Raw genomic sequence first — 72,089 nt, 5'->3', positions numbered from 1 at the left:
GAGTGTCTACCAGCACCCAACGACACCGCCCAGACCACGGCATACCCCCTGATGAATCACATCTTTTTCTGTCAAGATTACCACTGAGAATCAACTCAGACAGAGGCATCCACTTCACTACCGAGGCCATGCAACAGATCTGGAAATGCCTAAGAAACGCGGCCGTGATCATGCTCCTGTGCCTCCAGACAATCAGAGGCCAGCCACCACCAGACATTATCACACTGGGTCCAGCCTCGGGCATCGCACTGAGAGAGCAACCTGGACTGCTGATCACCAACTGCAAATGAATCCTCAAAAGAAAGACGTACTCTCCTGAACTTCACATCAGCAGCGCAAGCTCCTCCAGCCCTGCACACAAACGCAAAGGGGGGGGGGGGAGCCCAAGCCCTCTGCCTAACCTTACACCAGCTTCAAGAACCTTCTCCTCCAACACCAGTTAGTCACCTTGTAGGCAATACTGCCAAGCCCCACACTATGTCATGCATGTGATTTGAGAAAGAAGGCCTTAAACGAACACAAGGCCGCCTCTGAAGGGATTCTCAAAACCCCAATGACTTTGAACTTTGAAACAGAGAAACCAAAGTGGATCACCAGAAGGCACCCAGCCTGGCCACAATGCGAGGCACCCTCTGGAAAAGTTCCTAGTCAGCATAGGACATAAAAGTGTCAAGATGCACAGTCCATCTTCCTAGGCAGGAGACCTAAAGGACTGACTGGCCATTGCGAGGAACATGGTTCCACCCAGGGCTGCAGAAAGCCCATAGCACACCTGCACCACACAAACGGACTTCTGGATGACAGGTGACGCACCGTCAGGGCACCTGCTGCCTCGGCACCTGCTGCACAAGCACAGAGACCTGAACTTGGCTACTGTCTGCCTTATCTGCCGTGGAACGACCATCACTCCAGGAGACACAAACAACTGGAGCCTAACATGGCTATGGTGTGTCTGATCTTCCTGAATCTTTGATATCGCTCGTTGTTGTCCATAGGAGGGACAACAACTAGCGAAAGGGGGGATTATGTAGCGACTCAGGCAAATCAAACACACAATCGCCAGTTACATTCAACAAATATGTTTTGAATGCGTTGTGCTGAGGAACAGACCTTCCCCCAACACAACAGAGAAAGATTCTTCGTTACCCTGGAAACCATCTGATAAGATGTTTTATGGCCCAAAAGAATTTGGCCACATGAAGTTTCAGACACAAAGAGTTTAAGACACAGAGCTTTTACCTCAAATTATAGACAAACCATCTATAAATGAAATTGCACCCCCAGGACATTATATGTAAACACATAACTGTCTTGTAAAATGTTTATTCTGTATGGTATTTTGCATCTTTTTGTCTTTGTCTTAACAAAGTACTAGTTCAGATAACCTCATATATGTCATGTCTCCTATCAAATTAATGCTCACTTCACGACTTACACTTCCATGTATATCACTTATTCAGAAAATGCAGTGTGTGTTTGTTGCATTAATTAGAAGATGAATGCCCAGAGACCCACTGAGTCGAGCTTTGAAACAAAGAGCCATAAAATCTGCTGAGGAATTTCCCGCCTGGAAATCCCAACAATCTCATTGGTTAAGTCTAACCCTGGAGGGTGGGACTACTTCCAGACCTTAAAAGACCAGTGGAGACAATCTTCTCTCTCTTCTCTGAAAATCTCTTGCTCTTACTTCTCCAACTCTCTCCCTGTGGGAGCCAACACCCCCGGTGGCTGGCACTTAAGCCATGCCACCAATGCAGGCCCTCCAAGCAGGCCCCAGCTCTTCCTCTCTTCCCCTCTTCCCTGGTTCTCCTCGCTTCCCTACTGAGTCATCAACTTACTAGCCCCAAGGGCATTCTTCAGAAGGAGAACACGGAGCGTCTCCAGAAAGCAACCAGCCGCTCCCTCTCGACCTCGGAAAGAACCACCGGATACGCAGGAACAAACGCACACACGCGAGAAGCCACAACTAGAGCAAGTATTATCTTCCAAATTCAAACTGCTGTAAAGAGGGTGTGTTAGTTTCCCGTTGGGACAAGTTAACTCCGTGAAGGTCGCATTTGATGAACTGAAGGAAAGCTGCTTCTTACCCCCCCCCACTCTCTTTCTCTCTCTCTCTCTCTCTCTCTCTCTCTCTCTCTCTCTCTCTCTCTCTCTTTTATCTCTCTCTAATTTCAGTCTATTCATTATTCTCTTTTATGTATTCTTTCGTTAATATCTATACTTCTACTCTCTTGATGCATATTTAGTATGTACTTTCTGTGTGAATTGTAGTGTTATTTTTAGTCTGTGTTTATTAAACCTCCAAAAGACATTTAATGAGTTGAATCTGTTATTCTGCCACATACACAAAGTCAATGAAACTTGCGATCTAACGTTACCTAACTGCTTATGCTACTATGTTAGTAAAGTAAACTGTATGACCATTTGAAATATTGAACTTGTCCTGATCAGTAAAGTTCATGTTTCTTATGCGCTCGTAAAGCAGTAATCCCTTATTGAGAATTGATTTGGAAAGTCTATAACTAATTTGCAGGACAAACTTAGTAGGATAATTTCAAGCAATTCCGTAAAGGGTTACTTGTATTTAATTAAACAATTTTCCCTATCGGAAAATTTTAATACGTAATGAACAACTGGCAAATTATATTCATAAATTCATGAATATTGAATATTAAATCCCTTTTGAGTTAATTATTCCCCGAGATATTAAACTCATAGTCATTGTTGTTACATATTTATGTTTTATTTTATAATAAATTACCACTTCTTTGCACATGAGTCCTCGCACCATTTTCCATTGTGTTTGTGACGTGACACTAACCACATATAGACATGTAAAATCATCAAACATTTATCTACAGCATCTTCATATATCATCAGTAATCATAAATTAATAACATTTTTATTAAATCATAATAAAAAGTAACATTAGCTATTTAAATCATGAAATTAGCAAATAATTTCATTAACCAGCATGCAACAGCCAATGTCAGTAGACTATTTTCATAGTACAACTCGCTAGTATCTGGTTATACGCTGGCCCACTGTAACACTTTAATAATGGTCCGTCATTAATAAGTGTAACGGTTGTCTACTGAAGAGGCGAGGTTGAGAACCCAAGTGCAGTTTATTGACACTTAACATGAATCAAAAAACAGAACAAAGACTTGACTTGAATAAACTTGCCTTGACAAAACTTGACTTAAACGAACACTCACCAACAGCGGGTTACAACATACAATAACTGACCAAGACTATAGCAAACATGAGGGCTTGAATACACAAGGGCTAATGACAAGACAGGGGACACCTGTGAACAATTATCAACCCATAAACCAATAACAACATGACACAGGAACACGAGGCAGGAACACATGAGGGCATAGAGTCACATGACAAGGGAACGCATGACAAAACCAGGAAGTGCATGACAAAACATGACAGTGAACATGAAAACCTTAAAACATGAAACCTACACCAAAACACCCTGTGACAGATCCCCTCCTCTATGTTCAAAACATCAATAACAGTCATGGGGGGCGGACTTGGGGGAGGGATGGTGGACCAGGCCCGTGCCAAGGCACCAGACATGGACGTAGCTGAGATGGGTCTGGGAGCTTGGGGGGACGTGGACCCTGTGGCGTAGGCGGACCTGGACCCTGTTGCGTGGGCGGGCCTGGACCCTGTGGCGTGGGCGGGCCTGGACCCTGTGGCGTGGGCGGACCTGGACCTTCGGGCGTGGGCGGACCTGTACCTGAGGCGTAGACAGACTTGAACCCTCAGGCGTAGGTGGACCTGGACCCTGAGGCGTAGACAGACTTGGACCCTCAGGCGTAGGTGGACATGAACCCTGAGGCGTAGGCGGACCTGGACCCTCAGGTGTGGGCGGACCTGGACCCTGAGGCGTAGGCAGACATGAACCCTGATGCGTGGGCAGACCCTCAGGCATAGGCGGACCTGGACCCTCAGGCGTGGGCGGATCTGGACCCTGAGGCGTAGGCATACATGAACCCTGAGGCGTGGGCAAATCCTCAGGCATAGGTGGACATGGACCCTCAGGCGTAGGCAAAATTTGAACCTCTGGCGTGGGAGGACCTGAACCTTGAGGCGTAGATGGTCCCTCAGGCATGGACATGGGCAGCCATGGCGGGAATGGGAGTTCAAGTGGGCATGGTGGTAGAGGCAGTTCGGGGGGCCATGGCGGTAATGGTAGTTCATGGGGCCATGGTGGTAATGGTAGTTCAGGGGGCCATGGCGGTAGGGGCTGTTCAAGGGGCCCTGGCAGCGTAGCCTCGATGTGCCCCTTGCCCCCAAAAAAAATGTTATTGGGGGAAGCTACGAGCTCGTGGCCTGGAGCGTGGACGTGGCCTGGAGCTGGAGTGGGCTCATGGGCTGGAGCCAGGACTTGGGCTGGAGCCGGAGCGGGCTCATGGGCTGGAGCCTGGACTGGGGCTGAAGCTGGAGCAGGCTCATGGGCTGGAGCCTGGACTGGGGCTGGAGCCGGAGCCGGAGCAGGCTCATGGGCTGGAGCCTGGACATGGCCTGGAGCTGGAACCGGCTCATGGGCTGGAGCCTTGACTTGGGCTGGAGCCAGAGCAGGCTCATGGGCTGGAGCCTGGACATGGCCTGGAGCTGGAGTGGGCTCATGGGCTGGAGCCGGGACTTGGGCTGGAGCCGGAGCGGGCTCATGGGCTGGAGCCTGGACTCGGGCTGTAGCCGGAGAAGGCTCATGAGCTGGAGCATGGACATGGCCTGGAGCATGGACGTGGCCTGGAACATGGACGTGGCCTTGAGTAGGCTCGTGGGTCTGAGCAGTTCACAAGCCCAATATGACCAACTTAAAACCAAGGGCCGAGATGTCACTCGGCATGGCGCAGCCGGGGCCCCACCTGGAGCCAGGCCTGGGGTTGGGGCTCGTATGCAAGTGCCTGGTGGCAGGGCCTCCCCCATGGGGCCGCCCTCCCGTGGGCTCACCACCTGCAGGAGGGATCATAAGGGGCCGGTGTAAAGTGGATTGGGCGACAGTCGAAAGCAAGGCCCCCCGACGACCCGATCTCTGGACACGGAAACTGGCTGTAGGGACGTGGAATGTCACCTCGTTGGAGGGGAAGGAGCCTTAGCTTGGACGGGAGGTAGAGAAAAAACGACTAGAAATAGTCGGGCTCACCTCCACGCACAGCTTGGGCTCTGGAACCACACTCCTCGGGAGAGGCTGGACTCTCTACCACTCTGGAGTTGCCCATGGTGAGAGGCGGTGGGCTGGAGTGGGTTTGCTTATAGCCCCCCAGCTCAGCCGTCATGTGTTGGAGTTCACCCCGGTGAACGAGAGGGTCGCTTCCCTGCGTCTTCGAGTCGGGGATAGGTCTCTCACTGTCATTTGTGCTTACGGGGCCGAATGGCAGTGCAGAGTACCCGGCCCTCTTGGGGTCTCTGGGAGGGGTGCTGGAAAGTGCTCTGACTGGATTAGTTAGTGTGTAATGTTGCTGTTAGAGCATAAATAATACCTGTAAAATTATAAAGCTCAAAGTTCAATGCCAAGCGAGATATTTTATTTAACAGCAGTTCCCTTTCAAAGCCTACAGCTAACGGCCAGTTTGGACTACAGCAGGAAGTGCAGGGATGTAATGACGTCACTAGAACCGTTTGTTTGAGACTCCATCATTCTACTGGGGGACTTCAATGCCCATGTGGGCAGTGACAGAGACACCTGAAGGGGCATGATTGGGAGGAACGGACCCCCCTAATCTGAACCTGAGCGGTGTTCTGTTATTGGACTTCTGTGCTATCCATGGCTTGTCCATAACGAACACCGTATTCAAGCATAAGGTTGTCCATCAGTGCACATGGCACTAGGACACCCTGGGCCGAAGGTCGATGATCGACTTTGTAGTTGTCTCATCTGACCTCTGGCCATATGTCTTGGACACTCGGGTGAAGAGAGGGGCGGAGCTGTCAACCGATCACTACCTGGTGGTGAGTTGGATCCGATGGCGGGGGAGGAAGCTGGACAGACTCCCGAGGGAGTCTGGAGATATTGAATCCGAATGGACCCTGTTCCCCACCTCCATTGTCGACGCGGCCGCTCTTGTGGGGGGGGGACTCGTCCATTACCCGGGCTGAAGTCATCGAGGTAGTTAATAAGCTCCTCTGTGGCAAGGCGCCAGGGGTGGATGAGATTTGCCCTGAGTACCTTAAGTCTCTGGATGTTGTGGGGCTGTCTTGGCTGACACGCCTCTGCAACATCGCGTGGCAGTTGGGGACAGTACCTATGGACTGGCAGACCGGGGTGGTGGTCCCTCTTTTCAATAAGGGGGACTGGAGAGTGTGTTCCAACTATAGGGGGATCACTCTTCTCAGCCTCCCTGGGAAAGTATATGCCAGGGTACTGGAGAGGAGAATTTGGCCGATAGTGGAACCTCGGATTCAGGAGGAGCAGCGTGGTTTTCTTCCAGGTTGTGGAACACTGGACCAGCTCTATATCCTTCACAGGGTGCTGGAGGGTTCATGGGAGTTTGCCCAACCAGTCCATGTGTACTTTGTGGATTTGGAGAAGGCATTCGACTGTGTTCCTCGTGGCACCCTGTGGAGGGTGCTCTGGGAGTATGGGGTCCGGGGCCCCTTGCTTAGGGCTGTATGGTTCCTTTACGACCAGAGCAGGAGCTTGGTTCGCATTGCCGGCAGTAAGTCAAATTTGTTCCCGGTGCATGTTGGTCTCCGACAGGTCTACCCTTTGTCACCGGTTCTGTTCATAATTTTTATGGACAGAATTTCTAGACGCAGCCAAGGGTCGGAAAGTGTCTGGTTTGGGGACCACGCGATTTCGTCACTGCTCTTTGCAGATGATGTTGTCGTGCAGCACTTCAGGTTGGTGGAGAGTTCTTGCATCAAGTGGAGCTATTGAATTACGAGCGTGCAGCTATTGCACGAGAGCTTCTAAAAGCTGACATCGTCATGCGTGGAAAAGAAAACGTTACCCTAAATAAACCATGGCTATCAATCAGATTCAACTAATACATATATGATCCAGAATCAGATCCGAAGGATGAAATAAATTGAACAGGAGAAACAGCAGCAGCAGGACATCCGTCTCTGTGGTGTGTACTGTAGTGGCCTGTCAACATTTGCGTTTGTTTACTCATGGTATATGAGGACATGATTTGGTTTATGGACTATTGTATGCGACTAAACCTTAGCAGTAGCAAGCAAAATGGTTTTGCACGTCAGATAGTGTAGAAAAAAAACAATGGTGTAATGTTAGCGCATTTGAATGACGAAGCACGCTTTGTGAGAACATCCTCTAGCCTAGGTTTATGTTTGGGTGGTTTTACAATAAACTGACATATTGGTCAGCTAAAACTTTTTATTTAAACACACACCCTACATCGCATGCTTCATTAATAAATTTACTATACACAATCGTGTTGTTTACTGGTGTTTACTTACGCGACGATAGCCAACAAAGACATTTGAAGCAGTTTTACTCACCGCCTGCTTCCAAAGCACGACCTTGAACCTTTAACACTGGGACCGCTCCATCAAAAACACACTTCTTGTTGATTTCGTGAAGTCCTGTGACAGCAGTGACCGTGGAGATCCACTATGGCGACACGACCGAAGCATGATGTTGTGACGCTTCTCGTCATTTCTGCGTTCAAATCGGTTCAAATGCAGCACTGCCTTCCCGGAATGCTGTGCAGGCGCATTTAAGTCGTTTGATGTTACCCATAGGAATAAAGTGGAGAGCGGCGCAACAGAAGTGTTGCATGGATGAGTGGATCTGCACCTTGAGAGCAGTATTTATGGGCGTGCATTTGCTCTTTCACTCTAGTCACGTACGGCCATACGGCCCATACAAGGACCTTCCGCTCTGTCGTCGTCAAGCGGACCCATACTCGAAAAAAAACTCCCCAAAACTTGTGAGTAACCAGAAAGAGTATTTTTGACACAGAAATACTCCATCAAACATCCAACTTAGTGTTTGAAACTTTGTCCATGTTTAGGATAGGAATCCAAGTCTTTAACAGTGTAAAAAGCTCAGTATGCATGAAACAGCATTTCACCCCCCTTATATGCTTGGGTTTTATTTTAGGAACAAGTTTTGTTTTGCTTTCAATGTATGAAATAAATTGGTTACTGCAACTTTTCTACCCATGCTTGACTATGGTGACTATAGTGTATCAGATCACCCTGTCATATCTTCTCTCCTCTTTAGATGCCGTTTATCATGGTGTCTTGAGATTTATATCTGATTGTAGATCCTCAACTCACTACTGTATAACAGAGTAGGTTGGTCTTCATTGCTTAACAGAAGAAAAATGCACTTGTATCTGCTAATTTATAAGGCCATTTTGGGGATGTTGTCACATTATCTTTGCTGTCTCATAAAACAGAAAATTGTTGAGAAATACTTTCTTCGCTCACAAAATTGTTTTATTCTCTCTGTTCCTTTTGTTCGATCAGAATTAGGCAAAAAGGCTTTTATGTATGCAGTTCCTACTGACTGAAATCTTCTGCAATCGAAATTAAAATTCCAGAATTTAATTTTAAATTACAGAATTACAAAATTACAAAACAAAATGTAAATTACAAAATTACAGAATTTAATTTTAAACAGTTATTTGACGACATGTAACTGTTTTTAATGTTTTTTAGTCTGTTTGTTGTAATATTTTGTGATGAAACTGTGATGTACATTTTGGCCAGGACAGTCCTGTGAAAGAGAGTATTAATCTCAGAGAGTCTTTTCTGGTTAAATAAAGGTTAAATGGACCCACTTTCAGGGTTGCCAACTCTCACGCATCTGGCGTGAGACTCACGCTTTCAGGCTCTGTCTCACGCTCTCACTCCGCCCAACTCAATCTCACGCCAAATTGCCAAACCTGCTTTTGATATTAAACAAAGCTATAAGCTTTATTTTTTTTAAATTTGTTTTAATGAAATTCAAACAATAAATAGCGTTTTGTCGCTAATGTGGCATAATGTTAAAGCCAGAGTCCTTGAAAAGCGGAGTTGCATGCTCTCGTCTCCCTGCGGTGCGCGCTGGTCACGTGGCCCATGAGCGCTCAATACTTCTAGCGCTCTGCCAATTAATTTAAATGGCTTAAGAGGATACACAACAGTTTCACCATATAGATGTTTGCTGCAAGTTTTGGTAAACAGTACAGCATAGTGTTAGTGTGTATTGATTATTAAGTCAGCCATATTTACAGGATCGTTTTATTATGGAGAGTGATAGAGATGCAACATTGCTAACATTAATGCTATTCTTGTATTTAGCCCTCATGTATTCCTTACTAATTGGTCACACTCATACTCATTAAATTATATTTATTGAATATTTTGAGGAGATCATTTGGAACTAAATACTATTTGTGCAACAATTAGGCTATTGTAAATAAATGACCACTTAAAATATTTTTCTTTTAATATTTGTATATATTTCTTCTAATATTTATATTACAATATGTTTAGTAATTAATGTTAAAATAGAGAATTCCAAATCAAAGAGGACAAATACAGTCATTTTGTGGCAAAGAAAAAAGAAAAAAAAGTAGATTTGCAATGCCATTAACCAGTAGGTGCCTTATGGCTCTTTAATAAATATCCATGTATCTAATCTAGTTGCTCAAAAAAGTATTGCAGTCTTTGCATTCTAATAAATATTTAGATATGATGATCAAACACTAGATTTCTTTAAATGTGAAATTTCAAAACTTGAATAACTTGCATCCTAATATTTTTAATGAATAATGATACTTATATAATCACTCACAAGTGAATATTAAGGAATGGCACATATAATTTGACCCAAGAAATGTTTAAACTAGTGCTAAAACAAAAATATTTTTTCTTATTATGTATAGTATATATACTATACTGCATCAAGATCAAGAGCATTACGCAAATCTCACTCCAACCTGAACTTAAAAGTTGGCAACCCTGCACTTTATATTAGGTGGCTTTAACTACTATGTACTAACATTCTAATTAATCATTTGATACAATGCGCTTATTGTGTACATACATGTTTCTACGTTGTACTTACATTTTAAAAATACCTGCATGAAATTATGTCTGTAACTAATTTATGTAGTTACATTTGTAATTACATTTTTGACATTTCCCTTACACCTGACCCAACCCTTAAAAGCAACCGAAAACTTTCAGACATCATTTTAATTTTTCTAACTCAGCTGTCACAGAATGAAATGCACAGGATTGTGGGATATCAAAGGTGGTGAAGGATACATCTGCCTTCAAATCTCAATCAGATGAAGGTCTCTCAGCAAGTGGGGTGAAGCTAACATTGGTTCCCTTTCAGTCGGTCACGTTCGACATATGTGTTACGTGCAGTTGACAGCTATGCTTTCCCGGGCCGCCGAAAAGGTCGGGCTTGAGTGGAACCCTCCACCACGTCCCGAACCTTCTAGGTTGGATAATTGGTTTCTCTGGGTGGCTCGCGCTGGTTCCCAGGTGCATGAGGAGCCAACTAGGTTGTGGATGGCACCTTTCAGTGCCAGAAACAGACCTAGTGGCTCCTACCTCCTCACTACCCTCGTCGGCAGGCAGGCCAAGGGTTACGTGGGGATCCCGCCGGTTGAGCAGGCCGTTGCAATGCAGCTGTGTCCGGCGACCGCTTCCAATTGGCGCTGTAAGTTCTCTTCCAACCTCCTTGCGAAGGCTTACAGGTCTTGTGGACAGGCCACGTCCGCTCTGCATGCCATGAGTTTGCTCCAGGTGCATCAGGCCCAGGCACTCATGGACATGCACAAGGGTAGGCCTGACCGAGAGCTCCTCCAGGAGCTGCAGACGGCAACGGACCTCGCCCTCCGGGCGATGAAAGTCACCGCCCGTTCCATCAGTCAGGCGATGTCCACCTTAATGGTCCAGGAACGGCATCTCTGGCTCAACCTGGCCGACATGAGGGAGACCGACAAGGATCGGTTTCTGGACTCCCCCATCTCGCTGGCCGGGTTGTTCAGCGACGCGGTCTAGAGCTTCACCCAGCAGTTCTCGGTCGCCTAGAAGCAGACGGAGGCCATCAAACACATTCTGCCCCGGTGGCCAGCAGCCACGCATGCTCCGCCTCCGGCTACAGCACCTCTGCCTGCCCATCACCGAGGACGCCCACCTGCCGCCGCCCCCGCTCCCACCCCAGCCCAGCAGCAGCCTATATCTCACCGTGGGTGTGGAGCAGGCTGCGGGAAGGACGTCCCGCTCGCTCAGGCCGCTGCCAAGCCAGGTGGCAAGCGCTGTCGTAAGAGACCCTGAGACGGGCTGCCCAGAGATGGAGGAAACTGCTCTTCAGGAGATGGCTGCAGAACCACTCCTTCCCCCGGAGGAGGGCCGGGGGAGAATCCTTTGTTCTGGTTTTTCTATTTTTCTGGATTTTCTGGTTTTTCTGTTGATTGTCAATAAAAAAATTGTCAGTTTCCAATATCTCTGGGTCCCAAGATAGCATGTTAGCATGTCTGTCACTGGTCGACGCTCCCATGCCTCGTCATCCTCAGACGCCTCTCTGTTTGCCAGCAGGGGGTGCCGGCTATCGGGACGCATTCAAGCAGCCTTCCCTCTCTCGCACACCCCCTCAGCGGAAGCAGGTAAGTGTTGCGCAGCACACGCAGACCCCACTTCGGGCCCCTGCATGCCGCCTCGCTGCCCCACTGCGGGTATGTCTGTGGTACCGATGGTCCCGCTTGCACGGTCTCTGGGATCCTGGCTAGCGCTTCCCAGGCCGTCTCGCTAGCTCATCCGTACCATCAGACTTGGCTACACGGTTCAGTTTGCCCGGCGTTCCCCAAGTTCAGGGGCATTCACATCACCTCCGTGTCGAAGGAGAATGCTCCTGTGCTCCAGGCGGAGATTGCGGGCCTACTGGCAAAGGACGCGATAGAGGCGGTCCCTCCGATATGAAGACCAGCTTCTATAGCCCATACTTCATTGTACCCAAGAAAGGTGGCAGGTTACAGCCGATCTTGGATCTGCTGTTCTTGAACCGGTCCCTTCATAGGGTGCTGTTCAAGATGCTCAAGCAGAAACGCAGGTGTGTCCGTCCCCGGGATTGGTTTGCAGCGATCGACCTGAAGGACGCGTACTTTGATGTCTCGATTCTCCCTTGACACCATTTCTTCGCTTTGCGTTCGCTGGGCGAGCATATCAGTACAAAGTCTTAACCTTCTGGCTAGCCCTGTCGCCCCGCGTCTTTACGAAGGTTGCGGAGGCGGCCATTGCTCCCATGAGGGAGCGTGGCATTAGCATTCTCAACTACCTCGACGACTGGCTGATCCTGGCCCAGTCGCGAGGGCAGTTGTGCGAACACAGGGATACGGTGCTCAGGCACCTCAGCCAGTTGGGACTTCGGGTCAACTGGGAGAAGAGCAAACTCTGCCCTATGCAGAGAATCTCTTTTCTCGGGATGGAGCTGGGCTCGGTCGACCAGACAGCACACCTCACCAAGGAGCGCGTCCAGTCGGTGTTGAACTGCTTGAATTCATTCAAACACAGAACAGCGATACCACTAGGGATGTCCCGATCCGATCACGTGATCGGAAATCGGGCCCGATCACGTGATTTCAGACTCGATCGGAATCGGACGTTACATCCCGATCAGGACTCGGATATATATGTATATTCTGGGGTGAGAGACAAAGTGAGCACTTGCACCGCGGTTCATCTCACATCTAATGACGCAATAATATAGGTTGTAACTTGAAAATAATGCTTTATGTAGGCGGCTATGTTTCTGTAGATGGATACACGTGCTGGCACCTAAGTGATATTACAACAGCGCTAATAAAAGAAAACCGTGGGCAAAACGGTCTATCTGTGTAAACTTTGTTCAATTCATGCGAGTGCTGCCGTATTGTCATTGAATATGAGCAGTCATTTTCACTGTCATGTGTAGAGAAGACGCGAATGAGCTCGCGCGCGCTGATCTGTCTCTGTGCATCATCCGAAAGCGCGCACTCGTCTCACAGCGCGCAAATATTGAGTTATCTTTCAAGTCTTGTGGTTAAACAGACCAACTCACACAAGAAGTATGTCAACATGTCCATCTTGATGAGTATCCAAGCAGACATATAGTCTGAATATGCTTTAAGAGGACTTTATGCAGCCGAGAAAAACGACGCAGAGCCTTCCATTAGGTCTTAAAGGGGCAGTAGCCGTGCTGTCTGTTTAATGCCAAACTAAAGATAAGGAATCAAATCACTCACTGCTCTTGATTGAATAGCTTTTGTAAGGATTAGTCTTTAATTTAAACAGTTAAATATGCATTTTACATTTGATTAGCCTACTTTATTCAATTTCTCTACCTAAAAAACTAATGTTACACCTATAAAAACCTGAAAAGCATTGTTAATTACACTGCAGTCAAATTACACTTCAAATATTTTTTACCCAAAGTTAATTTATGTCATTGTAGGCAATTATCATCACGATGATTTCATTTCAAGTGTTCGTTTTTTAAATAAGTTTAGTTTTAGTTAGTTATTTGATGCTATAAAAACGGCTGTGTGATGTCATGATTGACAGCTGAGATCGACATCATCTCTGAGTGAAGAAATTGTCACTAAGGCACTAACAGACTTTTTTTCGGGATTATTGGGAGCAGATTATTTAATTTAATTTCCATAACTGTTTATTTCACACCAACATAATTAATTGTTCTGCATCTGCAACTCCGGTCCAGGAATTTTTTAATTTTAATGTTGCACTAAAATCCAAAAGTGAAGAATTTATGTTATTTATTACTTGATTGTTCAAGCTACCTCACAGAAGTGCTCTGTTTGTTAGAGTTGTTGAGTGTTAAAATAAGGTGAATAAAATAAAAAATAAGGAACATCCTAGTTTGTTTTTTTTCGCTCTTCTTTATTATTTTTGTATGTATTATAGAAGTATCGCATCGGGACTCGGTATCGGCAGATACTCAAAATCAAATGACTCGGACTCGGACTCGAAGGCAAAAAAACCTGATCGGGACATCCCTAGATACCACTGAAACGTTTTCAGAGGCTCCTGGGGCATATGGCATCTGCAGCCACGGTAACAGTGCTCAGATTGCTTCATATGAGACCGCTTCAACGCTGGCTACACGACCGAGTTCCGAGATTGGCGTGGCACAGTGGTTCCCTCCGTGTCCAATGTCCAAGTGACGCAGAGTTGCCTGCTAACCTTCAGCCTGTGGTCAGGCCCTTCATTTCTACGGGCAAGAGTGCCCCTAGAACAAGTGTCCAGGCATGCTGTTGTCTCCACGGATGCCTCATCCACTGGCTGGGGTGCCGCGTACAATGGGCTTACAGTTTCGGGTCTGTGGGCTATAGCAATGTGACTCTCCCTGCGTGAGGTTTCTCGCCCGGTACAGACGGGGTCTGAGGGGCTCTTCGCTGGACACTGGAAGTGGTAGTAACTGTGGCGTTTTCCATCGGGATCCCAATTCGTACAGTTGCTGTACCATCACTGCAGACTGAGGCTCTAGTTAGGCTCCTCAGTGAAAAACAATGGTGCGTGGCGATCGCTTCCGCTTTATACTCGCGCCGCGGGGCTGGGTGTGATATGCAAAGAACACATGCCAGTAGCCATTGACCAGGTCTCTTTATCTCGAAGCTGAAAAAAGCTCCCTAAAGTGATCCCAATTCGTCGGTTACGTCCGACGTACGTCTTCATTCCCTCCTTCAGGGAACGATGGTTACATGCGCCTTATGAAGGCAGCATTTTTAAGCTTTTGGAACATGATCAAAAGAACCATTACAGGGGGTCTTATAATATTGTTAATCATTACGATGAATAATGACATAAATTGAAAGTCCTGATTAATATTAAAACTATAATCTGTGTTCTCATGAGTAACTGTGCTGAACGCTGTTACTAGAAATGCCTGAGCCATACAAGTAGAACGCAGAACTGGTAGTGCAAATATTTACATAACACTCATTGAGCTTAAAAACTTGTGCAACAAGAAATAGGAAAGCAATTTGCTTATTTATAAATAAATAAAAAGTTATTCTAGAGAATAAACGAGGAAGTGAAATTGCTGAGTTTTTTGTAAAATGTGCAGATGCGTGTTTTTATATGGATATGTGTTGTAAATAATATGGCAGTACAGATATAGAATTTACAAATCCAGCAGAGCTGATGCCCTGTGTCCTGAAATATTTTTATCCAAATCATCACTTTGGTTAAGATTGAAATTTTAATGTTTAAAGTGTGTTAGGTCAGTATTGAAATTGTGATGAAACATGGGAAGAGACAGTGACATTAAACTAACCGTGGTTTGTAGTTTATAAGCACAAGATTAGTCAGGTGTGTATCTCTGCAGAACACTAGTGTGTGTTTCCCAATCAGCGGGTGTTTTCAAACACGCTACCCGATTTGCTCTAATCCACTGGGGGCTTGGTTTAGGGGTGGGCCTTCATGGATTTAACAAGTCTGTTGAGAAATGGTTGAAAAACATCATTGTAGTTTGAAATTGGCCGCTGATTGGTAACTTGATTAGTCATCCTGTTTTCTGTTGATAAAAAGAAAGCACTCCTCCCATTCAATAAATCACAATAATCTTAGTGCTTTATTACTCTTGATATGAAGCAAAGTCTCAGATTTCAAATCAGGTCATTTTACGAAATTTAAAAGATAAATACTATTTTGGTGCTGTTTAATGTGTCATGACTGATCGACAAATATTCAACAAATATCGCATTTATTTCACTTCAGCAGTGACGAATGCAAATTACTGTGCGAATGTCACTTCGGGAGGCAGGAAGTGTCGGACTTCACGTCTCCATTTGCAGCTTGAGGTAAGTTTAGCACCATGTCGTGTTGATCAATATGCCATTTCATGTTGCATTTCTATTGGCTAGTTAGTAGACGTAGGTTGTAGCAGTAAACACACTGTGAGATGATCGTGCTAAATTTCTCACACTGCCAGAAAATGATCACGGATTATCTTTTGTCGCAAGACCATGACAATGGCCATCTTTGAACCTTTCTCCCTGTACAATTCAACCATCGTTTAAGAGCCACGACCATATAAATCATTTGGATTGGTAATTTTTTGTCTGGGATAGCCCAAAATTGTACAATGTGTACCGGGCATAAGTGTGAGCTGTCAGGAGACGGTATATTAAATTAACAATGCCTTGCTTGCAATCACCGTCTATAAATATAGGTGTTAACCAGGTGGGCCTTTCTCTTTTGCTGACTGGCGCCAAGCAATCGCATCATGGCGTGTTGACGTTATTTGAAGAACATGGGTTACCTGTTTAACAAGCTATCCAAATTCATCTCAGTCAGCACGCCACAGTGTTGGTCAAAAGTGTACCAGATAAGGTTCTGAGGGGTAAACCTAGCTGGGTAAGAAATCCAGGAAATTATGAAATCCAGGAAATTATGGGGCTTAACATAATGACGGCCAAGTTGCACTTGCATGCTACTAGTAAACAGAGAAGCTGGCGAACAGCGGTGTTTCGAATCAGCTTTGACCGCAACTCTGGAAGACTTGGAGTTAAGATTTTCTTTGAGAAAAGAACAAAGAATGGCATTTAAGTCATTCTTAAGAAGGGAAGATGTGTTCGGAGTTTTGCCGACCGGATATGGTGAAATTTTAATTCACCATTTTAAAAAACTGCTTCACGTTGCTCTGGTTTGTTGTAGCGCTATCCAATTGCGTGCAGAGGGAGTTTGAAAGACAACCGTTTATCCCACCTCTCGGATTGAGCCCTGTCAATGGTGAGTTCCCAGACCAAACATCTTGATGTGGGTCTGGCTTGTCAGGCTAGGGTTTGGAAGGAGTGAAATAGGAGACTCCCTGGATATTAGTGGCAGAGTTGGCCCTAGGCCTGATAAAGCATATTCTCCCTGACCGGTAGACACAATGGCGACCCCCCTCAACAACACAACCAAATCCATCCTCCATGACTGCTGGGGCCAATCTGGTGCAACCAGCAGGACTTTGGATTTACTCTTTGGGACTGATAATTTGTGTGTGACCCTGCTTGTGTTATGGTGCTGTTTACCATTGTCTAAACACCGCACCCCATATATAATCAGTTCAGCATATAACATTATCATATAACACCAGGTCATACAAAAGTAATTGCACCACCATTAACACGTCAGCCGAAGATGTCAAAAGGCTACATCGTGAAGAACATAGTAGGCTTATTATTTTACCAGCTTTATCAAACAGACGTGAGACGCGGGTACATAACTATCTCTGCAGCCACACATTTTCTCTACTCTAGCTTAGAATACATCTGATAATTTCGGGTTCAAACACACCCTGTACACCACACATACTTAACAGTGTTAAATTAAACAATTAACAACAGTGTAGGTGATACGTTAAATTACAGAAAAGTCCAGTTATGCTATTCGCATTGCGAATCATAACAAATTAGGCTAGACTGGACTGTGCATATTTCTCCCACACACTGGACTTGATTTTTGATGACCTATTGACTTTACAATCTCCACTAGCTATTCTTTTCTTCAACTCCTCCGGATCCATCTCGACTACTGCAGTGCAGGCAGATCGCACGATGAGGGCACGGTTGTGATTTTTTTGAAAGTGAGAGAATCCTGGGAGGGCGTGCACGGCGGCGCGGGCACAAATAACTTGATATTGTTTTGAAATTATTTTATTAACTTGAAATACAGGCAAGACATATTTTTGTAGATGCGTTCCTAAATATATGCAAATATTTTTATGTTCGCACGTGACTGTTTTAAACCTGTGTTAGACCCGTGTTTCCCCCTTGTCTGACCCAACCTGCACCCCTATCCGACACAGTTTGATGTTTTTCAACCGTTTCGGCAAAATGTACAGGTACCCGAACCCATGCAGGACTCTACTGCAAATGAAGCCGAATATGAAATTGCCTGTCGTTTCATCACACTTATGTGGTCTAAAGGGGTCAGAAGTAGAAGTTGATGATCAGATGTGGTGTCTTGGGGTCATGTGATATGGTCTGTCTGAACTTGTAATGTTGGTTTGATTTTCTATCAGTCTAACAGTAAAAACATAAAGCTATTTGATTCTTTCAAACAAGGATTTGTCAAGCAAACATTAAAAATTGTCTGTATTACAGAGCCTCTAAAGGCTACGGTGGAAAAAAATACAGGATGTGAGGCAAAATCTCCATGTCCCTTTTGGGGCTACAAGTTTGTATTATTTACAACAACAACAAATAACGGCTTCATACCACATGAAACTACATTAACAACAGTTTCATCCTTTACTGAACATCACAGGATAGAGCAAACTACAGTCGTCCAAAGTCCTTAGAGAAGCAGTTGACTTATTGAGCTATAACTATATAGATATTAAACACGCTGCAAATGTGACTATAGGCAACTTCATCTGGAGTATCACGGACGTCAGCAAAAAATGCTCAGAAAGAGTAACCTCTGTCCTTTAGCAGTCGCATCCCATTGAAATCTCCTTTCTCCTGAGCTAAATGTATGATAATATGATGCTTCATGTCCTTGATGTGACACAACCCGAATGTGTTTCTAAGGGTGCTGTGCAGTGATATATGATCACAGTAGGTACAGTATGTGATCTGCTGTTTTGTGTCAGCTTTTACTAAACTGTGTATTTTGAAACAACTAATGTTGTATTGACGAATCAAAATCCAGGATCGGAACAATCCCTTCTATGCTACAGTATTATTTCACCATTTGTCAGTGCTCTTGTCCCAATTCTATTCTGTGGCGGGTTTTTTTTTATTAACCTTGTGACTAAATTGTATTAAGGCTTTAGATATGATCCTCTTTTCTAAAATGTAACCTGTGAACTTGGAGAAGGAGCTATATATATATATTTAATTGTGCACGACTGAAAGTAATCTTTTTCTTACAGAGGTTTGCATGACTCTTCACTGTAATTTTTGTCAATGCTTGTTTTGTTTTAAGATAATAGTACTTTTTACCTCTGTATTAATCCAAGGGTGAAAACATTACAAGCAGTAAAGCCATACAACATTATCGAAAGTGTAAATGCAGAACATTTTAAGGGCAATTAAATGAGTTGCTCAAATTCACAATCACCCCAGGGTGAGTGGAAGTTATTATAACATCAGTATGCACTAAGGAGAATTAAATATACTCTTCATCTGTGCTAAAGATGTGCCGATGACAGATTCTGAGATATGATCCACCTTCGTGTACATGTAGGATAACGGGTCCAACTACCGTATTCAATCAACGGGTGTAAGAAAATGAGTTCTTGTTTTAGGGAATGTTTTAGCCATGCTAATTTAGATGACATTGTATGATGAAAGCTTTAAACAGACATCTGCAGATGAATGTTATCCTGTCTTTCACTGCCCCCTTTTGGTGTATATGAAAAGCATATAGTCCATGATGAGCCATCTATAGCCTGTTCATTACGGTCTAACAAATGTTAATGAGTTTAACATGCATGTCATAGACTGAGGTCTGTTCTCTGGTCTTCTGATAGGTTTTGCATTAATTGATTATGACTAAAAACACTCAATCCTAAAGGAAATGGCACAAAACACACTGGTAACCAGCCCAAAGGTCAATCAAAAATAGCCCAAAACCAGTCCATTCACCTTATCCAAATATCAAGAATTGTATTATTTACTTTTCATGCTCATTTCTAGACACTATTAAGTATCTTTGCATCTGCCTGAAAACTAATTCTGACCGGTAAGAGGTAAAAATAACCGCAGGGCAATCACGGATTATCAGGGCAAAATAACCCTTTATAAAACACAAAAAAAGGATTCAATAGAGCTGAATACATAAATAAAACAAAAACAAGACAACAACAACCAAATGAAAAGTATGTTGGAAATCATCTTAGCTTCATTAACACTCAAACTGAAGATCCCACTGGTTACAATTGCATCAATATGGCATACTTTGTACACCGCCTCGTAAGTTAAACCCTATTTCTTTATTACCTTGTAGGTAATCAACCTGAACAACCCCCCTCCCCCCCACCAGCTCAAAAATGCTATCTTCGATTTAAGCATTTAACTGCTTGTGGTAGGAAGAATTTTTTCCCCTATTTAAAAAAAACCCCAAAACAATGGCATTCTAAATCTCCGACCTGATGGTAATCTCCCAAACTCATTAAACAGAGGAGGCCTATTATTTAATATAATATAATTTCCATGGCTTTGCTTAGGCTTCTGTTTGGTATATTTGCTCTAATCCTGTTAGAGAGATACCAGTTAGCTTCCTTGCAGTACCAAACTTTTCTAAATTAACTCTTTTCTTCCACTGTGACATTTCCAAACCAGAAGGTGACACAAAAAGTCAAAAAACTTCAATAAGAGAATTATAAAACAGTCTTAGGCCTAGACCACACAGACATGGGTATTTTTATAACCAGAGTTTTTCCTCCCTCGTTTAAAAAAAAATATTGTCCACACATGCTCTGTTTCAAAGAAATCTCCGTCTACATGAACATGCAAAAACCCGCTATCAAGCGCTGTCAAGAGCGTGCCACACCAGCAGGCAGCGATATCACCCTAATCATAAAGGCATGTTGGCCAATCAGAAGCCTAGAATTTCATTCTGACGCCTCTGTTCCGTAATGTAATAATATACCTGAGCATGTATCTATGTACATGATACAAGCAGCCCTGTTAGCACAGTTACTATCAGCAATATGTGGGCTATGTCCGCCATTGCACAGAATCGTCAACCATAAGGTCGTCAACAAAGCAGTCAGCGGCAAACAATCTGACGTCAAACACAGCGGATAACGGCGCACACTCTGACATCGCAAGGCATAAACGCCAGTTTTACTGTCCACACGACAATGCTGCAACAGGCGTTTCTGAAAATCCTCACCCTGACAGTGGTTTTCAAAAATGTTCGGTTTTAGTGACCTGATACTGCGTTTCCGTGTGGACGAACGGCCGAACCGTGTAAAAAATTTCACGGTAATAAAAATACCCGTGTTCGTGTGGACAAGGCCTTAGTATTGAGACAGTTACATTAAATGACACCATTTTCCTAAGGAAGTATATTCTTTGCTGTCCCTTTTTGTACACAGCTTCAGTCCATTTATCCCACCTCCCCCCGAGGTATTTATACTCATTTACACTCTGAAAATAAAATATTTCAATACACACATTTTACTCAATTACCATGTATACAACTTGGCAACCCTGCTACCAGAAAGCATTTAGTAATGCTAGCAAGGAACCAAAACTCCATCAGGGCATGATGGAGAAAAATAAATCTTGGGAGAAACCAGACTCAGTCCTATTAACACACAGTGTATGATTATTATTCTGGCTACCTTAAAGGGTCAGAAATCATATTAGATTGGAATATTTGAAATTTCTGGGTATCACGCAAGAGACGGGTTCATTTAGGATAGCGCGTCGATTACACAAGAATATGAATACTTAAGAGATCGGAGTTATTGCGCCGGAGACGGGTTTATTGAGGATGACGTGCCAGTGAGGCAAATTCAGAGGAGACACCAATTGATACGGTCTCAGCAGACACTTCAGGATGTGTTGGTCATGTCCAGACGCAGGTCCACCATCCGATCCAGACACGGCCTGGATCCAGCAGACTGTAGTAAATCAGGGATAAACAGAGAGACTAACATTAGTGTAGATGCCACTCTTTTTATGATGTAACGAGTACATCAGGTGTTATGGGAAGTTTTCCCGGTTCCGGCTGACCTAGTTAATGCAGCCTAACAATCAGTCAATTGATTAGAATAATGAAAGGTAAAAATGTTCTATGTGTATGCCATTGTAAAGAGATGCATATTTAGTCCATATTTACAGAGTGTGTCTGCTTCCCGAACAATGCTAGAAAGACTATTTCAGAGTTAAGGTGCTAAATAGGAAAAGGATCGACCACCTGCAGTTGATTTAGATATTCTAGGTATTATCAGCTGGCCAGAGTTTTTAGACCGCAATAGACGTGATGGAGTATAATGTGTTAACTGGGGAACTAAACCATTTAGTGCTTTGTAAGTAATAAGCAAGATTTTAAAATATATGCAATGTTTAATAGGGAGCCAGTGCAGTGTTCACAGAACTGGACTAATATGATCGTACTTCCTGGTTCTAGTAAGAACTCGAGCTGCTGCGTTTTGGACTAGCTGGAGTTTGTTTATTAAGCGAGCAGGGCAACCACGCAGTAGAGCATTACAATAATCTAGCCTTGAGCTCATGAACGCATGTACTAACTGTTCAGCATTTTGCATTGAAAGCATGTGCCGTAATTTAGATATATTTTTAAGATGGTAGAATGCAGTTTTACATATGCTAGAAACTTGGCTTTCAAATGAAAGTTTTGGTATTGAAGAGCACACCCAGGTTCTTCACTGACGACGAGGGCTTGACAGAGCAGCCATCAAGTGTTAGACAGTATTCTAGGTTATTACTTGTGGAGCTTTTCTCTCCAATAATTAAAAATTCAGTTCCCTTTCGTTCAGTCACTACGACGTAACGTCAGTGACTGATGAATGGGGGCTTCTAGGCGAAACCCCCATTCGTCAGTCACTGACGTTACGTCGGAGTGACTGAACGAAAAGGAACTGAATTTTTTTTTCTATCTGTAATGCTGAGGAGATGGAACTGATGAGGAAGATTATGGGCAGCGGTTATAGTCCTGGCATATTTGAAGCGAGGGGATGGCTTTGCAGCCTTAGCTAAATTAAACTAGATGTGGAGTCAGTAGACCTGTGTGCTTTCAACATGCCATGGGGGAGGTATTGTTTTCATCCAACCTGTCATCCAAAAAAATACGACTCTATAGGTCTTTTTTCAAGAACATTATTATGACCTATATTTAAGTTTTAAAGTCATGCGCCCTCTAGCTGACGTAAAAATAGTGTCGTGTTACGTCTGACGTCATGAAATGACGTATGACTGTCGTTATGCATGTTCATTTTAATGTAATGTCTGGAATTTTTACTACCATTTTTTTTATATTTCCATTTAGCAAAAATATATTTTTTTAAATTTACAACTTACAACCACACAGCCAAAACCTACCCAGTGATTTATAGTGCATTCACACTTTATGGGCATGTGTTACCTGGGATCAAGCCAGTGCTGGACTGGGGCTAAAATTCGGCTCTGGCATACCCATCACATTCGGCCCATGAGTTCCCCGTGAATGTTTTTGCTGGGGTTGGGGCCTTAAATTGGCGTATATAAATAAAACTAGGTCAAGGACAAATAATGGTAGATATTATCGAATTTGCTGCAAATGCAGATTAACTTAATATTGCTTTTTTTGTCCCACAGAAATGCCCTTGGCAGTAAAGCACTGATGATTTTGAGCTAGGATGCAGTAAAGTAAATGTACTGCTTTTAAATGCTGTCATCATCATTTACTGACTCTCGTGTCCTTCCAAACCTGTATGACTTCTGTGAAACACAAAATAAGATGTTTTGAAGAATGTTGGCAATCAAGCCATTTTGGTTGGGCTACCATTTGAATATTGTATGAACAAAAAAAAGACTCAAATTATTTTATTTTATGCTACACAGAAATAAGTTCATTTAGGTTTGGAATGACATTAGGGTGAGTAAATGATCACAATTTTTGGGTTGAACAATCATATTTTTCAAGAGTTAACACATCATTTAAGTAAGACACTGATATCTATCTTTGGTGAGTCTATTCAATTTCATTAAATCTATTAAAAAAAGGTAATAAAATGTTTAAAGAGGAAAGAAAACCTTGTCCTTAATTCATGGGATCTAGACTTAAAGGTGTTTTATAGACTAGTTTAACTGTAGGCCAGTTTCATTCAAATGTAAGATCATGTTAGTCACAGGGTAAAAAACAGACTGTACAAACCTTGCTCCTCATTATATGGCTATATGGTTTCCAAAACTATATAAAACATATATAATAAACTATTATATTTGTAAGTAAAAGAAATGTAAACACCTGTAGAAAATATGAAAACAGCCTCTATAAAAGTGATTTATATTCTGCAATATTAATTTATGTAATATAGCAACATTTTTAATAAATGTTTCTTCCAAAACACCATATTTCTTCACTGTTAGTAGCTGCAATGTAAATTGTGGTTGTGCTAAAGTGAAACGTTTGTGTGTATTGCCGTTTTCCACTTTACCTCGTCATGAACACATGCTCGCGGCTGTTTTCAGCTGATTCAACACAGAACCTGTAATGTTTCCATATCACACGATTGTATAAAACAAAATAAGTCAAAGTGCCGTTCATAGAGCAGTATTTAAACGCAGAGGCTGCGTTGTGCGGATATTCACCTTTGCAGTTCCATGCGCTCAAATAATAAATAAATAAATAGAAAAAAGCGCCTAATATGGAGGGGAGGTCTCTCTCACTTCGGCTTGTCAATTCAGAAGACAAACCAATGGGCCGCTGTCGCTGCATGTTGTCAGTGGTAATAAAAATTTTTTTTTTTTAAATTACGTTTTTTTTTTTAAAACACTATCCCGGCCCCAAAGTGCGTCGGCCCACCGGGCAAATGCCCGGTATGCCAGATTACCAGTCCAGCCCTGGATCAAGCTTAAGATCGCATGACCACGTTGTTGTATAGTGCAATGCTTTACCTACTGAGCTATGCAAAACCTGAAATATTACGCAGATGAAAGGGGAAAATGCTTTAAAATGAAAGTGTCCTGCTGTCAATAGGACCACAACTTTAGTAAACACTCCTATGCGTCGCATTTCCTGAATTAACATCAGTGTTGGGCAGTAGCATACAAGTAGTGACGCTACTAACTTAACTACATTTTTCAGTAGCATGGTGATAGCTTCGCTGTTTTCTCAATCAAATAGCTTTTCAGTAGCAAAGCTCTTTCGTTGATCAAGTAGTGCGGTAGCACTTAGCACAACAAGCTAACGTTACATTTTCCCAAGCATTTCAGAAGATCAAGCTCAAATTGGAAACACAACTGCTAAATCGCAAATATACTTCACTTACTACGTTCCTTTCTGCCTCGTACAGATTCGCGCGTGAGCCTTTCAAAATACTCCTTTGGCAGTAAGCGCGGAAAGACTGGTTCGGCGAGTGAACATTTCCACTATCTATTTGACTTGTTTTCAAGCACTCAGTTCGCTGTTGCACACGCATCGTCCGCGCGGTGACAAAAGAGAAACCTTCTTTTCAATGAAACATTTGAAAATAATCTATTGTGTCACTTGAATATCTCATGTTAAAAGCATTGGGGTCCAGCCTGGCCACCTCTTGATATGTATGAATTAAGCTTTTTTTCCATGGAGATAGAACACACACACACACACAAATATCAGTATATGTTTAGTTTTTTGCCATGTTGGTACTGTTTGGAGCAGGTCCTAGTTCTTTTGGTACTGTACTTTCTGAGTTAAGTTGTAAATTAACTTACAGTTTCCTGCAAAGGCGGCCACGTCTAAATTGAGCATAAACATGCAAACACAAGCGCGTATGCATAGGCTATCATACACATACAGAGGAACATACACACACTCTCGACACCTGGTTTTGTTAATATTATGGATCGTATGTTTTTGTTGCCAAATTGATTTCAGACAGTTTTTGAATAACTGAAAAAGTATGTATGTCTATTTGCTTGAATTTTTTTGATCACTGAGATAGCATTGTTTGGAATTAAGTTGGTTCAATATCAAATTAAATAAATAAAAAGGAGCTTAGATGTAGTAAACTACTTTTGCAAAGTTGCTTTAGCTTAGCTTGCTACATTTCCCAGAGGGGTAGTTTTAGTGTAGTGAAGCTTAATGTAGAGTAACTGGTAGCTTAACTCACTACATTTTCCAAGTAGCTTGCCCAACACTGATTAACACATTGTCGATAGGGGCGCAACTTTAATAAACACTCCTATGGGTCGTATTTCAAGAAAGTGACAAACGACATATATGTGACCCCGTCTGTGAAACCCTGGCTAAAGTCGCAAAATTTAATTATGAGATAATGATCGTCAAAGTGGCATAGCCATAAAAATTATGAAAATAGGTAATTTGTGTTTATTACTGTAAATGATAAATTATACCAAGGGGTTTGAGATACAATACTCAATTTTTAATTCATAACATTATAAATACTGAAATTAGTGATTTTATTGACACTACACTTTATACTTTTGCACAAAAAAAATATCGGCTGCGGGATCCCTAAACATCGATTTTAATCATCTCAGGGGGTTTTCATCACAACAACGGCAGCTGATGTGTATATTATTCAGTTCAGGAACTTTTTTTTTATTTTTTACTTACCATTAGGAAGAGAAAGACATTAATATCAATTGGCACGAGCGGCAATCAGGTCATCGCGACTTAAACTGGGTTCAGATGTCTGGCGAGATATTATCGTGTCATCGCCAATATTTTATAATTTTCTTCTTTGTTTTGTAGCTCAACATTGTGCCAATAATAACCATCTTAATTTAAAGTCAAATTAGGCCTGCTATTTGTCTGTTTAAAACATGTTGTGGATGGTGGTGCGTCGGATTAATGCAGTGTTTCCCAACCAGGGTGCATGGGGTGCCGCGTAAAGGTTTCAGCACAGACTTTGTATCGCGGTTCATCTCACATCTGATGACGCATCTTTAATATAGGTTGTAACTTGAAAATAATGCTTTATGTACGGTTCTGTCGATGGATACACGTGCACAACAACAGCGATAATAAAAGAAAAACGTGGGCAAAACTTTCTCTCTTAGTAAACTTTGTTCAATGCATGTGAGTGTTGCCGTATCTTTGAATATGAATATGGGTGTAGAGCCAGAAGACGCGATTGAGAACTCACGTGCGATCGCAAAGTGAGAAGATTTGTATCTGTGCGGTCATCCGAAAGCGCGCACATGCACATCTCAGCGCGCAACCATTGAGTTCTCTTTCAAGTCCTGCGCTTGAACGGACAAACTCACACAAGAAGTAGTCTATGTCAACATGTCCATCTTGATGAGTATCCAAGCAGACATAATCTGAACATACAGTCGAGAAAGCGATACCCCTGGGTCTTAAAGGGGCAGTAGCTTTTACTGCTGTCTGTTAAATGTCAAAGATAATAAGGAATCGATCACTGCTATTGATTGAATAGCTTTTGTAAGTTATAATAGGGTTAATATTTAATTTAAACAGTTAAATATGCAGTGATTTTTCATTTGATTACTTTATTCAATTTATTTACTTAAAAACTAATGTTAGACCTGCCTGAAAAGCAAAGAAAAAAGCATTATTTTATTATCTTTGCTCAATAGTAATTATTTGTGCTGCTGCTTGTATTTAAGTTATTTGTTCTTTTCTTTATTTTTATTTGACAGTAGTCCTTTTTTCCATGAACATATCAAATACCGAACCATACAGAAACCGTGAACCCAAACCTAAAACTGAATCGTGAGTAATCTGTACCGTTACACCCCTAGCGTAACCTATGTGAGGGGGTGCCACAAAATTTAGAACATTTTCGAAGGGTGCCATGACTGAAAAAAGGTTGGGAAACACTGGATTAATGAATTAAGTTATCTAGGCTATTTGACATGGCAGCACTTAAACGCGAGCATGAACAGAAAATAGCTGATTGCTTAAACAGCTTTTCAGATATTAATCTTGGAGGAATTACCCCGAATAATGATATTACATCTCGGTTACGTATGTAACCCTCGTTCCCTGAGGAGGGAACGGAGACGTAACGTCAGTGATTGACGAATGGGGGTTTCGCTTAGAAGTCTATTCACTTAGCTCCGCCTACCCACGTGGGTATATAAGGAAGTAGCTGGCATAATCGCATTATGTTTTACCTGCTGAGGAGCCAAGTTGAACTCCGTTCCAGCGGTACAGCGGATGTGGCAGCGGGACGTTACGTCTCCGTTCCCTCCTCTGGGAACGAGGGTTACATACGTAACCGAGACGTTCCCTTTCATTCAGTCACTCCGACGTAACGTCAGTGACTGACAAATGTAGGTCCCAATGAAATCACGCCACTCGGCTGTCTTCCAGTGCCCTGCGCAAGCGTGAGAGCCCTGATGCAAGTTAGGACGGTCAAAGGCCTCTACTTAACGCAGGAATACCAAGGTACACTGGGAGGCATATTCCAGGAGGAGATATGCGCCAAGATGCCTACCCGTAGGGAGGACTTAAGAATACACGTATGACCCGAGGGGCTGCATACGGAAGATCACTGGGGTACCAGCCGCAGGTGGATTTTTAACCCCAGGGGGTGGCAAGGTTGCCAAGGGAATACACCCGCTCAGGGAGGCTTACGGTGGAAATACACATGTGGGGGTCGCCGGAGGGGAAGCATGCACACTGGGCACCTGGCCGGACACGAGTGTCTGGGCTAAGGGCAGACTTACTGGTATCGGCGTCGTCAGTGCTGGAGGAGCTCAGGGCTCTCGGGGAGCTCACCTGAGAAGAATATCGCACGTATCCAGTCCGTGAAGTGGAATGGCGAGCAAGCGAAGACACCTGAGCCACTAGTAGAGTAGAGTACAAAGTCGGATACAGGCTCCACTCGGAGGTTGTAAAACCTGGCGAATGTGTTTGGTGTCGCCAAGCCTGCAGCTCTGCAGATGTCTGTCAGCGGAGCGCCATGTGCTAAAGCCCAAGAGGAGGCCACACTCCGAGTGGAGTGGGCCCTGACCCCAAGGAGACATGGACGTCCCTGCTGCTGGTAAGCCAAAACAATGGTGTCCACTATCCAGTGAGACAGCCTTTGCTTTGAGAGAGCCTTCCCTTTCAGCTTCCCACCATAACAGACAAAGAGCTGGTCTGAGGTCCTGAAACACTGCGTCCTGTCTACGTAAGCGCGAAGGGCGCGTACTGGACAGAGCAATGCCAAGGCTGGGTCTGCCTCCTCCAAAGGCAGCGTTTGCAGGTTCACCACCTGGTCTCTGAACGGAGTGGCGGGAACCTTGGGCACATATCCAGGCCGGGGGCTCTGGATCACGTGAGGTTCCAAAGATCGGGACGCGGGTGCCACAGGGTGCCCCGTCTCTGAGAGAGGAGATCCTGTCTCAGAGGAATCGGCCAGGGAGGGGCTGTCGCAAGGAGAACTAGTTCTGGGAACCAGGTCCGGCCGTGCCAGTACGGAGCGACCAACGTGACCTGCTCCTTGTCCTCCCTGACCTTGCACAAAACACGTGCAAGAAGGCTCACTGGGGGAAACGCATACTTGCGTAGGCCCTACGGCCAGCTGTGCACCAGTACATCCGTGCCGAGCGTGCCCTCGGTCAGGGAATAGTACAGGCTGCAATGGGACGAGTCGTGGGAGGCAAACAGATCTACCTGTGCGTCCCCGAACTGATCCCAGATCAGCTGGACCGTCTGGGGATGGAGTCTCGTCTCGCAGAGCTCGTCGACTGCACGGTTCAGGATCCCCGGGATATGGACAGCACGAAGGGACCTCAGGCGCTTCTGACTCCATAAAACGAGATGGCGGGCGAGTTGGGACATGCGGCGGGAGCGTAGACCGCCCTGGTGGTTGATGTACGCTACTACGGCCGTGTTGTCCGATCTCACTAGAATGTGTTGACCCTTTAACGACGCTAGGAAGCGGTGCAGGGCGAACCGTACTGCCAGCAACTCGAGGCAATTGATATGCAGGCGGCTCTGGCTCTCTGACCAAGAGCCGGCGGCTGCATGTCCATTGCACATGGCACCCCAGCCCATGGTGGACGCATCTGTTGACACAACAACATGCCTGGAAACTCGTTCTAAGGGCACACCTGCCCATAGAAAGCTGAGGTTCGACCACTGGGTGAGTGTCTGTCTGCAGGCCCGAGTCACTGGGACCCAGAGCGTGCCAGACTGCCATGCCCATCTCGGGACTCGATCGCGAAGCCAGTGCTGAAGTGGTCTCATATGAAGCAATCCGAGCGCGTCACCGCGGCTGCAGATGCCATATGCCCCAGGAGCCTCTGAAACAGTTTCAGTGGAACCGCACTCTTGCTCTCTATCTGACGGAGGCAAGTCAGCAGTGACTGCACGCGCTCGCTGGTAAGCTGCGCACACATGCCGACCGAGTCGATCTCCATACCGAGAAAAGAGATCCTCTGCACTGGGCAGAGTTTGCTCTTCTCCCAGTTGACCCGAAGGCCCAGACGAGCTAAGTGGTGGAGAACCAGGTCTCTGTCATCGCACACCCGGTCCCGAGAGTGGCCCATTATGAGCCAGTCGTCGAGATAGTTCAGGATGCGAACCCCTTGCTGCCTGAGTGGCGCAAGGGCTGCATCGACAATCTTCGTGAAGACGCAAGGGGACAGAGCTAGCCCGAATGGTAGTACGGCATACTGATATGCCCGCCCCTCGAATGCAAACCATAGGAACGGTCTGTGTCGCGGAAGGATGGACACATGGAAGTACGCGTCCTTCAGGTCGATCGCTGCAAACCAATCGCATGGATGAACGCATTCGAAAAGGCGCTTCGCAGTCAACATCCTGAACGGAAGCCTGTACAGGGATCGGTTCAGGACGCGAAGGTCCAGGATCGGTCGTAACCCACCGGATTTCTTCGGTACAATGAAGTAAGGGCTGTAAAAGCCGGACTTCATCTCGGCTGGAGGGACGAGCTCGACCGCGCCCTTCGCCAGTAGGGTCACGATCTCCGCACGCATGACTGGGGCATTGGACCCCACCATGGTGTACCGGACACCCCGGAAGCGGGGAGGAGCTCGCGCGAACTGAATCGCATAGCTGAGCCGGATGGTCCGTGCGACCCAGCGGGACAGTCCCGGCAGCTGTAGCCACGCTCCCAGGGAGTGTACCAACGGGGTCATGCGGAGCACCGGCGTACCCTCGGTGGGGCAGCGAGGCAGCGTTACCGGCCCGGGCATCCACCAAGGCAGAGCATGATACCATCCTAAAAAGGGATGAACAGAGCAGAGGGTCTCAACATCAAGTTTAATAAAGATAAGCTGCAGTATATGGTCAAGGAGGTGTGTACTCGCCTTTATGGGAGTTAAGAGTTCAACAAAGAACACAACTCCTTCACTGATGACAGTAAAATGAAAAAAAGGGGAATTCATGTTTTTTCCATTTCAACATAAGATATCCTAACATAAGACTTACAGTAACCCCTATATATCCAGCGACTTCAGAAACGCACTTGTGTTTGTTTTCAGCACACTGTACTATGTGCGTTTCACATGGGAAAGCAGAAGTACGAATGAGTTGACCCTTAGGGGTCAGTGCTGAAAATCTCCTTTCACCCTCAAGTTAACTCCTCTATCCTCAATGAGGAAGATAAAATCCAGGATTTCACCATCTAAGATAAACAAGCTATGCATAAAACTCAACTTCCTGCATGATTTTGTTAAATCAGCAGTATGTTTATTTGTGCTTATTAAGTTGATTTTCCTTTTTTAATCACAATGACAACTAAATGTGAATTTTAAAGATCTAAATGTCCCATCCATGTCCCTTATGAAAATGAATCATGGTTTTACTACAAATAAAACCAAAAAACATGGTTATTGTAGTTCATTCATGGTAACAACAAATGAACCATGGTTTTGCTACTCTAACGATAGTTTAACCATGGTATTTGTAGTAAAACTGGTTAGATAAATAGTAATCAATTAGCCAAAAACAAACATGATTACTACACTTTTACTATAGTAAAACCATGGTTATTTTTCGTAAGGGTTTTCGTAAAGATTTGTTTTAGTTTCTTGTAAATCATTTTCATTTGAATGATTTCAAATCATTTCTTGTAAATCAAGACTTTGATGTGAAGGACACTCATCTGTGAACAACACAGAACATGAATAAGCTTTTAATCTTCTAGGCAATCAGTGTTTCCTCCAGGTGTGTGGTGCTTATTTACCCAATAAATGCAGACAAATCCTAAGCAAATAACCTAAACCCTCTTTTACAACCTTTATTTTTAATTGGTTTATTTTTTGTACCCATCAGGTTTTTGCAAGACTAAACATAAAAATGAATAATAAACCGATCAGGCATAACATTATGACGACAGGTGAAGTGAATATCACTGATAACACAGATAACAATATTATTGATAACACAGTACCTGTTAGAGGGTGGGATATATTAGGCAGCAAGTTAACATTTTGTCCTCAAAGTTAATGTGTTAGAAGCAGGAAAAATGGGCAAGCGTAAGGATTTGAGCGAGTTTGACAAGGGCCAAATTGTGACGGCTAGACGACTGGGTCAGAGCATCTCCAAAACTGCAGCTCTTGTGGGCTGTTCCCGGTCTGCAGTGGTCAGTCTCTATCAAAAGTGCTCCAAGGAAGGAACAGTGGAGAACCGGCCACAGGGTTATGGGCGGCCAAGGCTCATTGATCCACGTGGGGAGCGAAGGCTGGCCTGTTTGGTCCACTTTGATATTTATCAATATGGACGTTGGCGTATGGCATGCTCAAATCCTACGCCTGCTCAGGAGGTGGTGTATGCACGTTTGAGTTAGTGCGAAAATGCGCAGAAAAACAATAACACCACAGAGCGCACTGACAAGATATGCTAGCCTATATTATGACCCACTGTAAAAAAACAACAACTTTTTTTTATTATATATATCATATTAATTATAAACTTCAGTGTTTATTTTTGTCCAACATGGACTTCAATGTTTAATTTGTGTGACTATACCAAAGCATTTGATTTGTAGGCATATGTATTCCTCCAGTTGCGAGCCTGTGCACTTTACCTGACGGTTCAGGGTTAGGCCCGGCAGCTGCGCAAGGACTGGGACTGAAAATAATTCAGACTGACAAAATAATAAAAATGACATTCTTTTCTTTTAAATAATAATAAAATAAATAATAACGACTTTCTTCTTCTAAATAACAATAAGCGTCATTAATAATAAAAATCATACTCTAATAATAATAAGAATCTTACAAATTGCCATGCTATTATTAATGTGAATGAATGGTACTCCACATCACATCATCATCATCATCATATCGTACACCCAATAGCCTACATGTGCCGTGATACGAAATTAAATGCTAATTGTTTCAAAACATTTTCTGTAAAATAATGCAGTGATAATTTCTCATCCAAACAGCTTTTTAAACTGCTGGAGTGCGCTTCTCAACCCCCACACTATTAACAGTACTCGTAATTTAGGTCCATATTTTGTTTTTGTGGGTGGCTTTAATCCCACTCTTTAAACTCCCAAATAAAACAATTTCGTTTTTTTCCCACTTCCCTGGTGATCGGCTCGTTGGGCGTATCCCAAGTCAGGGCACTGATCAGGGAGTCAGCCCATTGACTTATGTCCTAATCAGTGCCCTGACTAGTGGACTAGTGAGATAATTGAGACGCACCCGATCTCCACGTTGGAGAAGTTTCGCTTCTTTGCCATCTTCCGTGTGTCCATGGCGTAAAATGAGGGCGTGAGGGAGGTGGAGACTTGAATATATAGGGGCGTGTTATTCTAATGACGATCGTTTTCAGCCGCGGCATTTATCAAGGGCAGGTATTGTGTACACCTGGATTGCAGAGGTGCGCACAGCTTCATAAATCAGGCGGTGAGAGGAGTGTAAGCATAATCTTATGCCAACATATACACCCGTTTCTACGCAAGATTGATAAATGAGGGCCAATAAGTTTATTTAAATACAATAAGCTGGAACAATACAAATAATATGTTTTTTACTTAATTGCCATTTGAACTAAATTGTATCATGATAAATAAAATAAAATATGTTAACCTAAAGCATTTGGGTTGGGACTTCATGAATCATTTCTGTTGCGCTGTCTGATCTGGGCAGTATATTTCTAGTTCCCAGCATGCTTTGCATAGGGATGGATCAGGAGAGTAAATGTTTAAAATGAAGAGCTGTTTAATGTGTTTTTTAGTAAATGTGTTAACCAGCTCTTTTTTGTTGGCTGCCCGGTTCAGTTCTCCCAGGATATGGACAGCATGAAGGGACCTCAGATGCTTCTGACTCCATAAAACGAGATGGTGGGCGAGTTGAGACATACAGCGTAGACCCCCCTGGTGGTTGATGTACGCTCCGCCTTGACTAGAACATGTTGACCCTTCAGCAACGCTCGGAAGTGGTGCAGGGCGAACCGTACTGCCAACAACTCGAGGCAATTGACATGCAGGAGGCGCTGGGGTCCTGTCCAGGAGCCCGCAGCAGCATGTCAATTTCACATGGCACCCCAGCCCATGGGGAAAGCATCTGTTGATACAACAACATGCCGGGAAACTTGTTCTAAGAGCACACCGGCCCGTAGAAAACTGAGGTTCAACCACTGGGTGAAGGTCTGTAAGCAGGCCTGAGTCACTTGGACCCGGAGCATGCCAGACTTAACCTTCTCGGGATCCATGCGTATTCCCTCGGATGAGAGGATGTAACCTAGGAAAGGAACAGACTGTGCATGAAAATTGCATTTCTCCGCCTTGACAAAAAGCCCATTAACTAGCAACCTCTGGAGCACTCGTCTAATGTGCTGAACGTGTTCCTGGAGAGACGACAAAAATATCAGTATGTCATCCAGGTAGACATAAATGAACTGATCTACCATGTCTCTCAGCATGTCATTGACGAGTGCTTGGAAAACTGCAGGGGAGTTGGACAGCCCGAAAGGCATGACCAAGTACTCAAAATGGCCCCATTCAATGTTGTTCAACCCTCGGTAATCAATACAAGGTCGCCGAGAACCATCCTCCTTACCAAAGAAAAAGAATCCTGCCCCCGCTGGAGAAGAAGATTGGCGAATGATCCCGGCTGCTAGTGAATCAGAAATGTATTTCTCCATGGCCTCCCTCTCTGGATCCGGGAGAGTATAACTTGCCCTTAGGCGGAGACATACCTGGCAGTAAATCTATAGCACAGTCGTAGGGACGGTGCGGAGGTAGAGAAGTAGCTCGGGACTTACTGAACACTTCCTTCAGGTCAAGGTACTCAGCAGGCATGTTAGACAAATTCATCGGCTCCTCCTGTAAAACAACACTAGAAACAGATGGACAGACAAGACAAAAGGCATAACACTCATTGCTCTAAGCCAGGATCGCGCTCTGACCCCAGTCCACCTGCGGACAGTGCTTCACCAGCCAGGGGTGACCCAACACCACCGGAACCTTAGGAGAGTCCATGACAAACAGTGATAGTTTTTCGGAGTGGTTACCGGAAATGGTGAGGCATACCGGTTCCGTGCAGTGGGTGATACGAGGTAACTCTTGACCATTGAGTGCGTTGACTGAAATCTGGCTGGTGAGTGACGTGAGTGGTATCCCCAGCTGGTGAGCGAGCTCAGTGTAAATGAAATTTCCCTTGGCCCCGGAGTCCAACAGTGCTTGACAGTGGTGAGATTGGGTTGCCCACTGGAGTCTAACCGGAAGGAGAGTTGATGATGAGGACTTCTTCATGGAGATCCCGCCCGATAGTAGCCTCCTACTTACTACCGGGCTCGATCTTTTATCGGGCAATCCTTGAGAAAGTGATTGTCGTCACCACAGTACATACAGAGTCTCCTGGACCTCTGTCGTTGTCTCTCCACCCACCTGCATGGGTTCATGATGGCATTCCGGGCTGACCGTGTCACTGCCGATAGCCAGTGGATGTTCCTGCAGACTCGGGACTCTGGACTGTAGAACTCGTAGCTCTGCACGATGAAGGCGAGCATCCACTCGTAAGGCCAGGTCGATGAGTCCCTCTAGGGTCTTGGCCAGGTCCAGCGTGTAAATCTCCGCCTGGACACAGTCAGCCAACCCATGCAGGAACATGTCCCACTGCGCCTCCTCGTTCCATTTGCATTCGGCAGCGAGTGTTTGGAATTCCATGGAATAATCCGAGACGGATCTGCCTCCTTGGTGAAAATCCGTCAGAATGCGGGTGGCCTCCCGTCCGGTCACCGCCAGGTCCAACACTCGTCGCATCTCCTCTTCAAGGGCTTGGAACGAGGAACAGCATGGTAAGTGGTTCTCCCACGCCGCCGTACCCCACTGAGCACCCGTCCGGTCAGCAGTGTCAACACGAAGGGCAACTTTAGACGCTTCGGACTCAAATGTGATGTGCTGCAGCGAGAAGAACAGTGAACACTTCGTCAAAAATGGTCTGAAAAAATTAGGCTGACCAGAATAGGACTCTGGGGTGGGTAGTCGAGGCTCGCGGGGTCTCTCCCCGGGTGATGGATTGGGAGGAACAGGCAGCGTGGGTGGACTCAGCAGGGACTTGAGAGCTTTGAAGATGTTCGGTGAGCCCAGAGGCGGCCATCTGCTCCTCCTGTTGGTCCATTCGGCTGACACACCGTAACAGGAATTCAGATACCTCCGGTGCACTCGCTGAATCCATTGTTGGTTAGATCGTTCTGTCACGGGAATAAAGGCAGAGGATTCAAGAGCAAGTGATTAATTATCTTTACTGATAATATGAGAGTAGTAATGAAAGTCAGAGTTCAATGACGTGACGTCGATGTAGACACTGACAGCGCAGGGACCCAATGGACAACCCAGATCTCGCAGTCCATGCAACCGTGAGTGAAGACGGCTGGTGAAGTGACGAATCCCGTGTGTGTGAAGATCCTCCAGGTGAGGAGTCAAGCTAGATCCACAGCAGAGACAGAGAAGGTCAGAAACCTGCACTGGAACAGTCCTCATGAACAGAGCAGAGCGATGAGTGAGAGAACAGAGTGAAGTCCGTGCTCAGGTAACACCAACGATCCTGCTGGAGAATGAGAGAATGCCAACACACACAAACATACACACACACACACACACACATATACACACACACATTGAAGCATGTAAACCTATTGTTGGAAACCTAAAAAACTAAATGAGGAAACTTTAAAATTGCATATTAGGGTCACTTTAAAAGTTCACAGCAGGACCCAAAGCATCACATTGCCTCCACCGGCTTGCCTTCTTCCCATAGTGCATCCTGGTGCCATGTGTTCCCAAGGTAAGCCACACACCCGTGTGTTCTGACACTTTTCTTTTAGAACCAGCATTAACTTCTTGAGCAATTTGAGCTCCAGTAGCTCATCTGTTTGATCGGACCACACGGGCCAGCCTTCGCTCCCCATGTGCATCAATGAGCCTTGGCCGCCCATGACCCTGTGGCCGGTTCTTCACTCACTGTTCCTTCCTTGGACCACTTTTGATAGAGACTGACCACTGCAGACCGGAAACAGCCCACAAGAGCTGCAGTTTTTCCTGCTTCTAACACATCAACTTTGAGGACAAAATGTTAACTTGTGTTTCATTCACTTCACCTGTCAGTGATAAGTCATAATGTTATGGCTGATTGGTTTATTATTCATTTTTATGTTTAGTCTTGCAAAAACCTGGTTGTAAAAGAGGGTTTGGGTTATTTGCTTAGGATTTGACTGCATTTATTGGGTAAATAAGCACCACACACCTGGAGGAAACACTGATTGCCTAGAAGATTCTAACATATCAACTTTGAGGACAAAATGCTCACTTGCTGCCTAATATATAATAATAATAATAATAATAGATTTTATTTATAATGCACTTTTCATTCCAAAGAATCTCAAAGTGCAACAAGGGGGGGGGGGGGATAACAAAAAAAAAGAATAACAAGTAAAAATATAGAATACTACAAATAATCAACCAACACAGAAAACAGAACAGAAACAGAGCTGATGGTGAACAGAAACAGAGCTGATGGTGAACAGAAAACAGCTGATATGTGGAAGTCTCTGTTAGCTCCGCAGCACACTGTGGTCCACTCCATGTTTCAGATTTCACCCAGCGGCAGTGTGTCCCGATGACATCACCGAGGCACGACAGCTGAAGACCAGATGATGGGTCTTCATGACGATTCAAACGATGGGGATCGCCGCAGCACCATGCAGGAGGTAGAAAATTTTTCCGGGCACTTCTGTGGACACACCGGAGTCAGCGCAGAAGTCCAAGCCGCTCCACGGCCGCAATGCAGGACGGAACAGCGGCGCAGCCGAGAAGCGGAACATCCCAACATCATGCCGGACGCCGATGACGATTGCCCGGATGACGCTAGTCCGGTCTAAACTTCAGCCACCATGCAGCTTAAGCCCAAGACCACCAGTGAGCAGTCGCGGCGAGAAACATCAAATGTCCTCCAAACCAGAACCAACCGCAGCAATTCAAACATAAACATTAGAGAAGCGGTGGAAAACGGCGAAACGACGAACAACGTCCTCTCAGTGGCTGCCAGCAATCAGCAACAGTCCCAATTGTATCTCTGACTGTTAGACTAGTCACAAACATAAGGAAATAAAATAAGATCTAAATCTAATAGTACATTAACATGATTTGTGGGTGGAGAAGCGGCGAACAGACAACGCCAGCGTCCTCTCCCCCACGTTGCCTCCCATCCAATATATCCCACCCACTAACAGGAGCTGTGATGTATAGATCCTTTTACCTTTCAAGATCCTTCACTAATCATTATCTTATGAGGATTTGATGCTCAAGAAACATTTATGATTATTATCCGTGTTGAAAACAGATGTGCTGATTCATATTTATGAGGAAACTGTCATACACTACCATTCAAAAGTTTGGGGTCGGTAAGATTTGAAAAGAAAAGAAAAGAAAAGAAAAGAAAAGAAAAGAAAAGAAAAGAAAAGAAAAGAAAAGAATACTTTTATTCCGCAAGGATGCACTAAATATATTTATAATGCTCCTAAAATATTTTTTACTTTCTATTTAACTTTTTTTTCCAACTATAATTCATATTTGAGCGCCAGTGATAATTGATAGTTATTATCAAATTAGCATATCACACAATAAATGTGACCAAAAGCTGTGAACTTTCCTGGTTAGTTATTCTTAGAAATGAAACTGACTGGAAAAGCAGTTTATGCTCAACATGCTACTGTAGCCAACACAACACGACATGACACAACTTCCTTTTTCTTGATCACCTCATTGGAACAATTTCCGCTGCATCTCTCTTGTCAGACTGATGGTTTGATGAGCCAGCATATGTTTTGTGTTTTAATCTGTCATCCAGCTTGTGTACAGGTCAGTGTGTGTGCAGTGACTGATGAAGACAGAAGTGGACAGGATTGAAGGGAAGGCCTCTATAATCAGCCAGGCAAACCCTCTTTATAACAACAACATGAAGCTCCATGAGGCCAAGCGCTACGACTTCCAGCACAGTGGTGAGTCTAGGACAGGGGTTTCAAACTGGGGTCCGGGGAGCCCAAGGGGTCCTCCAGAAGGTTCTAAGGGGTCCCCAGAAAATTTCAGTGAATAAAAAGACAAAGCAAAAATTCTTAAAGTCTGCTAAACATTCAAACTGTTTCGGTTCTAAATGTTTCTCTCCTTTCTTGATGTATACATACTTTTGAATATACCAGAATTGTATATGTTTGCTTTTTTCTTTCTAGTGAGTTTCTCTCGCTATAGTCCCCATTATTTTGCTCACTCACTGGGGTTGTAAGTATTTTTAATGCAGTATGTAACCTGCTTACATACATTTATTGTGAAAGATGCTTAAATAAATTTTTATTGAAAAATGCTCTACTTCAGGTTTATATCCAACATTATGTATAGCCAATTTAAGTTTAAAAACAGTGTTGTATTTCTAATGTCTATTTACTATGTATCTAACAGTTTAAATGTTTTTTTTTCACGCATAAAAATATATACTGTAGATGGATTTTAGGAAGGGGGTCCCTCATAAGAGGTTAATCATATTTGGGGGTTCCCTGGCATCATAAAGTATGAAAACCTCTGGTCTAGGACATAATGACACTGTTCACATTCAGAGATGCTTGTGTTTCTGGAATTTTGTGACATTTAGCGGTCTGATATTTCCTAATATTGACTATGGAAATACTGTAAAATGGCACTAATTTCATGTCCTTAATATCATATCACTTATAATGGGCTTGCATCAGTTTTTTGTAGTTATCCAGAGTTCTGCATTGTTTGTTCCAGATCCAACAATGAGGAAACCAGCGAAGAAGCGTCACTATACTGTTGTTCTCATCGTGTTTCTCCTGCTGCTGATCGCACTGAATTCTGTGCTGGCCTACAAAGGTGAGATTAATTCAATTCACATTTAAACAGTATACAATGTCCTTACATTACACTCTTAAAAATAAAGGTTCTTAAATGGCTCTTTGGCAAGGTGTATGGCTCCATGAAGAACCTTTAATATCCAAAGAACCTTTACATTGCACAAAAAGGTTCTTTGTTGTGCAAAAAGATTTTTTAGACTATAAAATGGTTAGAAACAAAACGGTTCTTTGGGGAATCAAAAATCTCCTATGGCATCACTGTGAAAACCCATCTTTGGTTCTTCCTGGGACCTTTATTTTTAATGGTGTAGATACAAAATATCAAACCAAGTGGCGTTGATTTAGAGGAAGAATTATGCTTTTCAAACAATTCTTTAGGTTTTAAGTAATACAGTTATAAATAAACTGAACAACATGAAGACATTTGTAGATTTTCAATTGTAGCCTTAAGGTTCTGTCACATTTACCATTGCTTGGCAAATAAATTCATTCCAATAGGAACTGTCACAGAAACGCCAGGCTCCCACGTCACGGTATTCCAACGCACACCCTCTCCTGAGTTTTGATCACTTCCACCTGCACCTCATCATTACTAACACTTAAGCCCCACAGTCACAGTCACTCATTGTCCGGTCTAGTTTATGCAAGGTACTCATTACAAGCTACAAACAACGGACTCACCTCGCTACTCTGACCTAGTCTCCAGCGACTTTCCTGTGTCTCCTTTGTCTCCATCGTCCAGTGTCTCCAAGTCCTTTGATCTCCATCGTCCTGTGGCTAAGTGTTCCTCGTTCTCCATTGTCTGTTTCCATCGTCTACCTGAGTCTCCACGCATCTCTCACCTGCCTGTCATCGTCCCAAGACCACACTCTGCACTACTCTCCACTCTGTTCACTCTACTGGTTCGCTCAATAAACTATTTCATATAAAACCTTTGTCTCCGCAGTTCTGTACCATAATAGAAGACCGGACCAACACCGCGAGAACCAGTCTGAGCACTTCCGAACGTTTCCAAGAACTGGTGGATGCCGTGTGCCGTGAACTCACCACCGATTCACCATCACCGGCACCGGCAGGCACTTCCACATCCACCAGCACCTCTTCCTCTGCACCTCCGTACGCCAGTCCCATGGCCAAGCCAGCGCCCTTCTCTAGTTCGGCAGAGGATTGCAACGGCTTCCTTCTTCAATGCTCACTGGTCCTGGAGATGCAACCGCAGTTATATCCTGACAATCGATCCCAGGTAGCATTCATTGTATCCCAATTAAATGGTAAGGCATTACGGTGGGCGGAAATGCTGTATGCACAAAATAACCCAGTTTTGCATGCCAAGTCAAGCTTTTTGGCCCATTTCAAGGATGTGTTCGGGAAACCTGCCTGGGATGCGTCAATTGGTGAGAGATTGTACCATTTGAAACAAAATAACATGTCGATTCATGAGTATGCTCTACAGTTTCGGACCTTGGCCACTGCCAGCGGATTGAAAGGACAGTCGTGGTTGACCACCTATCGTCAAGGGTTGGATCCCCGTGTGCTGTTGCATCTCGCTGCATATGAGGATGCCATCGGGCTTGAGCATTTCATCCAACTGTCCATCTGCTTCCCCACTCGTATGCAGTCGTGTATTGAAGAACACCAGGGCCAGTTCATGAGCTTCCAGTCTCTCCGCCGGCTAGAATCCGTCAGCCCTCCAGAACCAGTACACGAACCCATGCAGCTCGATCATCAGCGTTTAACCGCAGAGGAACGTCAAAAGCGACTGGGTAACGGGTTATGCTTATATTGTGGAGCAGCGGAACATTTCATCGCCCAATGTCCTACTCGTCCTCCTCGTCCCTTGGTGAGTGTAATCCAGTCATCTGAGTATAAAAGCCAACCATTAACCACGATTGTGAACCTTATTACTGCCGATGTCCCCCTGCCAGTCTCAGCCCTCCTCGACTCCAGGTCTGCCGGGAATTTCATCTCTGGCCACCTCTGCCGGCATCTCAAGCTCAAGACGACAGTCACACCGGTCAGTAATCAGATAGAGGCGATCACGGGAAAGCCCCTGAGTCGGAGGAGGGTTCGCTCTATTGCCGGTCTGGTAAAGCTGCAAGTTGGAATTCTGCACATCGAACAACTGCATTTACTGGTTCTGGAAGAATCCATCGCTGACATGGTCCTAGGGCGCCCATGGCTACTACTGTCACGTCACAGACAAGGGAAAAGGGTGCGAGGACTCAAGTGCAGAAAATGATATATTTATTTATAAAATAAAACATAAACTCAAAACAAAACCCACGAGGGGGGAAAATACATAATCAAAAACCATGAACTGAAGACATACCACACAGGGAACCGGGAGACGATGACGAGACATATACACAAGGATCCAACACAGACTGACAAACACAAGGAGCTTATAAGGGGAAGAAATTAAGAAGGAACAGGTGGGAGAAATCAACACTAATCAGATAACAAGGGGGAGGGATCAGACAATTACATGAGCACATGCTCAGAATGACAAAACCCACATGTGCACACAAGACAGGACAGGCATGTGACACTACCCCCTCCTTAAGGAGCGGCTACCAGACGCTCCTCTAGGGATGGGCGGGACAGACCAGGGAGGGACGGGAGGGACAGACCAGGGCGGGACGGGAGGGACGGACCAGGGCGGGACGGGAGGGACGGACCAGGGCGGGACGGGAGGGACGGACCAGGGCGGGAAGGGAGGGACAACCAGGGCGGGACGGGAGGGACCGGAACACGATCCACCGGCACAGGGACCACCGGAACACGATCCACCGGCACTGGGACTACCGGAACACGATCCACCGGCACAGGGACCACCGGAACACGATCCACCGGCACAGGGACCACCGAAACACGATCCACCGGCAAAGGGACCACTGGAACACTATCCACCGGCACAGGGACCACCGGAATACGATCCACCGGTATAGGGACCACCGGAACACGATCCACCGGTATAGGGACCACCGGAATAGGCACGGAGGGAGCCTTCCTTCTCCTCCTCCGTTTCCAGACCACCGGAACAGGGTCCACCGGCACACCATCCACTGGCACTGGGACTACCGGAACACAATTCACCGGCACTGGGACCACCGGCATCGGGACCACCGGAATACGATCCACCGGTACTGGGACCACAGGCACAGGGACCACTGAAATACTATCCACCGGCACTGAGACCACCGGTACAGGGATACTCTCCCTGGCAGCTCGTTCCTGCTCTCGAGCGAGACCCTCCACCATTGACTCAAAAGTCCCCCCATCATACATGCTCCTAAAAAGCCAGTCCATGGGCCCATCGAGCGCATAAAAGAAAAGATCCTTAAGAGGGCCCTCATTCAGCTTCAATCCCTCTGCTGCTTCAAGAAACTCGATCGCAAAACTCCTCAGATCGATCCCATGTTGGCGGAGGGATGCTAAGGTCTGGAACCTCAGGATGCGCTCATAGTGGGAGCACGAGACAGTAGGAGCAGGTAGATGGGGCGAAATCCTCTTCCGCTGAGTCCTCGACATTGGTTGGATCCTTCTGTCACGTCACAGACAAGGGAAAAGGGTGCGAGGACTCAAGTGCAGAAAATGATATATTTATTTATAAAATAAAACATAAACTCAAAACAAAACCCACGAGGGGGGAAAATACATAATCAAAAACCATGAACTGAAGACATACCACACAGGGAACCGGGAGACGATGACGAGACATATACACAAGGATCCAACACAGACTGACAAACACAAGGAGCTTATAAGGGGAAGAAATTAAGAAGGAACAGGTGGGAGAAATCAACACTAATCAGATAACAAGGGGGAGGGATCAGACAATTACATGAGCACATGCTCAGAATGACAAAACCCACATGTGCACACAAGACAGGACAGGCATGTGACACTACCCCCTCCTTAAGGAGCGGCTACCAGACGCTCCTCTAGGGATGGGCGGGACAGACCAGGGAGGGACGGGAGGGACAGACCAGGGCGGGACGGGAGGGACGGACCAGGGCGGGACGGGAGGGACGGACCAGGGCGGGACGGGAGGGACGGACCAGGGCGGGAAGGGAGGGACAACCAGGGCGGGACGGGAGGGACCGGAACACGATCCACCGGCACAGGGACCACCGGAACACGATCCACCGGCACTGGGACTACCGGAACACGATCCACCGGCACAGGGACCACCGGAACACGATCCACCGGCACAGGGACCACCGAAACACGATCCACCGGCAAAGGGACCACTGGAACACTATCCACCGGCACAGGGACCACCGGAATACGATCCACCGGTATAGGGACCACCGGAACACGATCCACCGGTATAGGGACCACCGGAATAGGCACGGAGGGAGCCTTCCTTCTCCTCCTCCGTTTCCAGACCACCGGAACAGGGTCCACCGGCACACCATCCACTGGCACTGGGACTACCGGAACACAATTCACCGGCACTGGGACCACCGGCATCGGGACCACCGGAATACGATCCACCGGTACTGGGACCACAGGCACAGGGACCACTGAAATACTATCCACCGGCACTGAGACCACCGGTACAGGGATACTCTCCCTGGCAGCTCGTTCCTGCTCTCGAGCGAGACCCTCCACCATTGACTCAAAAGTCCCCCCATCATACATGCTCCTAAAAAGCCAGTCCATGGGCCCATCGAGCGCATAAAAGAAAAGATCCTTAAGAGGGCCCTCATTCAGCTTCAATCCCTCTGCTGCTTCAAGAAACTCGATCGCAAAACTCCTCAGATCGATCCCATGTTGGCGGAGGGATGCTAAGGTCTGGAACCTCAGGATGCGCTCATAGTGGGAGCACGAGACAGTAGGAGCAGGTAGATGGGGCGAAATCCTCTTCCGCTGAGTCCTCGACATTGGTTGGATCCTTCTGTCACGTCACAGACAAGGGAAAAGGGTGCGAGGACTCAAGTGCAGAAAATGATATATTTATTTATAAAATAAAACATAAACTCAAAACAAAACCCACGAGGGGGGAAAATACATAATCAAAAACCATGAACTGAAGACATACCACACAGGGAACCGGGAGACGATGACGAGACATATACACAAGGATCCAACACAGACTGACAAACACAAGGAGCTTATAAGGGGAAGAAATTAAGAAGGAATAGGTGGGAGAAATCAACACTAATCAGATAACAAGGGGGAGGGATCAGACAATTACATGAGCACATGCTCAGAATGACAAACCCCACATGTGCACACAAGACAGGACAGGCATGTGACAACTACAGCATAACCCCGTCATCTTTTGGAAGTCCGGTGAGATCCTGAAGTTGGGCGAATGCTGTTTTAGTTGTTGTCTCTCTGATCTGCCAGTTCCATCCAAGCCTCTCTCTTGCAAGATTCCAGTGTGTGCCACTTCCATTGAAAGCCGTTCTGTAGATATCCCTTCCTGTTACGCCCCCTTAAGTGATGTCTTCTGCCCTCGCCGGGCTTCCAAGCTACCTCCACATCGGCCATGAGACTGTGTGATCGATCTGTTTCCGGGTAAGCCTGTGCCCAGGGGGAAGATCTACCCCCTCTCCCTGCCGGAGGAGAAGGCCATGGAGGACTACATCCGGGAAGCCCTTGAGCAAGGCTACATCAGGCCTTCGACGTCCCCTGCTGCCTCGAGCTTTTTCTTTGTGGCCAAGAAGGACAGAGGCTTGAGGCCTTGCATTGAATATCATGCCCTCAACAAGATCACCGTAAAATTCAGATATCCACTTCTTCTCGTCCTGACAGCGCTGGAACATCTCCGTGGTGGCACTACAGTGGCCTGACCCCCACAGGCCACTACGAGTACCTCGTCATGCCCTATGGCCTGGCCAATGGCTCCGTATTCCAGGACCTCATACATGAGGTGCTCCGGGAGTTCCTCCACAAGTCAGTTCTGGTGTATATCGACGATATCCTGATCTACTCCCGGAGCATGGCCGAACATTGCCACCATGTTGCGGAGATCCTGCAACGCCTGAGGGACTTCCAGCTCTACCTCAAAGCCGAAAAATGCTCCTTCCATCAGCCCTCAGTGCATTGCCTTGGATACAACACAGTATCCAAGTGGCATCCGGATGGACAAGAGGAAGGTAGAGGCAATCAGTTCCTGGCCCACTCCATCATCCATCAAAGAGCTCCAACGTTTCCTTGGGTTTGCCAATTTCTATCGCCGCTTCATTCAGAACTGCAGTCTCATCTCCAGTCCTCTCACACACCTACGTTGCAAGCCCAAGTCTCTATCCTGGACCTCTGAGGCCACGGAGGCCTTCAACAAGCTCAAGAACGCCTTCACCACCGCTCCCCTCCTGGTCCATCCAGGTCAACGAAGGCCTTCGTCGTCGAGGTTGATGCCTCCACCACCGGAGCGGGAGCAATGCTCTCGCAACAGCAGGGGAACCCGAGTCGACTCCATCCTTGTGCCTTCTTCTCCCGGAAGTTCAACCCAGCGGAGGTCAATTACAACATCGGCAAACGTGAGTCCACCTGCACCTCATCAGCACTAGCACTTAAGCACCACAGTCACAGTCACTCATTGTCCGGTCTCATTTATGCAAGGTACTCATTCCAAGCTACAAACAATGGACTCACCTCGCTACTCTGACCTAGGCTCCAGCGATTCTCCCGTGTCTCCATCGTCCAGTGTCTCAGAGTCCTTTGATCTCCATCGTCCTTTGGCTAAGTGTTCCTCGTTCTCCATTGTCTGTTTCCATCGTCTACTTGAGTCTCCACGCATCTCTCACCTGCCTGTCATCGTCCCAAGACCACACTACTCTCCACTCTGCTCACTCTACTGGTTTGCTCAATAAACTATTTCATATAACACCTTTGTCTCCGTAGTTCTGTACCAATACAGGAACTCAATCAGGATTCACACAATCAGGTATAAAAAAATCCCCATGCAGATTTTGGCTTATTTTTAAGTTGGTCACTTGAATTCGCTGCACTGACCAATAGTAGGCTTCTTGGTTTGAATGTGAGTTTGAGTTTTGCATGAGAACATTTTTTATGACTACTGTACTACTGTACTTTGTAATCTGCTTTGTATGATGTGTATTGTGTGCAGTCTTCACTCTGAAGGATTGTGTTCACACTCACTGTCCATCAGCTGATCCCAGAACAGAGGAATTCAATTCTTCTGCAGGAATCAAGCCGGGCAGGTCCAGCTCAGATGAGGTACACACACACACACGTCACACCATCATTCGTGTGTGCCATTGTAACATATATCCACTGTAGATGTGAGGTTTTGAACCCAATTGCAGTTTTAATTGATCAAAATCATAAACATAAAACAAAGACTTGAAAAAAACAAACAAAAGACTTGACTAACTTGACTTAACTTGAATAAACTTGACTAGACTAGACTTTACATGAACACTCACCAACAGCAGATTTCAGTATTAAATAACTAAGACTATAGCAAATATGAGGGCTTAAATACACAAGGGCTAATGACAAGACAAGGGACACCTGTGAACAATGATTAACCCATAAACCAATGACAACATGACACAGGAACACGAGGCAGGAACACATGAGGGCATAGAGTCACATGACCAGGGAACACATGATAAAACCAGGAAGTGCATGACAAAACATGACAGTGAACATGAAAACCTAAAAACATGAAACATGAATCTACACCAAAACACCCTGTGACAGCCATGCAAACACAGTCACATAGACAATGGCCTGTTTTAGAGATGAAGTGTGTGTGTGTGTGTAGGCATGTTTTTGTGACATATGAGGACACACATGTGTATAATGACATGGGTATGACACAGGTATTACAAGGAGAGGGTGAAATATGAGGACATTACCCATGTCCCCACTTTTCAAAAGGCTTATAAATCATACAGAATGAGTTTTTTTTAGAAAGTAAAAATGCAGAATGTTTCCTGTGATGGGTAGGTTTAGGGGCAGTGTGTGTGTGTGTGTGTGTGTGTGTGTGTGTGTGTGTGTGTGTGTGTGTGTGTGTGTGTGTGTGTGTGTGTGTGTGTGTGTGTGTGTGTGTGTGTGTGTGTGTGTGTGTGTGAGTGGGTGAGAGAGACAGAGAGCCTGTTTATGTAATTTATGCGGACACAAATTTGTATAACTACATGGGTATTACACTTGTATTAAACTATAAATGTGGTTTATGAGGACATTTCAAATGTTCTCATAATTCAAATAGCTTTAAAAACATACTAAATGATGCTTTTTTGAGGAAGTAAAAATGCAGAATGTTTCCTGTGATGGGTAGGTTTAGGGACAGGGGCAGTGTGTGTGTGTGTGTGTGTGTGTGTGTGTGTGTGTGTGTGTGTGTGTGTGTGTGTGTGTGTGTGTGTGTGTGTGTGTGTGTGTGTGTGTGTGTGTGTGTGTGTGTGTGTGTGTGTGTGTAGGGGGATAGAAAATACGGTTTGTACATGTACAGTATAAAAACCATTACGCCTATGGATAGTCCCTGTAAACCACATAGGTGTGTTTGTGTGTGTGTGTGTGTGTGTGTGTGTGTGTGTGTGTGTGTGTGTGTGTGTGTGTGTGTGTGTGTGTGTGTGTGTGTGTGTGTGTGTAGGGGGATAGAAAATACGGTTTGTACATGTACAGTATAAAAACCATTACGCCTATGGATAGTCCCTGTAAACCACATAGGTGTGTGTGTGTGTGTGTGTGTGTGTGTGTGTGTGTGTGTGTGTGTGTGTGTGTGTGTGTGTGTGTGTGTGTGTGTGTGTGTGTGTGTGTGTGTTTAACAGGAGTGTCTGACCGATCTGTGTGGGATCAATGGGACTCTAGAAAAGCTAAGGACTCAACTAAACCAGCTCAACGTTAGTTCACAAAGAGGTACACATATACACACAAGAGAAATCCTATTGGTTGACCAGGTGCTATTTTGAGAATCTGCCATGAATTATTAAAGGGGTCATGAAATGCATTTTCAGAACTTTATATTAAGTGTCTTTGACGACTGTATGTACATACATGTTTTTACACTGTACTTTTCAGCATGTAATTACACCAATAACCACAATCTCTTAACCCAACCCTTAAACTACCCATGCTACTAAACCTGTCCTAACCTTACCTGTATCCACCTCGATAGCAGAACAAGTGTTGTTGTTTTTTTGTTTGTTTGATTTTTAAATTATGCAAGTACGTTGTAGTAGAAGACACAGAGTATAAAGTGTGACCTGCTTGATAAAGTCTTTGGGCCAGATTTACTAAACAGGGCAAATTAGTGAGAGCACAATTTAATAAAAGCACAGAAGCGACTGGACAGTTTTGTCTGTGATACTGACGATTATTCAAAATTAATTAACACAGACGCAGCCGGATCATTTCCATAAAACTAATCCTGCAAGCTTTTTAAACTCATGATTACAAAATTTAGAATGAATCACGTTCTATTGTATTTATTGTGGTAAGTTTTGTCTAGTTGTAGAATTTATAATAGATAATCAGTTGCGGGTATAGATATTTTTATTAAAGATGTATATTAGTGGCATGTTGTAGCTACACTGTAAAAAATGTCAGGCCTTTCTAACTAAAAATGTTCAAGTGAATGGTCCCACACTAATAAAAACAACTTGTAGGATTTACTTGATAAAATCTTTGTAACAATTTGCACTCAATTTTTCTTTGTAAATTTTACTGCTGTAATATCAAGTACACATTACTTGCCAGTATCAAGTAAAATGTACTTAACTATAAATGTAACATTTGCTAAGACATTTAGTAAATGCTACTTAATTATATGTAACTTAGCAGGTTGTATTTATTAAAAGTAATCAAGTAAATTAAAATTTAAACGGTGACATGCTTCATGCCACAATGCATTCGGGAATTTTGCATGATGCACCCAGAATGCATTGTGGCATGAAGCATGTCACCATTGTTGAGATTCTTAGGCTGAATCTTGATATCTGTGTGTGAGAAAAGCTTGCAGGTGTTCAAAGTGCTTAGTGTACAGTCTGTTATAAAATGTATTCAACTTTTCCGGTTAAAACTGTGCTGGATCTTTTCTAGAATAAAACAAGGTTAATAGTATATTGCTCATATTCACGTATAAGAGCCACTACACAATGATCAAATTCTGATCATCAAGCGGCCAAAAGCATCTGATCAAGTTTTCTCTGCTTTTCTTGCCATAGCAAACTCAGTCACAGCAGTGAGAGAAACACTAACAATAAAAAGTCGCCAAACTGCCCAACTAAAGAAAACACTAATCGCCATAATGGTGACATAAAAAAAACTCTATTAATTCTCAATAAGAACTTATGTAGCGTTGGCTACCGTTATTGTGATTAAAACTCACGTTCAATGAAAAGTTAAAACTTATTGAGAATAAGTCAGCCACATAAAAGCAACATCCCAAAATGACCATCTCTGCCACCACTGAACAAGTTGGATCTTTGCGAAAAATCTGTGCGCATTTTCAAATGCACTTTGCTTTTCAGATTAAAATGTACTTAATATTTTAGGTGAATGTGCTGTGACTATAAAACATTAAATATTATTTGTAAATATATGATAAAATTTACTCTTTTTTCTCAGTTAAGTTATTACATGAATAGACTGTGTACTTTTACTTAAGATATATAGTTCCAACTTAAACTTGATTTTACAATGTAATAATTACATGAGTTAATGTAATAGATTTTACCATACCACAAAGTCATTTTTTTCAGTGCATCTAATTTTTTTAGTTGGCCAAATTGAATTTCTGAGAATTGATACAATTTAATTTCACAGAAATTCAATTTGGCCAACTAAAAAAATTAGATGTGGCCATTCACTTGAACATTTTCAATTAGAGAGCTGAATATTTTTTACAGTGTATAGTTTCTAACTGTGTTGCTATTTTTAATAACAAATCCTATAGAATAAAAAAAGAAAGGAAAAAGTTAACATTTGCCTGTATGGTAATGCAGAGCCGTCAATGGTCTTGCTTTGTAAATAAACCCTTATTGTAACAAATGTAGTGCTGGGCAATAATTAAAATGTTTAATCGTGATTAATCGCATGATTTTCTGTGATTAATCACGATTAATCGCAGAATGTGCAAAATTCAACAATGAATACAAAAGTGCTGCTAAATGAACAAAAGTGCAATAACATCTGGGGCCCTATTTTAACGATCTGAAACACAAGTGTCAAAGCACGAAGCGCAAGTAACTTTGTGGGCGGGTCTCGGCGCTGTTGTTATTTTCCCGGCGGGATAAATGGCTCTTGCGCCCGGCGCAAATCTAAAATGGGTTGGTCTGAAGTAGCTTCATTATTCATAGGTGTGGTTTGGGCATAACATGAATAAACCAATCAGAGCATCATCCAACATTCCCTTTAAAAGCAGGTGCGCAAGTTCCATTATGGATTGCTCTTATTATGGCGTATTTACCAGGCGCACGCCAGGAGCGGTTCACAGCCGAGGAGACTGATGTTCTTGTAAGAGCAGTGAAAGACAGAGAAGTTGTGTTGTATGGGGATGGAGAACCCCACCCAAAATAGTCGGTTAAACAGGCGTGGGAGGAAATAGCCACAATTGTTTTGAATAATTTGTACGCTAGATTTATGCCTATTTTTTCATGATTGATGATTTCCGTCATCTCACGTGTTACTATTTTTTTAGTGTAACAATAATAACTGTTGCATCTGTGTAGATTACATGAGCAAAGTGTATGCGCGTTGTGCACGCTATACATTATGGTCAAGCATGCGCCCTTAAAATAGCATAATGAACAACGGGCAACGCGCCACTGACTTTAGACTAGGTTTTTTTCTGGTCAGTGGCGCAATTGTTTAATGGAACAGCAAAATAGCACCAGGGATTGTTTGCGCTGGAACACGCCTCCTTTTTTGCGCTGAACCGCCCAGGGAGCGCAAGCTCATTCACTAGTTTAGCGACGGGCTTCTGTGGAGGGAAAAGCGCGCTTTGCGCGGGTGCAAAATAGGAATGACACATGCGTCGGTGTACAAAGTCAATTGCGCTGGGTGCAAGATAGGGCCCATGGTTTGCAAACACTTTAAACAAATAAGGTGCTTTTTACAGCAGTTAACAGTTATTAACAGCTACAATATTTCTTGTAAATATCAACTTAAACATTAATTTAATCAAATTAAATTAAATTGGTGGTATACATATTGATTCTGTAGTAATATTCTCATCAGTGTTCTGTCAGCTTTTACATAGGCCTACTTAAATTTGCATATTTGTGATATTCACCCCAGGGCGTTATTTAATTTTATAAAGGCCATTTTTTTTTAAATCTTATTGAATGTATGCATCATCTTTCATGTTAAATTCTTTCATTTGATTAATAAATTCAGTTATAATAGTAAAAACACTACAGGCTGTTACCAATCTAATTAAATCATTTAAACTGCAAAAAATACAGTTGCAATAATGTTATTATTAGATTGATGTTCTAAATAAAACATGCAATCATACTTTTAAACATAACCGGCAATAGGGGGCAGCAAGTGATCGTCTTCATGAGAGAGTCATTGAGTCGTTCATTCAAATGATTCATTCAAAACGCTGAATAATTTAGTTACAAAACACTGAGTGTTGAGTTTTGCTTTCTTTTGGAACTATTTTCCTCGTGAAATCATGGGTAATATGGAACAAAAAAGTTTGTTTGGGTCTAAAATTTAAGTAACTTAATATTAATTAGGCTACTTGTTTATTGAACTAGGCTACACCATTCATGCTACACAATTCACAAATGCAAAGTCGACTTGTGTTATTAACAATATCATAAATCATAAATATCAACAACTACAAAAAAACTGTTTCTTCTGTGAGTTTATATTGCTGCTCAATTGTTTTGATTTCTCCACGAATTTCTCTCACAAAGAGACAGGCAGCGCGAGCCTCAACGCGACTTGTTAACGTACCAGAGGCAGAGATACACTCATCAATCGCTGTTTACATTGAATATAATAAAAACAACCAAAAAATCTGAATCATTCTTGCGTTTCTGGTTATTTTTATATTTTATTTGTCCCATTTGTCCCAGACAAAGAATGTCAAGCCCTTGGCTTAAGGCTGCAACATACTCTGCAAGAACAGAGAAAAAAGTTCTCGCTCCCAGGGCTGCGAGAACAAAATGACGTCAGTTTGTTCTCGCAGCCCTGGTTTGGGAGTCCTCGCAGCTTGTTCTCGACACATCGCCTGAGCAGAACTGTTTTCTTGTGGGTATCCAAGAACTATTGTGTGATTGGTCAGACATTTAATGTGGACGTGGTTAATGCGGAGAAACATAGATGATCGGCACCTGCTTTTCTCGTGAAGTATGGAATGTACTGGCCAAACCGAACTTTGCTCTTGTTCTTGCCACCTCAAGAAAACGAACAAATTTCTTTGCTCTTCCAGAGTATGTTCCACACTTTAGGCTACAGACAGCACTGTATTCTCCTGTGACCAACAATTTGTCTGTATGTGTATTTAGAGGCAGTGAGCAACGGCCTTTCAATATAATAATAAATAAATACATTAATGCGCGATAAAATAAAGATAAATTAATGCGTTAACGAGATAATAATGCGTTAACTTGCCCAGCCCTAAACAAATGCTATAGTTAAACAATTACAAGAACTATATGTTAGTTTTAAGGCTGAGTACTAGTTAGAAAGAGCTTTAAAATATGGGCCTCTTGAATTATTAACTGAACAATCCCCCCATAACCACACACCCAACAAAGCCTTTGGTGAGTACCGGCACTTTATTTTTTCCACTTCAAGCACTGCACGCCGACATAATGAATTGTTCTGGATCCTGATAAGCTCTTGTGACGTGGAAACACCAAGAACATTTTGATTCTCCATTTCATGACCCCTTCAAAGCAGGAGACACCATAGGTGTGTCCCAAAGAATTGAGGTAATTATTTGTTTTATTTTATAGCCATGGTTTGTCCGCCTGGTCCACCTGGTCCAACTGGAAAACCTGGCCCACCTGGATTACAAGGTAACTGTGTACTTTCAATCACTTCTGATCTGGATGAGGATCTATGCATTGAAAATATAGTCATTCAGTTAACCTCTCACTCCAGTTTTACAATAGTAATATAGGAAGAATCAAATATGTAGGCTATAGCTTAAAAAAGTTTATATTCAGGATTTATTTGTACAATGCTTGACTTAACTCAAATTGGACACTTCAAAAAAGTTAAAAAATTTAGTAAAACATCTTTATGAAGAGTTATTTGAAATATAGCTATTCAATAAAGGTTAGATTTTTTGAGAGATGCTAATGACTTTGCTAATATAACAGGTCCTACTCAAACCTCTATATCAACTAATCAACATGTCCTCCAACCAATACGCCTATATATGTTGTTTGTCCCATTCATGAAATACAACGCATAGGAGTGTTTACTAAAGTTGTGGTCCTATTGACAGCAGGACACTTTCATTTTAAAGCATTTTTCCCTTTTATCTGCGTAAGATTTCAGGTTTTGCATAGCTCAGTTGGTAAAGCATTGCAATATACAACAACATGTGATCATGCAATCGTGAGTTCGATCCCAGGGAACACATGTGCTCATAAAGTGTGTATGCACTATAAATCACTGGGTAGGTTTAGGGATGGAGTGGGTGTAGTTGTAAAAAACAAATGGTGATAAAAAATCCACACATTGCATTAAAATGAATACGCATTTATTTCATGACGTCAGACATAACACGAGTGAGGGCGCATTACTTTTTTAAACGTAAATAAATATCATAATAAGGTGCTTGAAAAAAGGTGCTTTTTTTTTGGAGGACAGTTTGCAACTAATACATGTGAAACTAATGCCTCTTGTGAGCCTCTTCAGGTTTTACCTGCACAGCTTGTAGCGGGCATCCACTACAGTCACCCCCCAAAACCTTACTCCCCTCGGGGCCACGGCACAACTACCACCCACACCTCTCCAAATGGAATTAGAACTGATGTCAATTAGGAGGCTTAAAACCACTGCCTCTTCTGCAGCTCTTTAGGTCTTATCTGCACAGCTTTTATTATCTGGAATCCGTTACTTTCACCCCCCTAAACCTCACTCCCCTCCAGCTCATGGCACCACTGTAACTGATCCTATTCACACCAATTTGAATGGGATTCGAACCAGTGTCAACTAGCATGGGGGGGGGGGGGGGGTTACCTGCATAGCTTCTTATTAGCTGGAATCTAATTAACACTCATCCCTAAAACTCACTCCCCTCCGGGTCACGGCACAACTGTAACTGGTCCTACTTGTACCTCTCTAAATGGGATTTAATACCTCATCAACTAGGATGTGTAAAACCACTGCCTCTTGTGCGTCTCTTGAAGTTTTAGCTGCAAATCTCACTCATCCCCCTAAATGTCACACCCCTCTGGACCAATGTAACAAATCCTACTCGCACTTCATCGGATTCAATGTCCCCTGTTTATAGGGGTGAGAAAGGGTCTGGTTTTGATTGGTCTCATCTTTGGGATTCAGCAGCAGAGCTCAATGACCAGAATAGAGCTGCTCACTTTCTGCATGTTCCTTCACAATCTGTGTGTTTTTAGCTTCCCCTGCTGGTCACAACAGACTTTAACACTGAACTGAACTAAAACTTGAACTTGAACTTGATCCTTTGTTCTGGTATTTTGACCTTCATTGATGTGCGTGTGAATATTATTTTTGTCATTTTGATGTCACAGCTTTGTGCAATCATTATTTATACTCCATATTTATTCTGTATCAGGTCCTCCTGGAATAGAAGGGAGCCCAGGACAGAAAGGAGACACTGGCGCACCAGGTTAGTGTATTTTTGTGCATCTGTTTGAATTTGTATGCATATGTGTATAGTGTGCACGCCCTTGAAAAGCATGTGTAAGTATTGTGCTCTGTGTTATTATTATTTTTTACTCTTTCAGGTGAAAAAGGAGTGCCTGGAGCTCTAGGTGAAAAAGGACAGAGAGGATTCCCAGGTTCGGATGGGCAAATGGGTCCGGCTGGCATCCCGGGTGTACCTGGTAGTTGCCTCCTCACTTTCACACATCTCTCACCCCATATGGAACAGTGTAAAGCAGATCCACATCTCTCCCTGACTTTATTTATTTCTGTCTCCAGGTGTTTCAGGCCCGAAGGGGGATCCAGGAGAAAGGGGAATACAAGGTGCCTGATTATTATGATCAAAGGCCACCTTAATAATACATACCGTAATAAAAACAGAAAATATGTGTTGTGGAAATGCCTTGCACATTTTTCCCATGTGGTAAGAGTTTTACTACTGATCTGATGACTACTGCTCTGTGCACACAAGGTTTACCTGGGAATGATGGTCGTCCAGGTGCCGTTGGAAAGACCGGTTTGCCAGGAATACCAGGGGCCCGTGGAAATTCAGGTACTGCTTGAAAGATGAATCTGAACCAAATGATTTAATAGATTGTCTAGAGTATTATTAGTATAAGAGCCATTATTTGAATAATTCAATTTAATATTAAAGTTAGAAACGCATGAATAAGATTTTAGGTATAGATTTTAGATTTAAAGTGTTTGGATTTATATGAATATTCGTTAAACACCCCTATGTTTATTCTGTAATGGTTTGCTCCGTTTTATTATTGGACTGCTTCGGCGCCTTTTGTTTTGCGCCCCTTAGTAAGAAAGAAAGAAAGTTAAATTCTTTGCCCGAGAACAACACTGATTATTGCTATTACAATTAGTACTACTACTAAAAATAACAAGAAGAAAAATAAATCATTTTGTAAATGATTAAAATTTACAAAAAAAATTAACATTTATGCATTTAGCAGACGCTTTTATCCAAAGCGACTTACAACTCAGGAGTCCAGGGAGCGATCCGTCAAGAAGAGGCAAAGAAAACGCAAAAATACAGTCGAGTTTCCCTTGTTGAAACCTGACTGGTTTATGTCCAGTTGATTAGACTGTGAGAGGAAAGATGAGACCTGTTTGAAAACAACTCTTTTAAGTGTTTTCGCTATGAATGGTAAGAGAGAAACAGGTCTGTAGTTCTCTACAAGTGATGTGTCTAATGTGGGTTTTTTAAAGCAGTGGGGTTACCCGAGCCTGCTTGAATGTGATAGGGAAGATGCCGGTGCAGAGAGATGTGTTGATGATGTGTGTGAATGCTGGTAAGTGTGTAGGGGAGATGGCTTGTAGAAGATGTGAGGGGATGGGATCTAGAGGGCAGGTAGTGGGATGGCTGGAGAGGAGAAGTTTAGATACTTCAGCCTCAGTGAGTGAAGAGAAGGAGGAGAGAAAATGTTTGGCTGTGGATGTGGCTGATTTAAAATTGTGTGTGTGTGGAGGTGGGAACTGACTGCTGATGATTGTGGTTTGATCTGTGAAAAAATGGGCAAGATCGTCTGCAGATAGAGATGTGGTGGGAGGTGGTGGAGGGGGACAGAGGAGAGAGTTGAAAGTTCTGAAAAGTGTATCTGAGGTGCTGTTCATTTTGTTGTGGAAATATGAGGATTTAGCTGTATGGACATCATGTGAAAAGGAAATGAGTAGAGATTGATACTTACTCAGGTCAGATGGGTCGTTTGATTTGCGGCATTTTCTCTCTGCTGCCCTAAGTTTGGTCCGGTGTTCACGAAGAACATCAGATAACCAAGGGTTAAAGGGAGTAGAGCGTGCTGGCCTAGAAGATAGAGGGCAGATACTATCTAGACAAGAAGTTAAAGTAGAACATAAAGTGTCTGTTGCAGTGTTGACATCCATAGAGGAGAATTGTGTGGGTGACGGAAGAGAGGATGACACAACGGAGGAGCGGTGAGAGGGAGAAAGAGAACGCAGGTTTCGTCTGAAACTAACTGCTAGAGGAAGTGGAAGTGTACGAGTAGTAAGATGTAGATTAAATGTGATGAAAAATCATCAGAGAAGTGTAAGGGTTTGACCAAAGTGTTTTCTGTAGTGCAGTTGCATATGTAGATGAGGTCAAGATTTGTGTGTGTGTGAGATAGTAAGGAGTTTGAGATCGAATGAGGATAGAAGGGAGTGAAAATCTGTAGCATACGGTTTGTCCTGGTGGATGTTGAAATCACCAAGGATTACAAGTGGTCTGCCATCCTCAGGGAATGAGGATAAGAGCACATTTAGTTCCTCAACAAAGGTGCCCAATTGACCTGGAAGGCGGTAAATGACTACAAGATGGATTTTAGCAGGAGCCATAACTGTAATAGCATGGTATTCAAATGAGTTGTTATTGCATAGAGAGGTGTGGGTTGAGTATTTCTAATTGTTTGTGATGAGAAAACCTGTGCCACCAATGTGGCGAGGGGTGTGTGAGAAAGAGAAGTTATTAGAGAGAGCAGCAGGGGTTGCTGAGTCTTCTGGACGGATCCAGGTCTCAGTCAAGGCCAAGATATTTAGATTGGATTGAGTGGCAAAGGCTGGAATGAAGTCAGCATTGTTTACAGCTGACTGACAATTCCATAGACCCAGAGAAAAGGAGCCATAGACCCTTCTAGTTGTTAATACAAAAAGCAAAAAAGCAAATACAGAGTATTTCAGAAACACTTACTTGCGATTCGAGCTCCTTCACTGACCGATGCGCTTCACCTAATGACCGACTAACCGGCTCGTCTTTAAATATACAGTCCGCCCTTATAATTATCCCAAAGATTAATCAGCGCAACAGGCAATCAATACAATGTTGTTTTTTTACATTGCAGTTTAGTTGTGCAAAAGTAAAACCACTTTAATCTGTTTAGTCTGACCAGTAGTAATAGTGATGCTTCCCTTATTAAACACCATTCAACTTCAATCTCAGCCATTGCCATATTTGACTGTTCAACATTTGGCACTGTTCGACACCTTGTACTTGAAATCTTTCTTCATCAGGGCCTAAAGGAGACCCAGGTCCCAGTGGTGAGCGAGGAGAGCAGGGGCCTTCAGGTGTAAGCGGTAAGAAAGCTTGTGTACAGAAACAATACAACACTATAGCTCAGATCATTATCCATTATTCCATTCAGAAGGGGCTGAACTCATTTGCCAAATTGTCAATCTCTCCGTTAAAATTATGAACATATGGTTCGCTCAAGTCATGTCGGAAAGATTGTTTTTATGAGTTAAACACACATTAATGCCACCACAATGTCGTAAATATGAGTGGGAAGCTCGGGATGGTCTTTGAGCCCAGAGTTCTTTGATTTCTAGAAGGAGAGTTAAAAAACCTTGCTGTATTTTGTGTAGTTAATTAATGAAAGGTATATCGCCATCTTGCGCTGACCAAAGTGACCTGACGCCATAAACACGGCTTCCTAACTTATAAATACAAACTTCCCAGGAGGACATTAATGCAGCAATAGCCAGATTTATGACAACTGGCATAAAATCTGGTGTGCACTGGTTTATCTGAAATGATTATTGTGTAACAACAATGAGTTTAGGGGAATAATTAATTCAAATGGAGGGCATATTCATTAGTCTAGCAAATTATATGATTTGCTTGTAGTACATAACAATATTAACTTATAACGGGACTTTTAATCATTTAAAAGTAACCTTTATCCAAATCGATTTCAGTCATCCAAATTTTCCTCTCGTCTTGAGAGTGGAAAACGCCTAGGTTACGACTGTAACCTCGGTTACCTGAGGAGGGAACGAGCATTGCATCTAATGATGCAATGGGGAACGCTTGCGTGATGATGTCATGAAGCACATGTGAAATCCGTCCAATAAGGTACGGAGACGCCAGAGGCGGGGAGACGTCACGGACCAGGAAGCTAGAAAGCATACCCCAAAAAAAAGCGATAGCTTCGAAAGTCTGAAGTAACCTTAAGGGGAGACGGGGATAAGCCTACAGTGAACCGATCCTGCAGAAAGTCCAGCACTGTACCGGCTGGGCAGTTTACCGGACCCTGCTGGCAACTATGACACCATGATGTGAAAACATTCCACTTCAGGTTGTAAAGTTTACTAGTGGACTGCAGAATGGTCTGTACAACATCAGTTGAGAGATCTGAACTCACGAGCTGGGCCCCCTCAGAGGCCAAGCCCACAGGTTCCACAACTCGGGCGGGGGTGTAAAATGGCACCCCCCGCTTGAGACAGAAGGTACCTCCTGACAGGTAACTGTAGTGGCGAACCCACGAGGAGGGACACTAAGTCTGGGAACCATACTCTGCCCGGCCAGCGTGGGGCTATTAGAACGAGTTGCACTTGGTTCCTCTGAACTATATCCAAAACTCCTGGGAGCAGAGCCACAGGAGGAAACACGTACAGATATAGCCTCGGCCATATCTGTACCATAGATGGAGAGGGAGAACCAGAGTGGACAGTGCGTTGTCTCTTGAGACTCAAACAGATCCACTTGTGCCCATCCGAACACTCTCCAAATCTGTTCCTCCACCTCGGCCTGGCCTCAACCCCTGTCTTGACAGCATGTCTGATCCCGTATTCTGGGTCCCAGGGATAAAGGCTGCTCTGAGAGAGAGAAACTTCCCCTGGGACCATAAGAGGATCTGGTGTGACAGCTTGCACAACCGTCGAGAGCGCAGACCCCCTTAGTGATTTATATAAGCAACCGCCGATGTGTTTTCTGACCGGACTAACACATGATGTCATTTGAGGTCTGTGAGGAAGTACTTGAGGGCCAGAAATACTGCCATCATCTCCAGGCGATTGATGTGCCATATGAGATGATGGTCCCTCCACAGACCTTGAGCCGAGCGACCGTCTAGGACTGCTCCCCAGCCCGTGAAGGAAGTGTCTGTTGTTAACATCTTGCAATGACCAAACATCCCCAATACGGGACCCTGGGACAGGAACCAAGGTTTCTTCCACACATTCTTCCTGTGGCGAACGGAAGAACTCTGTATTGGTATGCTTTTCCCCCGAAAGCAAACCTCAGAAACTTCCTGTGATATGGAAGGATGGAAATATGGAAGTATGCGTCTTTGAGGTCTATTGTGACAAACCAGTCTTCAGATCTGATTTGTGGCACGATTTGTCTCAACGTTAACGTTTTGAACTTCAACTGCATGACCACCTCGTTCAGCAACCAAAGATCTAAAATGGGATGCAATCCCCCATCCTTCTTTGGAACTATGAAATAACGGCTGTAAAACCCGTTCTCCCTCTCTGTGTGAGGTACATGTACTATGGCCCCTTTCTCTAACAGAATTTTCACTTCCTGTTCCATTACCATAGCCCATACACCTGGGCGGGGAAGACCCGAATTGAATTTGATACCCTTTTTGTATTATATGCAGGACCCATCTAGAAACATTTGGCAGTAGTTTCCACGCTGCCATAAATGTCTCTAACGGTACCATCCTCTCGAGGATGGCTTCTGGTTTCTGTTGCGCTGTCAGTCCAGCGACCTGTAACAGCGAACCGGCAGGGAACAGCTGAACTGACTGCTGTAGGACCCTTCTTGGAGGTAGCGGGCATCCCAGGACCATTACATTTCTGGGTGGATCCTGAGATTTCTGCTTGCTGGGGACCACTGCGCCCTGTAACACCAGAGGTGGCAGGGTTGGCAGAACGGCCCCTTGAGGGCACAGAGGAGAGGCAGGTACCAACAAATGTGGTGTGTACTGCTTTTCTTCAGGGGGGAACGCCCTCAAAGGTTTGACCCCTCGGGCGTCAGGACCTTTTCCCCGCAGCCTTCTTGGAGATAATAACGGTCCTCAGATCCGTTTTACCCCTCGAATGCTGCGGCAGATTGTGCTTCCCCTGTCCCCAGCCCTTTTGTTGGGGAGAACGGGAAGCCACACTCTGTTTTTGAGTGGCACGGTGTGATGAACTGGCTTTGTTTTTAGAAGTTTGGGGCTGCTCACTCGCAGCAGCCTCGGGGAAATGTGAGCGGTGAGGGAGGAGCGTCTGGAATGCCACCACCTGCTTAGATGCCTCCTGGTACCTATTGATGACCGAATTAACGCCGTCGCCGAAAAGGCCAGAGGGAGAGAGGGGGGCATCCATAAGAAAAACTGTATCTTTTTCCTTAATCAAACTCAAATTCAGCCAGAGATGCCTCTCAGTGGCTACCAAGGCTGCCATAGAGCGGCCGATGGATTTAGCCGTCTCCTTAGCAGCCCTGAGAGACAAATCTGTGGCCTTACGCAGTTCACAAACCACTATGGGCCCAATAGCCCCGCCCTCATCAAAATCTCCTAACAGCTCGGCCTGATAGGCTTGTAACTGCGACATGGTGTGGAGACATGCCGCAGCCTGACCAGCCGCTGAATAAGCCTTACTCACCAAAGCTGAAGTGGTTCTAACAGGTTTAGTGGGTAATGCAGTGGCTTTTAGGGAAGATGCAGACTCAGGGGAAGGATAACTGGCTAGTGTATCTTCAATCTTAGGCATTTCCCCATAACCATGGTCTTTATAATTCATTATAGAGGAATACTGGGATGTTTGTGCATTTTAAAACTCTTTATGAAACAGTTTTTTCCCACAATCTCGTGACCTCGGTGTGGAGATAGGGGCTTACCATTTTTCCCCAGTGCTGAGGTTGTGATCGGGATGGCAGAAAACCTTCATCTATTTTACTCTTAGATTGAATGTCCTGCTGATCTGCTGGCCACTCAATATTTAAACGTTCAACAGCCTGTGTCACAACCTCAACCAGTTCATCATATGCATGAGAAAGAGGTGGCGAATCCTCACTTTCTCTGACACTAACACTCTCTAACTCCTCAGAACTAGGGAGCCGCATCAGAGGTGCCTCAATCGGGACAGAAGTAACCACATTGCATGCTTTATAGCCCCGAGAGAAGGCACTAGATCTATTAAGTGATGGCAGAGATCGGGCAGCACCCGTCTCTAACCCCACTGATAGATCCATTTGTGAACCCCAAGACTGCAATTGCCGCTGTGCCTCGACAGCAGCGGGACCAGAGCCCTGAGGAACACAAGCCTGAGCGTCCTCGCAAAAAGACGCCAGGCGGGATCGGAGTGTCCGCATGGGAAGCACTTCGCAGTGCCCACAGCCAGAGCCCTTGAGCGCTGACTGTGCATGCTCCTTTCCCAAACATGCCACACAAAGAACATGTGTGTCCCCTCCTGTAATGAAACGAGGGCAGGAGTGCACACATCTCTTAAACTGCTGCATATTCACCTTAGTGTTTGTTTTTAGATTTATTTTACTGAACTAGGAAAAAACACTGAAAACCGCTTTGAACAGACCACACATAGAGCGCTACTGAAGACGCAGAAGCTAGCGCGGCTTTGTTTTGGCAGGCTTTATAGCTTTATGGCTTTACATCACCACGCAAGCGTTCCCCATAGTGTCATTCGATGCAATGGGAGTTCCCTTTGAAAAGGAATTAGATTTCTTCATCGAATATCAATCTTACAAATTTAAAGAAACATTAATCTGTTTGATCAGGACAAATAATATTTCATAGGGTTGTACAATTTGTATTACTGAGATACTGACAAGAAAATCAGGCTTGATTTGTAGCTAAGATCTTACATCATCACTGACTTTAAATCTATGAGCAAAATAATACGGATTCACTTCAATGAAATGATTGGGTTTTAATAAACAACTAAAGTATACAAAACTACGATTTCACACAAGATAAATATGCATATACAAGTAGTAAAACAAACAACATACAGGGAAATATCACACTTATCAAATAATATAAAAGGAGAAAAAATGAGAGAGAGAGAGAGAGAGAGAGAGAGAGAGAGAGAGAGAGAGAGAGAGAGAGAGAGAGAGAGAGAGACAGTGAGAGCGATGGAGAGGGAGAGAGAGGCAGCCTTTGATGCACAGTCCTTTGCAAGAGACATCAAGTAATCTAATTAATACTCCCTTTAACAGGAATGATCAGGACAGCCTTTTAAAAGCAGTTTGATTGCGAAATAAAATACTTGCTTTGAGTTGGCTTTAGGTGTGTGTGTCTGTCAGGGTTTCTCTGAGTCTTTTCAGGGCAGTGAAGCTCGGATTGGTCTATTGGAGGAGTTTTTCGGGTGCAAGGCTGGTTCTCTTCTCTTCTCTCTGACTGGGTGCCTGGGGGGCCCTCTCGCAGAATGCTAGTCTCTCTTGGGGGAATGCTCTTGTGGCGGAAGGCGCACGCAAAGAGTCATTGTTTAGGCTCTACTTTTATAGATTGGGATTGGCTGACGCCCTATCTTTGAGATGATCCAATCAGTAAAGGGGGTCCAAAGGCTTCCTTTGTCTATTGAACTCCCCCCTTCCTCGTGACTTAATCAGAATGGATGATGTATTTAAGCACATGCGTTTATTTACACAAAGCTGGTACTTCTGTTCTAGGCATCTCGTGGTAATTTTCACACGAGATTCGGTACCGTCGGGTTTCTGTGATTGTAAAGATACCATAGCATGGAGGGGGCAGAGGAGTGAGATTTTATCTGCATAGCTCTTATTAGCTGAAAACTAATTAACACTCATCCCCTAAAACGCACTCCCCTCCGGGTCACGGCACCACTGTAACTGGTCCTACTTGTACCTCTCTGAATGGGATTTGATACCTCATCAACTAGGATGTGTAAAACCAATGCCTCTTATGTGTCTCTTGAGGTTTTACCTGCACATCTCTTACTCTCACTCACCCCCCTAAATATCATGCCCCTCTGGGTCACTGGACCAGTGTAACTGATCCTACTCGCACTTCACCGGATTCAAACAAGTGTCAATCAGCATGGGAGGGCAGAGGAGTGAGGTTTTACCTGCACAGCTCTTACTAGCCGGAATCCAGAGGGATACAAATATCTATGAGGCACCCATATCTCTGAGATTATGTCCCCTGTTTATAGGGGTGAAAAAGGGGCTGGTTTTGAGCTCAATGACCAGAATTGAGCCGATCACTTTCTGCTTGTTCCTTCACAATCTGTGTGTTTTTAGCTTCCCCTGCTGGTCACAACAGACTTTACACTGAACTGAACTAAAACAGTCATTTGATCCTTTGTTCTAGTATTTTGACCTTCACAGATGTGCGTGTGAATATTTTTTTTGTCATTTTAATGTCACAGCTTTGTGCAGTCATTATTTATACTCCATATTTATTCTGTATCAGGTCCTCCTGGAATAGAAGGGAGCCCAGGACAGAAAGGAGACACTGGCCCACCAGGTTAGTGTATTTTTGTGCATCTGTTTGAATTTGTATGCATATGTGTATAGTGTGCACGCCCTTGAAAAGCATGTGTAAGTATTGTGCTCTGTGTTCATTTTTTTTTTTACTCTTTCAGGTGAAGAAGGGAGGCCTGGAGCTCTAGGTGAAAAAGGACAGAGAGGATTCCCAGGTTCGGTTGGGCAAATGGGTCCGGCTGGCATCCCGGGTGTACCTGGTAATCGCCTCCTCGCTTTCACACATCTCTCACCCCATATGGAACAGTGTAAAGCAGATCCACATCTCTCCCTGACTTTATTTATTTCTGTCTCCAGGTGTTTCAGGCCCGAAGGGGGATCCAGGAGAAAGGGGACTACAAGGTGCCTGATTATTATGATCAAAGGCCACCTTAATAATTCACACCGTAATAAAACAGAAAATATGTGTTGTGGAAATGCCTTGCACATTTTTCCCATGTGGTAAGAGTTTTACTACTGCTCTAATGACTACTGCTCTGTGCACACAAGGTTTACCTGGGAATGATGGTCGTCCAGGTGCCGATGGAAAGACGGGTTTGCCAGGAATACCAGGGGCCCGTGGAAATCCAGGTACTGCTTGAAAGATTAATCTGAACCAAATGATATAATAGATTGTCTAGAGTATCATTAGTACTACTACTAAAAATAACAAGAAGAAAAATAAATCAATACAATGTGTTTTTTCTTTTTCTTTTTTTTACATTGCAGTGCAGTTGTGCAAAAGTAAAACCACTTTAATCTGTTTAGTCTGACCAGTAGTAATAGTGATGCTTCCCTTATTAAACACCATTCAACTTCAATCTCAGCCATTGCCATATTTGACTGTTCAACATTTGGCACTGTTCGACACCTTGTACTTGACATCTTTCTTCATCAGGGCCTAAAGGAGACCCAGGTCCCAGGGGTGAGCGAGGAGAGCAGGGGCCTTCAGGTGTAAGCGGTAAGAAAGCTTGTGTACTGAAACAATACAACACTATAGCTCAGATCATTACCCAGACTGACTTCATGCCATTTAGAATGGGCTGAACTCATTTGACAAAATTAATCTCTCTTTTTGTTTGATTGTCTTTGAGCCCGGAGTTCTTAGATTTCTAGAAGGAGAGTTTAAAAACATTGCTGTATTTTGTGTAGTTAATTAATGAAAGGTATATCGCCATCTTGCTCTGACCAAAGTGACCTGTTCCGTTCCGTTCGCCACAGTGAACTTATAAATACGAACTTCCCAGGAGGACATTAATGCAGCAATAGCCAGATTTATGACAACTGGCATAAAATCTGGTGTGCACTGGTTTATCTGAAATGATTATTGTGTAACAACAATGAGTTTAGGGGAATAATTAATTCAAATGGAAGGTATATTCATGAGTCTATGAATATGATTTGCTTGTTGTACATAACAATATTAACTTATAAGGGGACTTTTAATCATGTAAAAGTAACCTTTATCCAAATCGATTTCAGTCATCCAAATTTTCCTCTCGTCTTGCGAGTGGAAAATTACATTTCTTCATCGAATATCAATCTTACAAACTTAAAGAAACATTAATCTGTTTGATCAGGACAAATAATATTTCATAGGTTTGTACAATTTGTATTACTGAAATAGTAACAAGAAAATCAAGCTTGATTTGTAGCTAAGATCTTACATCACCATTGACTCCAAATCTATGAGCAAAATAATATGGATTCACTTTAATGAAATGATTGGGTTTTAATAAACAACTAGAGTATACAAAACTACGATTTCACACAAGGCAGATATCCATAGACAAGTAGTAAAACAAACAACATACAGGGAAAAATCACACTAAACGAATAATATGAAAGAAGAAAGAATGAGAGAGAGAGAGAGAGAGAGAGAGAGAGAGAGAGAGAGAGAGAGAGAGAGAGAGAGAGAGAGAGAGAGAGAGAGAGAGAGAGAGGCAGCCTTTGCAAGAGACGTCAAGTAATCGAATTAATACTTCCGTAAACAGGAATGATCGGGACAACCTTTTGAACGCAGTTTGATTGCGAAATAAAATACTTGCTTTGAGTTGGCTTTAGGTGTGTGGGTCTGTCGGAGTTTCTCTGAGTCTTTTCAGGGCAGTGAAGCTCGGATTGGTCTCTCGGAGGAGTTTTTTGGGCGCAAGGCTGGTTCTCTTCTCTTGTCTCTGGCTGGGTGCCAGGGGGCCCTCTCGCAGAATGCTAGTCTCTCTTGGTGGAATGCTCTTGTGGCGGAAGGCACGCGCAAAGCATCTGTGTTTAGGCTCTACTTTTATAGATTGGGATTGGCTGACGCCCTATCTTTGAGATGATCCAATCAGTAAAGGGGGTCCAAAGGCTTCCTTTGTCTATTGAACTCCCTCCTTCCTCGTGATTTAATCAGAATGGATGATGTATTTAAGCACATGCGTTTATTCACACAAAGCTGGTACTTCTGTTCTAGACATCTTGTGGTAATTTGCACACGAGATTCGGTACCGTCGGGTTTCTGTGATTGTAAAGATACCATGCACGATACTCTTGAGAGTTGAGAGTACAGAGATACAGGATTTCCCCAGATACTAGCAAACAGGGTTTGATTTACATACAGTAACATCCTAGCTAATTTTAATACATCATATACATATATACAATGCCTCTCTTTGGGGATGACAATATGGCTCTTCAACTTGATAATGTTATATGGTTGCAACATATAAGGGACCTTTGTATGATCTTGTAAGGGTGGATCGCCTACAGTGGTTCTGACTGCAGGGTTGCTGAACGACTAAAGAAACGTTATCAGCGTGATGGTAGAAAACTGTACATTTCTTGTCTATAACCACCCACTGCAACTTATACCAACGACGGAAATAAGCGCAGTTACAATAGCAAAATATGTGGGAGAGCGTTGCTTTAATGTGACTATATTGTATTGCAATAGGGAGCACTTCCAAGTCAATACCAAACCAAAACTAGTTAGCAAATCATTTATAATTGAAAGAATTTAATGACAAAATCCGGTTATGGTTACACTTAAAATAGTTACAAAATAGGTGAATGAGATGATAAAACTTATACCATTAATCGTACCCAGATATAGAATGTTACCTGAGAGATAGAGAGAGATAAAGAGAGATAGAAAGAGAGAAAGAGAGAGCAAAGAGAAGAGCCAAAGAAGGCCCTAGAAGAGACAGCCAGAGCAAAAGACAGCGTCAGAGGAAAGAGACCCCCAGAGAAAAAAGAGACCTCGAGCAACAGTTGCAATCTTCTTTTATACATCCCTTGACCATGTGACTGAAACCCTGAGACATTTAAACTGACCAGTCAGACCAGACTTCCCCCACTGTACTACAGGTGTGGCACCATTTGGCCTACAGGCCCTCAACATCTCTTTGTCTTTAGGAATCCCAAACAGCCCCACTGATAAGAGAGAGGGGGGTGAAACACAGTAAAACAAATGTCTTTGTTCAAAGAAAAATATAAAATATCTTTGATTATTTTGGATTCTTTCAATCTGACTAGATAATCACAAGATGCGTGATGTGTTTTAAATTTTGGTCATCCGGCCAGATGGTTAAAATTGCTTATTCAGCCATTGTTGCTACAATTGAGTATTCATGGCCAGGTAACAAAACTTTCAGAGATTTGATACCACTAATTGTAACACTTTATTTTATAGTGTCCTTGTTACATATGTTACATGTTGTTACTATAGTAATAACTATAAATTATGCATAATTACAGGCAACTAACCCCAAACAAAACCAAAATCCTATCTCTATAGTAAGTACATGTAGGGTTAGGGTTAGTTAATATTACTAAGTACATAAATGTGGAATTACAGTGTAACAAAGACACCTTAAAATAAAGTGTAATCCCACTAATTTGCCAAATTCAGCAAATACAGAGATTATAGTTCTTCTTTGCAAGTACTCATTCTATTTTCCTGGTACCCTGTAAACGTTGAATTGTGCACCTATGAAGTTTCTTAATTTCCATTAATTTGTGCCCTAACCTGTGGTTGGTTGGTCTTTTAGGCCGTCCTGGTCCACAGGGACCTTCTGGCCTGCAAGGACGATCTGGAGATAAGGGGTCACCTGGACCAAAGGGAAGAAATGGCCTTGGTATTCCAGGTATTGTATGAGTGCTAGGAACATGCACATAAAAGTAATATATGTTGTTGTCAATAATTTGGGGCAAATAATTGTTTTCAGGGCCCCCAGGTCCACAGGGTCAAAAGGGAGATAGAGGCTTGCCAGGTAAATAAAGACAAACAAGAAAACAGATGATAAACATTGGGTTTATATCATGCAGCCATCATCTGAGTTTGATGTTTTATTTAGGTATCCCAGGTTCTCGGGGTCTGAATGGAGAAAAGGGCAGTAAAGGTGATTCAGGTGAGTTTATTAATGACAAGAAGGCAACATTCATCGTTGTCCGTTTCTTGACTTTCTTTCTTTCCTCTTACTCTTCTTTCTCTGTCTCCTAGGGCAAAGTGGAGTTCAAGGTATGTTTTGGCTTATTTTAGGCGTATCCCGATATCTGTGAGTGCACAAAATCTATGGTATTATTTTGAGAGTGAATTGATTGTATGTACATGTATGATGGTCTGAAACAGGTCAGAAGGGTGTGAAAGGTGATGTAGGACCCAAGGGTGCGAGCGGTTATGTGTCTGGTAATTTCCATAACTTCTGATCCATCTGTACTACTGTGTGTCACTAGCTATGTTTCTATCCAAAGTTGTGAATTTAACTTGCAAAATTGGAATATGGCATAAAAAATTTGCGAATAAAACACTGTTTCTATTCAATGTGTTCAAGAGAACAAAACAGTCACTTCCTGGGAAATTGGAACAAAATATCTGTAATAAAAATGGAATTTGCTACAATCGGGCTTGTTTTCCCTCCATTGTAAATGAGTAGTGTCTCAGAATGGCAGATAAAATGCAATAAACGCTGTCATGTTCTATTGCATTTGGATGCTGGTGTTTGGGAACCCAATCGTGTGAGATGCTTCTGGAGGGAATTAAATCAAATAATTCTGATGACAGACTTTGACCCAGAACCACCAATCAAACATTTGAGATGCTGCAATGCCATTGGTCCGCTGGTTCTCTTTTTTTAATGCAATAACCCAAAATCCAAATAAAAATAGGTGGATGAAAACATAGCTACCATTAACATCTATTCAAATCTCAGAGATTCTTGTATTGTTAGGTTTTTATAGGTTCTACTCTACAAAATAACAGTCACTTTAGCATGACACACTATATTGCCAAAAGTATTGGGATGCTCCTCCAAATCATTAAATTTAGGTGTTCAATCACTTCTATGGCCAAAGGTGTATAAAATCAAGCACTAGGCAAGCAGACACTTCTACACACATTTCTGAAAGAATGGGTTGCTCTCAGGAGCTCAGTGAACTCAAGCGTGGTACTGCGATAGGTTGCCACCTGTGCAATAAGTCCATTCCTGAAATTTCCTCACTACCAAATATTCCACGCTCTTAACTGTTAGTGGGATTATAACAAAGTGGAAGTAATTGGGAACAACAGCAACTCAGCCACGAAGTGTGTAAAATCACAGAGTGGGGTCAGCGTATGCTGAGGGTCACAGTGCACTGAAGCCGCCAACTTTCTGCAGAGTCAAGAGCTCCAGACCTCCAAAATTCTGTGGCCTTCAGATGAGAACACCTTTGGGAAGAATTAGAGCGGAGACTGAGAGCCAGGCCTTCTCGTCCAAAATCAGTGCCTGACCATACAAATGCGCTTCTAGAAGAATGGTCAAAAATTCCCATAAACACACTCCTAAATTTTGAGGAAAGCCTTCCCAGAAGAGCTGAAGCTGTTATAGCTGCAAAGGGTGGGCCAACTCCATATTAAACTCTATGGATTAAAAATTGGATGGCATTAAAGTTCATGTGCATGTAAAGGCAGGCGTCCCAAAACTTTTGGCAATATAGTGTATAAACATGTAGCTAATAAAACTAGCTAAGCACTGTATATATATATATATATATATATATATATATATATATACACTATACTGCAGCTGGAGACAGTCCAACAGAGTGTCTCATGTATGTGTATTTGTCTTTAGGTGTTCGTTTAGTGGGAAACGCCACCCGTGGAAGAGTCGAAGTGTTGCATAATAATGTCTGGGGAACGGTGTGTAATGACAATTTTGGCATTGTGGATGGTTTGGTGGTGTGCCAGATGTTGGGCTTCCAGAGGGCCACCCAGGTTTACACCGACGGTGCAGGTGATGTATCTGTCCAAGTTTAAGGACTTTTAGTTAATAGTTCATGGTATACATGCAATGGTTTCCAAAACCCACTCAGGACAATCTGCTGTGTATCTGCTGCAGGAACTGGAAACATCTGGCTGGACGACTTGGCATGTACCGGAAATGAGAGGAGCATTTTTCACTGTCCACATGGAGGATTAGGAGTTCATAACTGTGGACACCACGAAGATGTGGGAGTTAGCTGTTCTTGAATAAAACGAAGAAAACTTCTCACACCAAGATCTCATTTTTGTGAACTCATCATATCTGTGTTTTGGTGATTTTTAGTGGATGCATAAAGTCCAGTATAAACGTTAATTTTCTCCTCACACAGATCAGATTAACTATATTCAACTAATGTTTGAAAGTGTTGCATCATGTGAAACTAAATGGCATACTTTAAAATTGTGCTTGGTGTCATCAAGGCATCAACATTTCATGCATTTTTTTTAAAGGGGAGTTGTGTGCGTGCAAAGATTGGTCTATGTACAATATGAATGTATAAACAAACTCCTTCATGTGTACTGTGCTCTGTCAGAAAAGGTCTCGGACCCAAATGCAAGTTCACAAAGTTTATTTAGAAGAGATAGTGATAGGGTTAGATAAAATACTAAAGTCACAGTCCACAGAAGAGAGACCACACGTGGCGTCCAACGCTGTAATCCACTCTTGTCGGTGACCGGAGAGAAATCCTCACATGACAGATGACTGACGATACCATCCATGCACAAAAAAAAAGGCAGGACAAAGCCCGGCAGGAAGAGAAGCTCACCGAAACCTGGAAAAGACTGGATCTCGTCTAAAAACAAAGCGCACCAGTCACCTCGGGAAAACAGGACAGAGTTCACTCGAGGGCAAGTTCACGTACATCCACAGGTGTGCGAATACTGGCATTGACAAGCATC

The 72,089-nt window shown here is 43.8% G+C and overlaps 1 protein-coding gene across 3 annotated transcripts; it reads left to right on the top strand.

Moving 5' to 3' along the window:
- Positions 1-38,813: 38,813 nt before the first annotated feature.
- LOC137074983 (macrophage receptor MARCO-like) lies at positions 38,814-71,688 on the top strand. 3 transcript variants are annotated; one of them, XM_067443100.1, is made up of 22 exons: positions 38,814-39,036; positions 39,818-39,919; positions 46,985-47,094; positions 48,654-48,741; positions 53,799-53,861; positions 55,607-55,660; positions 55,779-55,877; positions 55,975-56,019; positions 56,168-56,248; positions 58,714-58,776; positions 64,866-64,919; positions 65,038-65,136; positions 65,234-65,278; positions 65,426-65,506; positions 65,814-65,876; positions 68,938-69,033; positions 69,115-69,159; positions 69,244-69,297; positions 69,390-69,407; positions 69,519-69,554; positions 70,999-71,160; positions 71,266-71,688. In XM_067443100.1, the coding sequence occupies exons 1-22, from the start codon at positions 38,919-38,921 to the stop codon at positions 71,394-71,396; spliced, it is 1,707 nt and encodes a 568-aa protein (XP_067299201.1). In that variant the 5' UTR covers positions 38,814-38,918; the 3' UTR covers positions 71,397-71,688. The 3 variants fall into 3 exon arrangements, with proteins under 3 accessions (XP_067299201.1, XP_067299199.1, XP_067299202.1); XM_067443098.1 differs by having other exon boundaries at positions 69,519-69,575; XM_067443101.1 differs by lacking the exon at positions 69,519-69,554.
- Positions 71,689-72,089: the final 401 nt, after the last annotated feature.

This window comes from Pseudorasbora parva, chromosome 5 (assembly GCF_024679245.1).
Source record: "Pseudorasbora parva isolate DD20220531a chromosome 5, ASM2467924v1, whole genome shotgun sequence".
Classification (NCBI taxonomy): Eukaryota; Metazoa; Chordata; class Actinopteri; order Cypriniformes; family Gobionidae; genus Pseudorasbora; species Pseudorasbora parva.
The sequence above is the reverse complement of the archived record's forward strand: the minus strand, read 5'-3'. Positions and strand labels throughout refer to the sequence as shown.

Excerpts from the sequence above, each read along its gene's own strand:
- LOC137074983 (XM_067443098.1), top strand. The coding sequence starts at position 38,919 with ATGAAGACAGAAGTGGACAGGATTGAAGGGAAGGCCTCTATAATCAGC. Across the intron at positions 56,249-58,713 it reads AGGGGCCCGTGGAAATTCAG|GGCCTAAAGGAGACCCAGGT; the intron begins GTACTGCTTGAA and ends TTTCTTCATCAG. Across the intron at positions 65,279-65,425 it reads AGGAGAAAGGGGACTACAAG|GTTTACCTGGGAATGATGGT; the intron begins GTGCCTGATTAT and ends TGTGCACACAAG.